General features: G+C 31.3%; 8 protein-coding genes across 16 annotated transcripts in view; 5 read left to right on the forward strand and 3 right to left on the reverse strand.

Moving 5' to 3' along the window:
- Positions 1–1127, reverse strand: part of LOC113849440 — a 5351-nt gene extending 4224 nt beyond the window's left edge. The window contains exons 1-2 of one of the 2 annotated variants that reach the window (XM_027479351.1): positions 966–1127; positions 170–485 (exon numbers count right to left, since the gene is read on the reverse strand). In XM_027479351.1, coding sequence (XP_027335152.1) covers positions 170–472 — 303 coding nt within the window. In that variant the 5' untranslated portion in view covers positions 473–485; positions 966–1127. Of the gene's footprint in view, positions 145–169; positions 486–965 lie in introns of those variants that run through there. The other variant, XM_027479352.1, reaches the window with a different exon arrangement.
- A 9933-nt stretch (positions 1128–11060) lies between these two features.
- Positions 11061–19840, forward strand: LOC113849551 (inter alpha-trypsin inhibitor, heavy chain 4-like). Of its 3 annotated transcripts, none has more exons than XM_027479536.1 (13): positions 11061–11703; positions 14655–14807; positions 14903–15115; positions 15200–15289; positions 15471–15587; positions 16011–16280; positions 16836–16995; positions 17514–17591; positions 17733–17833; positions 17953–18123; positions 18673–18747; positions 19169–19282; positions 19417–19840. In XM_027479536.1, the coding sequence occupies exons 1-13, from the start codon at positions 11323–11325 to the stop codon at positions 19750–19752; spliced, it is 2259 nt and encodes a 752-aa protein (XP_027335337.1). In that variant the 5' UTR covers positions 11061–11322; the 3' UTR covers positions 19753–19840. The 3 variants fall into 3 exon arrangements, with proteins under 3 accessions (XP_027335337.1, XP_027335338.1, XP_027335339.1); XM_027479537.1 differs by having other exon boundaries at positions 11534–11703; positions 14668–14807; positions 19417–19836; XM_027479538.1 differs by lacking the exon at positions 11061–11703 and adding an exon at positions 14421–14527 and having other exon boundaries at positions 14668–14807; positions 19417–19836.
- A 1086-nt stretch (positions 19841–20926) lies between these two features.
- Positions 20927–24268, forward strand: LOC113850434 (probable nucleoside diphosphate kinase 5). Of its 3 annotated transcripts, none has more exons than XM_027480982.1 (5): positions 20927–21188; positions 22327–22551; positions 22907–23014; positions 23165–23298; positions 24031–24268. In XM_027480982.1, exons 1-5 carry the CDS (start codon positions 21127–21129, stop codon positions 24057–24059), a joined length of 558 nt encoding a protein of 185 aa, XP_027336783.1. In that variant the 5' UTR covers positions 20927–21126; the 3' UTR covers positions 24060–24268. The 3 variants fall into 3 exon arrangements, with proteins under 3 accessions (XP_027336783.1, XP_027336784.1, XP_027336785.1); XM_027480983.1 differs by having other exon boundaries at positions 23189–23298; XM_027480984.1 differs by having other exon boundaries at positions 22444–22551.
- Positions 24269–32806: 8538 nt separating this feature from the next.
- LOC113850574 lies at positions 32807–35113 on the forward strand. Its single transcript, XM_027481156.1, has 6 exons — positions 32807–32852; positions 32953–33028; positions 33607–34124; positions 34252–34417; positions 34520–34580; positions 34844–35113. The coding sequence occupies exons 1-5, from the start codon at positions 32847–32849 to the stop codon at positions 34537–34539; spliced, it is 786 nt and encodes a 261-aa protein (XP_027336957.1). The 5' UTR covers positions 32807–32846; the 3' UTR covers positions 34540–34580; positions 34844–35113.
- Positions 35114–36363: 1250 nt separating this feature from the next.
- Positions 36364–39845, forward strand: LOC113849839 (sm-like protein LSM1B). Its single transcript, XM_027480037.1, has 5 exons — positions 36364–36862; positions 37869–37937; positions 38018–38133; positions 38221–38283; positions 39479–39845. The coding sequence occupies exons 1-5, from the start codon at positions 36802–36804 to the stop codon at positions 39554–39556; spliced, it is 387 nt and encodes a 128-aa protein (XP_027335838.1). The 5' UTR covers positions 36364–36801; the 3' UTR covers positions 39557–39845.
- Positions 39846–40984: 1139 nt separating this feature from the next.
- On the forward strand, positions 40985–44915 carry LOC113849837 (transmembrane protein 87A). 3 transcript variants are annotated; one of them, XM_027480036.1, is made up of 6 exons: positions 40985–41445; positions 41903–42821; positions 43556–43651; positions 43903–44039; positions 44187–44361; positions 44490–44744. In XM_027480036.1, the coding sequence occupies exons 1-5, from the start codon at positions 41255–41257 to the stop codon at positions 44359–44361; spliced, it is 1518 nt and encodes a 505-aa protein (XP_027335837.1). In that variant the 5' UTR covers positions 40985–41254; the 3' UTR covers positions 44490–44744. The 3 variants fall into 3 exon arrangements, with proteins under 3 accessions (XP_027335837.1, XP_027335836.1, XP_027335835.1); XM_027480035.1 differs by having other exon boundaries at positions 41003–41445; positions 44483–44915; XM_027480034.1 differs by having other exon boundaries at positions 41003–41445; positions 44187–44807.
- A 541-nt stretch (positions 44916–45456) lies between these two features.
- Positions 45457–49387, reverse strand: LOC113849470 (exocyst complex component EXO70A1-like). 2 transcript variants are annotated; one of them, XM_027479397.1, is made up of 2 exons: positions 47033–49387; positions 45457–45747 (listed from the first exon to the last, which is right to left on the reverse strand). In XM_027479397.1, the coding sequence occupies exon 1, from the start codon at positions 49106–49108 to the stop codon at positions 47282–47284; it is 1827 nt and encodes a 608-aa protein (XP_027335198.1). In that variant the 5' UTR covers positions 49109–49387; the 3' UTR covers positions 45457–45747; positions 47033–47281. The 2 variants fall into 2 exon arrangements, with proteins under 2 accessions (XP_027335198.1, XP_027335199.1); XM_027479398.1 differs by lacking the exon at positions 45457–45747 and having other exon boundaries at positions 46531–47942; positions 48030–49387.
- A 6850-nt stretch (positions 49388–56237) lies between these two features.
- LOC113851046 (pollen receptor-like kinase 3) lies at positions 56238–58600 on the reverse strand. The gene is made up of 2 exons (XM_027481535.1): positions 57283–58600; positions 56238–56971 (listed from the first exon to the last, which is right to left on the reverse strand). Exons 1-2 carry the CDS (start codon positions 58598–58600, stop codon positions 56238–56240), a joined length of 2052 nt encoding a protein of 683 aa, XP_027337336.1.
- Between the last annotated feature and the right edge of the window lie 12242 nt (positions 58601–70842).

The following is a 70842-nucleotide window of genomic DNA, read 5'->3' on the forward strand; positions in this document are numbered from 1 at the left end:
ACAGAATTTATTCCTAATGGGAATCAATTCTGAACAGCTTAACCAAATAACAACGAATTTTGTAAGCATTAGATATGGAGGCCAGGGCAACTTTCCTGCTTTTTTTCAGTAGCTTAAAACCAGGGCAGAAACTAAAGAACCAAAATCCCCATCACTCACTAGCCATTACCTGCCTCTTTAGAAGAAAGTTGATACCAAATGCCAAATCCCCAATGGGCCATTTCCCAAGTGTCTCTGAATACGTGAACCTGAGAGTCTCTGACAATGTTGAAATTGTCTCCAACCACGTAGCAGGGGCTTGGATTAACCGATGAGAAACACGGTCAATACCTATTGGCGCATCGACGGGTGGATCACTGCCATTTTCTTCAACATCGTCATTGATTCCATCGTGAGACTGCAATTTCCGATTCAACGTGTAGTACAAAAGAGCAGCTGCACCTGCTGCAGTAGCCATGGTTGCAGTTGCCATGATAATACTATCCCTATAACAGACAAAAATAAAAAGTTCGTTAGAAAAGGTTTCTAAAACATAAAACTGTGTAAAATTTGCCAATATAAACCAACTTCAAATCCTTCACTTTACATTCTAAGCGTGATCAAACCAGACAAACCGAACAAAAACGCTGTTTCCATAGGGGAATCAACTATGGAGCGCAAATTTAGGACAAAAGAAAATGAATAACAAAGAGAAAGTATATTAATATCGGACGCAAAGTTCTGAGCTTTTCTATTCGACAATTCAAACCGGCAAAGGAACTATAACTTTCAAAAACATTGATTCATTCGATTTATCAATGAAAAAAAAAATCAGAAAATGTATGATCAAATCAATTAAGAGAACAAAATAATACAAAAATCAGAGGAACCTGAAAAACATGGAGACACACCGAAACCCAAAACCCTAAAACTCCTAAATCAGGAAAAAAATTATGTATAAAAATCTTAAAATAGAAAGAACGAACCTGACTAACGTGATTTTTGAGGAATTTGAAGGGCTAAAAAATTAGCTTAGTTAGGAAGGAATCATAGATTGTACCGAATCCTCTAAATCCTTAACCATGTATGTTTTTATTCTGTTCGATAATAATAATAATAAGCTTTCGCAGTTTTCTTTGAACTTGGACGAAGCAACAAGAAATTAATAATAGTTTTTATTATTTTCTTAATATGTTAAATGGACACGTGGCATTCCCAGAAGGAGCAAACAGAAGATGGCAGAATCATCAGGTGACGTTTACGCACCGGCGCACAAATTTGCCATTAAGTCCCTGGGAGTTATAATATCTGCCTTCGGTCCTCGTGAAAACAAACTCCAGTACTAAAATAAACTTTATTTCAGGACTTTTTACATAAACTAGAAGATAAAAAGTAAATGTATAATTAAGTTTAATAAGTAAGTTGATACTTTTAAAATTACTCTATGTTTATAAAAATAGAATATAATGATTTATTTTTTAAAACATAAACTACTTATTTAGTTAGTTTCTTAAATCTTTATTTGACAATAATTTTATCTTTTTAAATATATAACAAAAAATAAATTTTTATAAGTTTAAAAAAATTACTTTTTGTGTCTTTTTACATTTGAATAAACTTATTATTAATTTTTGTGAATGATAAAAATAGCTATGACACAATGACTGTTTACTTTATTTTATTATCATATAATTTAGAATTATTATTACATATTAGACTTATTTTATTATGATATTATAACTATAATGTTATTATTTTTATTATTAAAAAAAATGCTATTTAGTCTGTTCATTTTGAGTTTCCTTTATTCTTTAGCTTTGGTTAGGTGACTTTTAAGCACCGGGCATTAATTTGCAGCTAAGTCCTTGTAATTTTAATATCTGCTTGCTGTCCCTGTGGAAGCAGAGAGCCGTACACGATCTTCGTCAACCTCCTGTTGTTATCTTTACGGTCAACCTCATCAACCACGACAACGTTGACATAGCCCCTTCCCTTCCCTTCGTAATCAAATAGCGTGTCCTTTTTATTAAAATATTTTTCTTTTTCATTTAATGTTTTTTTATTTTTTTAACCTATCTTAAATTTAATATTATTTTCATTTTTATAAAAATTAATTTAAATTTAGTCCTTACATTCAATAAACAATTTTTTATAGATCGAAATAAAATAAGAATTTTATAGAAACTACAATAAAAAATAATAATAATAATAATATTTATAGGAACTGAATATTTAATTAAACCTTTTTTGAAATAATGTTTCTGGTTCATACGTTTACAATTGCTTTTGGTTATGTTACAATAGTATAGTCCTTTAGTTGTTTCCTTGGATTGGGTTGATTTGGCATGAATATGCATGTCCAATGTGTGTGAGAGAAGACTTGAAACAGTAGTGAGGAAAAGAATGTTGATACGCAATCTTTTAAAAATATGAAGCTTGACCTCATTAATATGTTCCAAGGAATTAATTCGAAAGTTTCATTTATGTGTGTATATATACATATATATATATATATATATATATATATATATATATATATCATAAGAACACTTAATCTAACAATGAAAAGTGAATATTTAAAAAAAAAAGCGTGATCCCAATGCTGCAAAATAAAGCAAACATTACAAAATATATGATGTTTACTAAAAAAATATACAAAATAAAGTATCAAACCAGGCAATCAATTAAAGCAAGGTCAACTTTGTCTCTATAAATAAACAGGTAATTGTTAAATAAAGATTAAAATCTTCATTGTCTTTTCATTTTGTTGTATCTTAGCCAATTTTGTCGACAAAATTAACTTCAAAATTGAGAAGTTTGAAAGGCCATGAAAGGCATTCAAGGAAGCACAAGAGGTTAGCCAGCAAGATTTGTAGATAGAATGAATGGCCAGTGAAAGGAAAGAAGAGGAGATGGAAGTAAAACGAGAAGTGAAGATAGAGAAATGAGAGAAAAATAATAAAAAAATCATTTAAAACGAAAAATAACCTCACATAAGAAAGATATATGAAACAAAGGAAAAATACATGTATGTGTAAAAAAAAGTGTCAATGGAATTGGGTTTTTTTTTGTTTTTTTGGTCTAAAAGCATACAAAAGCTTGAGTGCAAAAGGCCCAAATAAGCAGCCCAACAAAGCAGAACAGAGCACTCCTCATTCCTTTCTTTTGTTTGGTCATTATTACATGGAAGAGGAAGATGTGAAAATTTTCTAACACTGTTTAAACCCTGTATACGATGCATGTGTTCTACTAACTTTCAACACTGAGGTATCATTAAAAACAGGTTTTTTTTTTTTTTTTTTCAAAACCACAAGTCCTCAAGTGTGGGCTACGATCCAAAAATACTAAACAAAAGTGTAGGTCTATGTATAACTTTAAGTCAGGTATCTGTTATGATCTGTTAATACAGGATAGTACCATTAATCAAGTTAACTAATTAATTTGCATGCTTGAAATTAATATAATTAGATAATAACTCATGCAATACACAAGTTATTTTGTTTGTAAATCTTTTATTTTGTAATAGATTATGCATGTGTGTGTGTGGATATTATTAAATTAAAATATTTTTAAATTTAATAAATTAAAATTTGTTTTTAATATCAATAACAAATAATTTTTTTTACTGTGTGTCTAAAACATGTAATAAAAGCTAATATATCTATGGAACAATAAGATGGTTGATGAATAATTGGACTTAATTGCCGCTTCTACTTTTGGGAAGTGAATGTTTATATTTTTAGTGCACAGTGGAAGATTTAAAATGCAAGAGTCAAGAAATAGCCTACAACACATTAATTATGCAGATCTCAAATCTCTAGTTAATCAGCTATTTAATTTGGGTGAATGGGTCTACTCCTTCGGTTTTGATTATCTTAATTATTTTCATTAAATAACTAAGGTGGGCCTCTCGTTGATAAATTGCAAGACTTCTACAGTGAAAATGAGTTAATTTGCTCAACAAAAAGAAGAACCTGCCATTGACTTTGACTATAATGCTACAGTGTATTTTATAGTATAATTTATTATTAGCATCGTAATTGCAATAATATATTTCGTGCTTGATTGTGATTTATGTATAATTATCTTTTATGAAAGACACCTATAAAAAAATTAAGAATCTCAATTTAAATGTAACGGAATCTCATTTCTTTAACACCCCTTTCGTAGGTTTTAATTTTGCTTAGGAACAGATTAAGCTACCTCGTCTTGCAATTTAATATTTCATAAACTTTTATTTTGCGATTATGAATGCTCCCCAATTTGGAAAGTCAAAATTCCATCGACTATTTGGTGTGCTTTAATTTGTACCATTAAAGTAAGATAGTAGGAGATAAACCAACAGAAAATTTGGCATCAGATTTATTTTATATCTATTTGTGTTTGGGTGTTTTTGGGGTGTTTTAATTGAAATATAATTGGATTAAAACATATTTTATCGGTATTTAAATTGTTTTAGTGGATGATTATTTGATTGGAGTAAAAAAAAAAAGTAATATATACGTTTAAATGTGGCACATATAGCTCATGCCAAGAGTGAAATTCTGAATAGTTTTGTGTGACTATACAAAAGATTATAAAAAAAATCTACAATTAATGGTATATATTTTTTTTCATAGGCGCAGGTTAGAAGTATGATTGGATAACTTTTAAATTTTTGTATATATATATACATATTTTTTTAAAAGCTATTTTTTTTTACAAATAATTTTCCTTTTTTTCAAAAAATAGACTATATAATATTTTTATCCGATTGTTTAAAAATGATATACATATTTTTATTATTTATTTTTACAATACAAGCAAATGAATTCAATGAAAAGCATTTTTATTAACAAATGAGATTTATAAATATACTCTCACCTTTTATCATGTTATAATTATGATATAATTATTTTTAAAATACACCAAAGGTGTTAATTATATGTTTACATATTTCAACAAAAAAAAATAAGTAGGTATAGTATGTATTAGCTGCCATAGTTGCTAGCATACGCCTATTTATACTTTTAGAAGTAAAATGTTAACAAAATATAATTTTATTTTTCTTAAAATGCATCTCAACTTATTAAAATAATCCTTTTTAAAAAAGAAGAAGTGAATGCATGTTAACAAATCACGTGTGTATTTGTTGAGACTTGTGAGTCCCTGTTTTATTCCATTTTTTAAAATTCTTTCACGTCAATTTTAACACGTATAAAAGTAAAACAATTACTATTACATAAACGATATTTATATTATATTTTTACTTTTATTGAAGTAATTTATATTTACAATATTTTTATCTTATAATAACAATTTTAAATAAAAGTAACAATAAACATATAAAAAAGAAAACACGTACTTGCTTAAATTGAATGACAGCCTTATTTGAGCCTTATTTGATAGGGGTCCATCGGGATCATCTCTATCTGTTTTTTAATACATGAGAGAGTTACCTTTGTCATATATTGCTTGATCGAATGACATGTAGGCCCAAGGATCTCGTTTTCCGTGGCACACTGTTTCTTCTAAAACCTTGGTGATTTAGAGTAGACAACAGTGAAAATTAAACATGCATGCACATGCCTTTTCTTTTCAATCCTTGGTCATGATGAAATCAAGTATGGTAGATAGCATTTTACATCATTGCAGGACCATATGACTTTAATGCCCAAACTCTTTAATACACGTGGTCCGTTGAATTGATTTGGTGCTCTAGATAATAGTTGAATTCTGGGCAATAATGGGTCCTCCTTTGAGGTACAAATTATCTGTCTTTTTTATTTGTCTTGTTCCTTGTCTTCTGAATAAAAAATGACACCTTAACGAAAAAAAATAACGAGAGAAAATGTTACTTTTTATAACCTTGTGTCATTTTTATTGTTGGGAAAACATGAAAGTGCACACAAAAAGGGTCAATTGATTTCCATTGCCCGATTGATGTGTACGATTGGGGGACTTCAGGAGATGTTGTGGACCTTAATGTATTTCTCGTATTCTAGATATACGCCATTGAGCATCAGCTTTTGTGGAAAGGAAAAACAAGTTGATTGGGATCACTTTTGCTTTAACCCAAACAAGATCTTCCCATAAAGAACAAAAAGTGCTTATATTATGCAGTAGTTTCACAACCCTCTCATGCAGCCTAAATTTTTATGTATTAAATTTGGCTCTTATAGAAAGCGGGTATTGTATTTTTAATAAAAAAAAACCTACGTAATTATAATGTTTGATGAATTTTTAAGTAAAACTTTGATTATATATATAATTTTAAAAGTAGCTAATTTCTATTTTAATTATATATATGATGTGATCAAATATCCTTTGACACAAAAGTTCTCATGTAATGATTGATGATGATTTTTTATAGCATGTTAGTTCTAATAAAGAACAAATTAACTCTTAGGTTAAAGGAAATCTGGTTGATTTTATCATCTTGCACAAATAATCTTGCAATCATCTAACACAAAAGTGTGTTTCTTGTTGATAAAGACGGTAAAATGTATTTGAAAAAACTTTATTTGTCGAATGTGTTACAAATTGCATCTTTCTTGTGGTTCACGACACTTGCTGAATTTGTCCAATCACAATTATAGTTGCCTCTGGAAGATGTAATGTGCAGTTGTATATCAATTCAATTATGAATCTATCCAATTAACTTAGTAGATTTGGGTGTTCGGAGCCGTGTTTCCACCTAATGCAACTACATATACCTTGGACGATTACGTCGAAGTGGAACTTACGCTATCTTTCAATTTCCGTTCAAACTTTTCAAATTCACGTTTATAATATTAATTTAATATAAAAATTATAATTATATAACAATACATATAAATTTATAAACATTTAAACGCGAATCTAAATACTATCATGACATAGAGCGATTATGGGTGTGAGAGTGAGGATCAAACTTCAAACCTACGTCAACAATATTTACACAATGACTACATGTTAGACATAAATATTCACAAACGTGTATAAATTCCAATTAATAATATCATATATCATTCTATAAATGCTATGAAGAAATAAAAAATAAAATGCTATGAAGTGTCATTTGTAGCTATACACGCTACACTGTCTGTACCTATGAAGTGTAATGCAATGATCTCACTCATTCTACACTTCTTCCGTTACTCCTATTCATACGGCTACTGTCTTCTAAATAGTCTCTTTCTCTTTGATCTCCAAATGAAATCAGGAAATCTTTCCAATCTAGTTGCAGAAATATTTCACAATTTGAAAAAAAATAAAAATAAATTCAAGGACATGAAAAATTAACTTTACAAAGTTTAATACAGATACACACTTAAATATTGTTTGATGATTTATAATTTGATGTTTTAATAATCAAAGTCATTATAACACTAAGAAAAGTTCGTTTACTAATTAAACAAAACAAATCAAAATTATTCAGTGTTATGATAACTTTGGTTAGTATATTATTTGTCTAACAAAAATTAAACTATGATCACATAAACATTGAACATATGTAGCATCAGATAATACATTATACGAATAATTTATTTTTTATTAAAAATATTATACCCCCGGAGAGAAATACAGTGGCAAAGCATTGATAAATAATGGTTTTTTGTAGTGTATTTATGATAATAATTCTAATTTGTTAATGTGCCCATGTGTGTTGTACACGAGAATCTTGAGTATTGCCACCTAGGTTGAATTGTGTCAAGTGAAGTGATTCAGAAAAAATAAACTAATATTGGATTACATTATATTTGAAAGTAAATTTATTGCAATGCAAATTTGTGCGTCAACCTTCTGGAGAATAAAATGCTATACTATATTAAATCATTTCAGCATATTTATTATTATTAAAAATTATATTGATAACACATATATATATTTTTTAAAAATCAAAGCAGGAGTTCCCCCTATATTATTTGCATTAAAAGTTTGGAATTCGTTTGGGCATTAGTAAAACTCGAATTCAACTAAAGTAAAACATCCCCGACAGCCAAATTAAAGTGAGAAGATGCGATATCATTTGTAGAATGGACAAAATTAAAAGTCTTCAAAATAATTTTATTACTTAAATTATTAAAATCAATGCTAAAAATTAATATAAAACTATTTTATATTTTTTATTATTAATAAATGTTTATCAAGGCTTAAAAATTATTAAGAAAATTCATTTAATAATAGCATTATTTAAATGTATTTGGTTAACATTTCTGCAGTATATATTGTTCTTCGTCTCAAAATAATGACAATGACAGTCACTCTTCCATGCACAGAACATGATATGACGATAGGGGACCACCTTATACGTGTTTTGGTCGCATTGCTTTCATTTTCCTTCTGACACTAGAAACAAGGTACCACAAATAAAGAAAACTTCACAAACCTATCAAACTAGTTGTCAACAGTGGCTGCACTTAAATGCAAATCTTTCCACTTTTCACTAATCAATCCCCTAATCCACGCTGCCACTTAGAGAGTTCATACTAAGTGTATGTTTTGTTTCATCATTCAACAAATGGATGACATTTATTTATATTTATATTATAATTATTTTAAAGATTATTATTTTCTGATCAAGTTTCATACCTAATTTATATATAAATCCCAATTCCATTAAAAAAAAATAGCAGAAAAATTTTAATAACAGGGAAACTGGCATGACTTTTCCAACCAAGCTCTTAAGTTATTATAAATACGACCATGAAGTGAATTACCTGTGAAGACTCAACTCACACCGACCTTTTCTGCCCTGTGAATTACTGAATTATATATAAAAATAAAATACAATTTTTTAAGGAAGTTTTTGCATAATAAGTTTAGTTTATTCCCCCTAAAATATTATTATTCATGAAAGATTTTGAGTTTAGGCTTTTGCAAATAATAACGAGAATATATAATATACACATATATCCACTGAAAATGAAATTATGAAGCATGTGTTAAACAAAATCTACTGGTGATCCTTAGCTTATCTTTTAATAAAAGTTTAGCACATGATTATGCTTGCCTTCTTATGACCGACCATAACAAAAGTTGAGGACTAGTGGGACCATTGCTTAAATAATTAATTGACTCAAAGTCTATTACAACAATAATTTATACAAATATTATTTACTTAAGAAAAAGAAAAGGACTATGAGGCTAGTGAACTTCCTCTGAAAGAAGCAAATTAGAGATTCTCGTTGTTTCCTGATTTTTTTTTATCCTTAAAATTTAATTTTTTGCTTCACACGTGATGCACATGGTAGCCATTTTCTTCATGGTTGTTAATGCGATCAAGCTTGATTATCTTTACCTGTGTAACAGTGACTAAGAAATTCTAAAATATCAATCAAAAGATGTAGTGGAGTGATATTTTATAATTTTTTATTTAATCATTGCATCATATATTTTTATTCTTTTTCAAAAATCATTACAAATAATGCAATGGTTATTCATTTTTATAACCATTTTATCTCTTTTTTTTATTCAATTTTTACAGGAAAATCAAAACAGTATATCTAACAAAACAAATTTTTTATAATTTTAGTTATATGTTATTTAATATAGAAGTGGATAATGTACAGAAACATGCTGTTTAGTGAGACATATTAGAAAGATAAAAATACTACTTTTTATTAAAAATATGAATATTCATTATTTTAAATCATTAAAAGTATTCAATATATGTTTTTGCGATGCTTTAAAATATTTAATATTACTTGTAATAAAATGTTGCTCCTGGAATCACATTTCTCCATCTCAACCATTAACTGTGTTGTTTGTCGTTAGCGTATTATGATGGCGACTTGCATATTGTAAACTTTTTTGACTAAATAGTTTTTTTGTGCGTGTGAAAATTAAATATGTTTTAAAGGTATAAAATAATTACTAAACTTTTTTTTTCATATATTAGCATTTTGGATCTTTTGAACAAGGTTGATTTAAAGTGGACATGCTTTTAAGTGTAAAAACAAATGTTTAAATATTCTTATTTTAACGTGTACAATGGTCTCAACAGAATAAATACTTCTACCTTGTAGATAATATGACTTTAAAATACATTTTAGTATATTTATAAATAAATGTTATGATTTATTAAATTTTTGGGAGACTAACTTATTAAAAAAAAGACAATTAGTTTGATGAGATAGTAATCTTTAAAATATTAATATGTTTAATAAATAACTACTTTAATGAAATAATGATTATTGTAAAAGATTTTCTAAAATATATTGATTAAATTTTTTTAATCCTAAAATAAATTGATCCAAAACAAGTTAAATTAAAACTTCATTATATTTTTATGCTCTGAGAACGACATGTTGATTTAATTAAAACACAACTATATTTGTACTATCAAATGAACTTCATGATAAAATTTAAACCATTCATTAGTTTAGTATCTTATCTCCAATTTAATGAATTCGGCACTAACGTGTCACCTTGTCAGTGCCTCTATATATTGATGGTTTAATCATTATTTTAAGTGAACACTAACCAGTATTCTCAAAACATTTATTAGAGTGTAATATTTAATGTTATAAAACAAGTATTTATTAATTTATTAACTAGTATCTTAAAAAATAACTATAACGAAAGTTAATTATATATATATATATATATTCAACATAAGCAACAATTCTACATGAAATTAATAACACTAGAGTTGTGTGACGGGACAATAAATTAAGCAACTGGATCTTTTAGGAGAAAAAGTAGTCAACAATGATGTATAATATAATTCAAGAGTAAAAAAACTGTATAGTAAATAGTTTAGAAGAAACAGAGGTCGTACGAGTGAAGACATGAAGTCAAGCAGAAGAAGTGGTGAGAAGTGAAAGAGATGAGAAAAACAAACCGGTGAAAAGAAATGAGTGAATATATAAGAAGCTTCATGAAAATAGAAGATAAATAATAAATAATAAATAAAAAAAGAGAGAAAAAAAATATAAACATGCGAAGTAGTTTGTGAGATTTATTTAATAAATTTTTAAAATTTATATTTTGAAGATAATGGTTATTTAAATAATAAATAATATATAAAAATGTAAATTGTTATAATTAAACTCAAATTAAGCAATTTTTTTTTATAAGTATCGTGATTAAATAAGAATAATGAGATAAATAAGAATAAAACTAGTTTTCGTCCCGTTCTGGCCAGTGTGGTCCGCACGAGTGGGTACGAGCAAAAGCTACCTCTTCTACTCACTCTTCTTCTTCATTCCTTTCCTCTTTCTTCTTCTTAACGTGCTTTTCAAAATCCTCAGCTTCACGTTCCTTTTAATGCCACTTCATAAGCCCACACCTTCTTCAAACACCATCCAAAATCTCTAAGCTCTTTCTCTCTATTTTCATTCACACAACTCGCCGGAAAACTCTTCGCCGGCGGCGGCGATGGCCGACTACTTTTCCAGCTCCGTCGAATTCGGACTGAATCTCTCCAAGCGAATTTACTACGGCAAAGGATCGGCTCCGTCGCCGGTGCCGGCGATGTCGAAGTCGCCGGAGGGGTTCCTACCGTCGGCGCCGATGTGTTATGCGGTGATATCGGATCCGGAGACAGTTGAGAACCCGGACATTCGGAGTTACCAGCCTTACGTGCACGGCCGGTGCGAGCCTCCGGCGTTGATACCGCTTCAGCTTCACGGAGTTGCCATGGAAGTTGAGTGCTCTTTGGACACAGCGTTTGTAACGGTCACCGGAAAGTGGCGCGTTCATTGCGTGACGGGAAGTAGTACGTGTGAATGCCAAATTGCTATACCAATGGGAGAGGAGGTAAATACTCAATAATTATCAATCATTACTAATTATCATGCATATTTGACATTCCTTTAATTTTAAGGATCTTTTTAGCAATTTTAATACACAAAACATTGAAAACAAACTCATCGTAATAGAGAAACTTGTACCCTCATGAGTTGCCACGGTAAAAGCTATACATGTATATATAATGGAAAAATTGTTTTTAAGCTTAAGAATGTTTTTTATCTTCGTATTTTAATAATTTTTTTAGTTTAGTTCTTCTTATCTCTATTTTTTCATATTTTTTTATTTTTATTACCTATTGTTGATCTAGTTCAGTAATTACTGTCAGGTCTTAATTTTTTATTAGACTGTATTGATTAAAGGTACTAAAAATAACATTTCATAAAAAAGTAAATACAATAACAAAAAAAACTTAAATAAAAAATTTGTTAAAATGTAAAAATATCAAACATATTTAAATCTTGTTTTTATATGAGAATATATACATCTATGTATGTATGAATAGTGAGGGAAAATTGTGTGCTTGTGTTTGTTTGGTTGTTGGAAAACAATAATTAATGATTGAGGTGTGGAGTTAAGGCCTAAACTGGCTATTTGTTAAAAAGTAATAGCAGGTTTAAACTTTCGTGTTAAATAATTTTTTGGGAAAGTTTTGTTGGAACTGTGCTTTAGTTTCAAGTTGATAAAATCATTCTTAAAAAATAAAACAAAACAGTTATTTCTTTATGAATGAGTGGAAATATTTGCTTACCAAAAAAAGTGAAAACGTTTGAATGTTCATGTGCTAAGAAAGGTGAAAACATGCGAGGAAAGCGTGTTTGGTTTGTTTTCAGCCTTTTCCTTTGGTGAATATATTTTATTAGAAATTATGAAAATATTTATTTTACTTTTTGTTTTAAAACTTTTGTGAGAGAAATAAATGTGTCCATTTTTTCTTCACAAAATTTTGAAAATCAACGTAATTTTTTTATCTTCTGTTGATACATGTTCAGTAATGATCAATGAAAATATCGAATTGTTTTTATTTGTTTCTAACATCTGTGATTCTGTGAAGTAAATATTTTAACCCATAACACTAAGAAAATATAAAAAATTGATTTTTTTTATATTATCAATAAAATATATACACTAAAACTAAAAAAATATGTAAACCAAACATCTAAGAAATAACATAAAAAGTAAAGTAATATTGTAATAAAAAATAAAAAATGAAAAAACCCAAAGACTCGGATAGTCCGATAGCAACATGGTGCTACCAATTATTACTCCTCCCATCCCTTTTTATACGCCATATTCTAAAAAAAATATTCTTATTTATCTATCAATTTTTTAAAGTTCAGGATAAGATTAATGATGTTTTACCAATCATATCCTTAATTTAAAATACAAATAAATAATTAAAAGAGAGATAAAATAAAATAATTCAAAAAATTAAGCAATAACTTTAATAAAAACGAGAACATTAAATTTATTTTTTAATTCGCATACTATAAAAAAAATGAAGGATGTATACAGCTCGAAGCCATGTTTTTCTTACTACAAGAGCTGTTATTTCTTACAAGAGTAAGAGGTAAAAATTTCCTAATAATCGGATTATGTATGCATGGTAAAATATTAAATAAAGTCATTTAACCTTTTTGAGAGATCATGTATGTTTAAGTAACTTATAATTTAATTATTTATGTAGTGTGAATCATCTCATCTTTTATTGCATCCTTATAATATTGGACTGATTATATTAGTTTTCTTTGAAGTTAGTGTTAATTTTATTTATACGTTATCTTTGATAATTTATAGTTACTTTCCTTAATTTTTATATTATTTTTACATGTTGAGATATGTTTTTAAAAACTTACACACATTTTTATTTTTAGATATGAACTATAAACACAATACTGTTAAAAATAATAAAACAAGAGAAGTGTTAGAAAGCTAAGTGTACTTTTCTAATTAAATAAGGTGTAAGTATGATTAAAATTATATTTAAAGACGATTAGCGTAATTATTCCTATAATATTTTGCTTTGTTTAATATTTGATTTGAAAATAATGTTTAGAATATCTTTCATTTAGTGAAAACACATTTTTGTAGGCAAAGAAAAAGTTGTGTTCAGTGTAACTGTCAAGGAATAACATTTTTCCGGTCAATTATTGCTGCCCACTGTAAAAAGATAAGGTAAAACAACTAAACAAATCAGTTGAGTTATTTAATGTCTAATTTTATATGAAAATGTTTTGAACTGAAAATAGTTTTCAGGAAAATGTTATTACTAATATGAAAAAAAAAATTGTAAAGTTATTTTGGTAAAAACAAAGGGACGAGAGACACGTTTTCGGGAGAAAACATAAGAGGTGCCAAGTGTTTCTTTGCTTCTCATCATAAGAGATGCCTCTTTCAACCATAGAGAACAAAATTGCAAAATTTTAAAGAAATTAATCGCAACCTAATAAAATTTGGCTGTTGCTATCAATCATGTCCCCTGCCTGGCATTAAGTTCCTTTCATCTTTTGTCATATACTCACGTTAATTTCAATGGTCACGCTGTATTAATTTGGCTCAATTTTAAAATCATTGTATTGTTCACATTAATTGTTAATTAATTATAATTATCAGACATAATTTGTTTAGACAAAGTGAATATATGATTCTGGGGGTTGAATGATTAAATTGAAGTTGCAATGAACTAGTTTAGACAGCTAAAGCATCTTGGGTTACGTCCACTCTGCCATCCTAGCAATCTATTGACGTTGGGTTATCTGTGTAGCGAGCATAATCATCAAATGTGTTTCTTAGTAGGCCTTGTTACATCATTGATATTTGGTCATGGTGGAACGTGGAAAGTTTTCTTGTTTCTTAGTTTTATGTCATGACGCTGGATGAAATTCCATACCAATTTCCTGAAACTTTGCATATTTGAAATTTGTTTCATGAGTTCTCAAGTTATATGATGTGGCTAACAGGGTTCACTTCTAGGTCTAGAGGTTGATGGTTATGGAAGATCTTATCATTCTGAATTGATCACTCTGAAAGATGAAAAGGATAAGGAAAAAGTGGCCAAAGCTAAAGACGGATACTTTTTGAAAAGCCAAATATACACCGTTAAGATTCCACAGGTTATATTACATAGTAAAACATCACTTCATTGTTGACACTTGATAATTATTAACTTGTACACTGTTTATTCAAGAAATTAATTTTTCTCTTGCAGTTTAAAGGGGGGTCCGTTTTCTCAATTAAGATCAAATGGTCCCAGAAAATATTATTTCATGATGGCCAGTTCTCTCTCTGTGTCCCTTTCAGCTTTCCTTCCTACGTCATTCCTGCTGGAAGAAAAATTTCTAAGAAAGAGAAGATATTTTTGAAAGTGAATTCTGGTGCTGGAACGGAAGTGTTATGCAAAACCACAAGTCACCCTCTTAAGGTAAAATCAAGCTATTAGGCTGTTACAAAGTTCGGTTTGGCCTCTGTTGGACTTGAACTGAACATTATATTTGTGACTTTCCAGGAAGTAATGCGCCAAGCTGGCAAATTGAGTTTATCATATGAAGCGGAAGTGCCAACTTGGTCGAGTACAGACTTCAGCTTCTCGTACACTGTAAGACTTAGAAGCATAGAATTCTATTAAAATCTTTGTTAATGCACTTCATACAAGGAGTGAATTCTGAACCATAGACATTCTAAATAAGGCCATGTGCAATTATAAAAAAAATTTAGCTTAATAATTGGTATGCAATTATAAAAAAATATTAGTTTAATTGTTTAGTGTTTTTACACAGGTTGCTTCAAATGACACAGTTGGTGGTGTTCTCCTGCAATCTCCATTCCTGCGTGATTTTGATGAAAGAGAGATATTTTGCTTGTATCTTTACCCTGGAAACAGCCAGAGTAGAAAGGTTTGTTGCAAATATTATACGTCAACTTTTTTTCTTCTTGCAGTATAATTTACTTGTGCTTGCTTTAACGTGGGATAGCTAGATGAGGTTGTATACATGCAACACGGATGCATTAAAGTTATCTTGCTGCTTGCATGAAAGCTGTCTCCATTTTCCCCATATATGAACAAGTGAGGTGGATCTGCCTGTTCGTTGCTAAGTTTTAGTGGAGCAATATCCGAGAAAATAATTGTTTGATAAAGTAGTAGAAAGCTAATTTATATTTATAAAAAGTCAGAAACATTTGGCGCTTGGAATTGTCCGGGAACAAAACTAGTACAAAGTAAGATAGACATATTTTAATCTGCATTGTAAAGGTGAATGCTTGTTTCAAATTTTCAGTTTTCTAGCAAATTTATAATAGAGCATTCTGTCACTTGATAGGTTTATAAAAAGGATGTGGTGTTTTTAGTAGATATAAGTGCAAGCATGAAAGGAAGTCCTCTTGAAAACACGAAGAACGCACTACTGACATCACTCTCTCAGCTAAATGCACAAGATACATTTAACATCATAGCTTTCAATGGGGAGGTCAACTTATTTTCGTCATCTATGGAAACTGCTACAAAGGAAGCAGTTTCAAATGGTGCCAAGTGGGTTGAGACTAATTTTATTGCTAATGGTGGTACTAACATCATGCTTCCCTTAATTCAGGTAATTATTATTTATTAACAATTTCAACATGATGTGCACAACATTGTTCTCTTATTTCATGGATTGTTAATGAAAAATTTTCTGTTATTTTGTTTTTCTCAATTCAAATGCACCAATGAAAGTATTATTACTTCAAAGAAGAGGAGAGGAAAACCCTAGGTTTCTGTTTTATTATCTCAGCTCTTCAATTTTAATATTTATACATCAAATTTAGAACCATGACAAGAATTAGCTTATTCTTATTTATTGTGCATTCTCTCATTTGTCTTGGAATCTACCTGGTCTTTTATGGCTATAAGACTGGCAGTTTTGTAGCATTAACTGTATTATCATATGGCTTATTTGACTTTCAGACTTGGCATCCCTGTTTAATGTGCTTGTAACGTAAACATATAAGGTCGATTCATTGTTGGTAAGGTATAGTTGCTTTTTAATAACTAGGACATTCTGTGCAGTGTTTAACTTGTATCCCATGCAAAGCTTTGGGATGTTGAGTCCTAAATATGTACATATTGTCATGGGAATTTTGTTATTTAATAGTTTGCTTTATATTAGGCAATGAAGCTAGTTGGGAAATCAACTGATTCAGTCCCTCTTGTTTTTCTCGTTACTGATGGGGCTGTCGAGGATGAGAGAGAGATATGCAATTTCGTGAAAAGCTATGTCCCAGTTGGTCAATCAGTTCGAACACCGCGCATATGTACTTTTGGCATAGGCAAGGATTCTTGCTTCTTCTTCTATTTATACTCTTCAGGAAAATAGATTCGGTTATATCATTAATTGGCAACGGTCTTTTGACACTTCAACCTTTGATAAGTTTTTTTGCTTACTTAAAGATGACGTCTTAAGTAGCCAAAATGTTTTGAACCTTAATTTAGGCACGTTTTATACTGAAGAAACGAATGCTTTGACATGTTTCTTAATTTGTCAAGATCATTGTTCGAAAATAGTTTCCATTTTGTTCAAGAATAAAATAAAGTAAGAATTGACGTACTCAATAAAAAGGTTATAGAAAATGAGGGTCGGTCGATCAATATCGACAATGGTAGTCACTTGATTCACTATTGCTGCTAATACCAAAGGGCATTGCAGTTTTTTTTTTCTTCTGAAAATCACCTAATGACGGGCGCAAATTATTGGCAAGATATTGAACATTTATTTATTGTTAATCTTTATGTTTGTTGCGATATTTTTGTTAGTAATATTTCTCTGTTTCGTAATTTGAAATTTCAGGTCTATATTGTAATCACTATTTCCTGCAAATGCTAGCGCAAATTGGGAGGGGTCACTGTGATTCTGTTCATGATTTAGGTCAGCATCTTTTCCTGCCCAGTCAGTATATAGTCTTAGCAAAAAGTTGCCAATTATATATATTTTATTCCAAAGGAAAAATCAAGAAATTACTGTATCATACATGTGAAGTTTTATTAATCTCCGTTTTTTCATGTCCAGATTCTATTGACTTTAGAATGCAAAGGCTATTCCGTACTGCTTCATCAGTCTTAGTTGCTGATATAACCGTTGAAGGTTTAGAAGATCTTGATTCACACGAGGTACATATCCAGCAATGTTTTTATCCTTAATTATAACTGTAAATATACTCTAATGTACTTAAATATCATATTTACATGTACATCCATTTGATGTTTTAACTATATTCCTATTATTGCAGTTATTCCCCCCTCATATACAAGACTTATCAACTGAATGCCCGTTGATCATATCAGGCAGATACAATGGGACTTTTCCTGAATTTGTTAAAGTTACTGGTACTTTGGCAGATATGACTAACTTCACAGTAGATCTTAAAGTGAAAAGAGAAAAAGATATGCGACTCAGTAATGTATTATCTCAATCCTAAGTCTTGACTTACAGCTTATTCATCATAGAGGTTATGATGCGAAATTCATTTTAACAAATGTGAACGGAATATTACCATGCAATTCATATGCATGGCAGCTCCTACATAGTATCACCATATGTTCTCAGATTCAGTCACCTGCTATGCAGTACTGCAGTTACGTTTTGAAGGCTTCCGTATTTACTTCCATTGTTCACTCGAACGCTTTATTTTGTTTGAGTTGAGCACAGGGTGCATTATGAGTGGATGGTCTTATAGTCATTCTTTCACAAATCTATGTTGCATCAAGCATCTCTACAATTCTTAAAGGCTTAAAACACTTATCAGTCAAAACATATACTGGTTCCCCATTATAGGTTTCTTCCTTGGACACGAGTGATATGCATTTCATATCATTGCAAAAAAAATTCTTCAAGTTACTGAATAGTTTGGATTTGGGATCCTTTTAATAGTGTGATTGGCTGATTACTGAATTCATACTTGACTATGCGCTGAAATGTGGCTTGATATAAATTTTGGTATTCTCTCCAGGTGCTTGCAAAGAGACATATAGACTTTTTCACTGCTCAAGCCTGGTTATTAAAAAGTGAAGAGCTGGAGGAGAAGGTTTGTCTATTATGTATTTTATGCATGTTGAGTTTCTTTTTGAAAGATTTGAAAGAGAAAAAGAAACTAAAAAGGTGAAAAGAAAATTTTGAGGAGACCGGTTTACATTCAGGCATTTATTCCAAACAAATCACACTGATTTTAGATACAGTGATAGAAAGAGTTACAGGGAGGGAGAGCTAGAGAGGACTGAAAAATGGTGTGCTTTAGGAACCAAATTTTTAACCTACTAATGAATAAAAGTCTTACTTAGCTCTGACTTTTATCTCTAGTTTTAATATCAGCATATAAGCTGTGACAAATATGGATGTTCACTTTAATATAGTTTTAGTTTGTTATAATGCCTTCAAGTGTTTATAGTATATTTTATGTTTTGTTCCACCGCTTATTTATAAGCAAATGCCAAACTGCTCTCTAATAGGTTTCTAAAATGAGCATTCAAAACAAAGTCCCGTCAGAGCATACCTGCATGAACATGGTTCTTGTTCAGGGGGACGAAGGGAAGAAGGCACCTGAACCATTGCTGTTACAAAAGGTAGACCTTTGCCTTAGATTTTTAAGGAAAAAAAAGGGTCTATTTTTTTTTCTTCATCTACTTTCATAAAATATCAGAATATTTCCATTTTCCCTTTACACAATATTCTGGATCTTTACATTCCTTCAAAACAGGCATACAGCAAACTTAGCCTCCAAAGGTTGGAGCTTAACGACCAGAAGTTATTCCTTGGAGGGCTACGTCTTGGATTTGGTGACTTTAAAGCAACAGCTGAGAACTTGCCACCAGCAATAAAAGAAGCAAAGCCACCTGAAGGAATATTGGAGAAGGCTACTTCCAATTGTTGTGGGCGATTGGCTGGTACCTGTTGTGGCATGTGTCTGCTACGAACTTGCACTTTTATGAATGACCAGTGCACCATTGTTTGCACTCAACTTTGTGCTGCCCTGGCATGTTTTGAGTTAATCAAATGTTGTGTTGAGCTTTGTGAGTGTGATTGCTTGCAGTGAAATTATGTACTTAAGTTGAACATAGATAATTTGTGTAGTATTAACAATGTGTATATTATATAAGCTCTTGTGCGATAATGTTTACAGCTTCCTTATCTTTCCTCCTTTCCTTCCTAGTCTACACCTGATATATGTATTTAGACAAATAACAATTTAAATAAAATCATTTTCAAAATCTGAATATATTCATCAGAAATAATCTTTTCTTAGAAAACAAAATATCATCCATCAAAACAGTCTATCCTGATTGTTAAGATAATAAAGTTTTACATCATTTAAGACATAATTAAGAGAGCTGTGACTCAAAAGTTTAGTCATTAACTTTTGTTTCACACTCTTGAATGAGACTCACATTCAAAAATTTAATATTGATTATTTAAATAGCTACATTTTTATAGGGAATAGTGATTAAATTTCCGGTGTTTTTTTTTTTGGTTTAATTATATTATTAATTTTTTTTAATTTAACATACGTGCGCTAAATCTTTAATTCTTTAAAGTTAACTAAGTTCTTTTACTTTTAAAATTGTATAAGTTTAGTCTTTATTATTATTTTATTTAAAATACTTAATTATTGTTATTTTTACTCAAAAATTGAATTGGATCAATTAAGTTATTTTCATCCTTCTTTTCTTCAAAACACATTAATCTAAATATCAAATGAGTCAAAATATTTAAAAATAAAATGCAATTTCCTTTCTACAGATCATGATCTTTTATCTTATAATTTTTTTCAAAATTAGTAAAAAATTTTCTAAACACTGAAAATTATTTCATACAATAAATTTATCGTGAATCCCGTAAACATTTAAACATAATAATTTAAGAGTTTTAAATAAAATAAATAATAGAGGAATTAAATTTGTATAATTTTAAATTTAGAAAAGCTTAATTAGTTAAAAAAAATTAACCAGACTAAAATAGTATATAAATAAAATTAAAGTGATAAAAAATATAATTAATGTCTTAAATAAAAATAAAAATTCGCATGTTTTGACGCTGTGTCGGAGGCAAGTCAATGTTGGTCTTAGCAGTTGCGGCAACCGCTGTACTTCCACTTCACAACACGTGGTACCGGGTTCCTATCCCTCTGTCCGAACACTCCAATCTAACACAAGACGCATGTTTCTTTACTCTTTCAAAACTTATTTTCCTTTTTCACTATTAATTTAACATTAGAATACCCATTGACAATCAGAAGAAGAATCAATAGTAAATGAAAAATTAACCTTGCTTACCACATTTGAGTTTGAGCTATGATGATGGAATTCATAACAAGAAGCATGGAAAACTCCTTCTTCTTCTCTTGAATTTTCTCATTCTTTATAGATTGAAATTTTTGTAATTGTTGTTGGTTTGCAGTTCGACTCTTCAAATGAGGGCTTTTGTTGGATTCATCAGAATACTTGTCATTCTACTTTTCCTCTTTGCTTGCTGGTAATCTGTGCTGCAGTACTAGGGTTTCAAAGTACCTTCATTTTGAATTGGATAAGCAGTTAACTTTTTTAAAATAAGAAATATAACGTCAGAAGATATGCAATCAGAAAATATTATACTTTTAATGTATAGTTATAAACATTAGATTTTTATGTTGAATGCCTTTTGTTTCCATATCTATAAATTTAATCTTTTTAGTATCTGAGTGGGGGAAAGGATAGCTGAGCATCTTTTGTTTTCTTGGTTGGTGTAAATTTATAATTCTGAATTGCTGATTAGTTCTTGCTTTGCTTTTTTCCTTTCCCCCCCTCTCATTTGCTTGCATTGTTTGATGGCTTTAAGAAATTTAACTAATAAATGATTTCGGATAAAATGTGTTGTTCAGTACGGGATGACCAGGATGGGTTCTTCCTCCAGTAAGTACGGACGGTTGTTTCGGGTGGTTGAAGGTGTTTGGTATTTCAGTGGTGGGTGTTTTTACTAAAAACACTCAAAAGCTCAACTTAGAAAGGTTATCCTAGGTTATAGTGTGAATTAGGTAAGAGAAGATACTATTCTTAAGAGAATCCCTTCTTTATATATGAGTTTGAGTCATTTGTCATTCAATGCACCTGTTATGGGTTGTAGGACGTGGGTGTGCATTACTGTCATTGTGTGACACACACAGTGTCCTATAAAGCTGCTATATGTGAAAAATGTTAGGACAGCGTTTGTGGGGTTGACTACTTAACGGTTCCTTCGTCTTGATTCTAATAAGAGGAGAATGATTTGGGTGGTTGTGATCCGAGATAGTGTGGTAATGTTCATGGTGGATTGCAGTTCACGGTGGAGGAGACCAGATGGTTAGTCCTACTCCGGAGACCAACCCCGGATCATGTGTCTTACCAGCAAACACTTGAGTAGGAATTATTACATCAATGGTAATTGATCTTGCTGATTGAGAGTTGTGCATGGTCATGTATATATCATCAAGTCATCGTTGTTTTATAGGTTCATTGTTCAAGATAACTGTTTCCATATTTGGGGGTTATCTATATATACATCTGTGAGTATGAAAAAGGAATTCAGATTGATGTACTTAAAAGTGCCTAAACAATGAAAAATGGAATTCACTTTGTGATGTTTTCAAAAGTTGCAGTTCTTCTACTCATGGAAGTACAAAAACGGAGAGAACTTTAGCGATTATAAAACCAGATGGATTGCTTGGTAACTACACAGATGATATCAAGAGAATAATTTTAGAATATGGTTTCAGCATTTTTGAGGAAAAGATTGTTCAACTTGATGTGGACACTGTGAAAAGATTTTATGCAGAGCACTCTTCAAAAAGCTTCTTTTCCAGCCTTATAAAATATATGACAAGGTATCCTATCTCAATGCATGATGGTGGTATGGAATGTTTCCTGAGCTGTTATGTCAACTTCCTTATGTTGACTGTTTGTTGGATTGCCTTATTGTTAGACCCACTTTTCAATTTTCCTTTTCTTTTTCTTGTTCTAAGTCAACGCAGAAGAAACTTGAGGATTTTTTTTTTTGTCTTGACTATGTACTTGAGGATATTCTCCCTTCACAATCATGCCTGTTAGTGGTCATCACTGTGATTTCTGTTTTACCACTGATCATTTTAATCATATTTAATGTAAGCTTTTGTTTCTGCATGCTTTCTATTATTTTATTATCTTAAACTACCACTTCTCCTTATCCATAATGATCATCAGTGGACCAGTGTTAGCTATGGTTTTGGAGAAGGATAATGCTATTGCTGACTGGCGTGCATTAATGGGCCCTACTGATGCAAGCACGGCTAAGATTACTCACCCTCACAGGTCATACATTTTACTAATTATGTTACACTGCGCTTGTGCAATCTATAACTTTGGTTCAAATTATGTTGATTAGAGCCCCTAGACTATCTCAATTTGAACTGCCAATTTTATTAAATTTGATGTCATGATATCTGACAATTTGCTCTATAGTGAACTAGCTATTCTTTTGTACAGCATCAGAGCAAAATGTGGATTGGATATGGAAAAGAATTGTGTGCATGGATCAGACTCTCCCAAATCTGCTCAAAGAGAGATATCATTTTTCTTCAAAGAGCACTCTGCAGGTCAATAATCTTAATTCTATTTTTAAGCAAATATAGATGAAGTATACACTCTTTAGGCCTAACATGGTTATATAATCAGATGCATTTGCTATATATGTCAATGGACTCTTAGATGGCATGGGGACAAACAAGGAATATGAAATTATTCTAAAGGAAGAACGAAATTAATTATCAATTGAATGTTGGATGCATGAGATAAACTTCCTTTTAGGATTTCTGTTTCCTAAGGCCTTGTTTGGGAGTTTGGAGGGAGAGGGAAGAAAAGTGTTTGAAGGATAAGGGAGGAGAAGGAAAGGGAAGAGGAAGGAGGGTTAATAGAAAACCCCAAATTGGGAGAACTATTAGAAGGGTTTTAGAGGGTTTATAAACTCTTCCCTATATAAAATTTCTTAAACAAGGAATTACTTCACATAAGTCTTCCCTTTGTGTCCCTTTTCTGTTTCTCCTAAGAACCAACTCCCAAACAAAGCCTAATGAGATTTCTGTCGTAACAAATAGAAATAGAATAACGGGAAGAATACTTGTCTTCTCAAAAGAAAATGGCAAAAAGGGGCAACGGTATCTTAAGATACTCAAGTTTTTGCTCAATTTGCTGATATAAGCATCCTTTTTAGGCAAGAATGGCTTTGTTCCAAATTCCAATTATCATAACCTCTTTTTAATTGCCTCACAATGGATGTTAATTACAACAAAATTCTTTACTAACTTTTGCCTCTCCAACTCTTTCGACAGATTTAATTGCAGAACATGATGAATTGTAGCTGGCACAAGTTTGGAGTAGAAACACAACTGTTTTTAGGCTGGCTGCCAGTGTTATATTATTCATATATTGGATTGCTTCTGTGTCTATCACCGCTTCCACTCATTTGCTACTAATTTGTCATACAGTTAATCGTTTACTCTCGATGGAGAATCAGAATTCAGTTGAGTTGGAACATTTTTGTGTGTGACATGACCCATGAGTGACTTTACCTACAATGACGATGAATCAATAGTAATTAGAAATACTTTATGAAATTTTGATCCTAGATATTTGCAGCTTGTTTCCTTTACTCAGTTCATGCATGGTAGTTATCTTAATTTCAGGAACAATAATTATATTTTCACATCAAGTTTTCTTATCTTCACTTTTCATCATTTTTTTCCTGTGTTTAGTAATTGACATCTTAGAGAATTGAGTTAAAATTTTGTTAATCAACTTACTACTTATCGTAGTGAATAATTTTGTATATAACAACTTTTAAACTTATTACTCCTACTTTGCCATTACTAAGCCTAGTTCTTCAACATAAAGAAATTAGAGAAGCCGTTCTTTACTTTATGCATAAAATAATCTTAACAAAATGAATAAATCAAAAGGAATTTATTTTTAAAAAAAAAACGTAAAAGAACAACTGCCGGAGAAATTAACATAAACAGTCAACATGTGTCTTAAGATTTGGACAATTTTAATATACACTTTTAAATTATAAATACCCTAACATTGTAACCACTCATGTAAAATCGCTTAACTTTTTCTGTCTTACTCTTTTTCTCACATCACATTATCTATAATATTTATTACTTCTGTGTTCTTATCTCTTTTGATATATACACCCGAAAGGTGTCTTCAAACATATCATTCTTAAATACATATATAAGAAAAATATGGAGAGACAAAATATTTAGAATATTGTAATTTAACCATTTGAAAATTTCCCATCCAACTAAAGAAGAATAAAATCTTTAAGTCAGTCTTTAATATAAGTTATTTTACTTCTTAAATTTTTATTTTTATATTAATCACTAATTTTATAAAAAATTATTTATTTTAATTTTTTATCATCATTTTACAATAAAAATGAATAAAATAAATATAGTTTTACAAACTCAAATATTAATGAAAGATTTTAAAATCACAAAAAATGAAATGTCTGACTATATTTTTGGAAGTTTAATGTGAAGGTTTATCCAACTAAAAAGAGGAACTTTTTTGCACTGAACGACTGAAGTTAACTTCCAGAAGTGCGGGAGGAAAAATAGAACATTGTATTGCCAAAATGAAAAGTAGAACGAAAATTGTTGTTATCTACAAAAGCCAAAAGGTACTTAAATATTTAAATTAGTACGAGTCATGTCTTGAATGAATAGAAAGTAATGGAATAGGTGTGTTTACAGGCTTTTTTATTTAAATAATACTTATTTAAAAATAAATTCTTAAAATAAGATTTATTCTAAACTATTTCTTTGTTTAGGGCTTTTTTTTGCCAAATCAGCAGCAGTATCGCACATGCATAGATGATAATAAATTTTTATTATTATTTTAATAGAGTATCGTTCCAATATTACCGATATTACACCAAAAATTGACACCTGTCAAAATCAAATGAGTATCGGACAAAATGAAACGATAACATATTTTTATTATTATTTTAATATATTATCGTCGTCCAACATTCGAAATTCATGTTTTTTTAATCAATTTTAATACTATCGTTGCAGATTAACCTATACTCATTTTTTATTATTATTTTAATATTTCGCCAAAAAAATAGGAAATATGACTTCTTAGAGCAGTTCTTTATGAACCGCTCTCATAACTCTATTTTAGAGAGCGGTTCATAAGGAACCGCTCTCATAACTCTACTTAAGAGAGCGATTCATAATGAACCGCTCTCATAAATCTATTTTAGAGAGCGGTTCATAAGGAACCGCTCTCATAACTCTATTTCAAAGAGCGGTTCATAATGAACCGCTCTCAAAAGTCATTTCTTTTATTGGAAACAATCAGTTAAGTAAATTATTATGGACGACAAAATTATCTTTTTAAGTATTTATTATAATTGAATTAATCAGATTTAAACTTTAAGTTGTATAGATTCTAATAATCTATTTTTTTTTTTACAATATCATTTGTTTATTTTTATTTAAATTTAATTTTGTTTAATTTTAAAATTTAAATACACAACATCAAATTAAAATTTATTTTAATCTTAATTTAAAATTAATTTTTAAAGTTTGAAATTTCACACAATATTACAATATAACTTTTGTAATTTATTTTAATTTTAAATTATTCATTGAAATATATATATATATATATATATATATATATATATTAAACTTGCAACAACTGATTTATATGATAAGATATTTGGTATTTTGAATTAGCTTGTATTATATTTATTATATATGATAATATGTTCTAATTTTGTAGGTAATTGGATGATACTGAATTTGAATTTACAACTATACCAATTAGACGAAATAACAAAATTAATACGATTGAATCAAATAACAAAAAAAAATACTTGTTGTCTAACCTCAAAAAAGAACCTATGCAGCTTAATAGAAAAAAAAATTCATAAAAATACTCTCATTTTGTAAGTTCTAAATTATTTATAAAAGTGTGTATCACCATATTTTTAAGTTAGCAACACAATATTTGTTACAATTTTTTTTCTTGTAAAATAGTTTCATTTTGAAAAAGAAAAAAGAAAAATATTTTTGAAAACAGAAATAAATATGCCATGTGTCGAATCGTAAACTAGAGCGGTTCCTTAAAAAAGTATTATTTAAATAAAAAAACATGACTTTTGAGAACTGTTCATTATGAAACGCTCTCATGACTGTATTTAAATAAAAAAAACATGACTTTTGATGTTGTGTATTTAAATTTTATAATTAAACAAAATTAAATTTAAATAAAAATAAACAAATGATATTGTAAAAAAAAAATTAGATTATTAGAATCTATACAACTTAAAGTTTGAATCTGATTAATTCAATTATAATAAATACTTAAAAAGATAATTTTGTCGTCCATAATAATTTACTTAATTGATTGTTTCTAATAAAAAAAACATGATTTTTGAGAGCGGTTCATTATGAATCGCTCTCTGAAATAGAGTTATGAGAGCAGTTCCTATGAACCGCTCTCTTAAGTAGAGTTATGAGAGTGGTTCCTTATGAACCGTTCTCTAAAATAGAGTTATGAGAGCGGTTCATAAGGAACCGCTCTAAGAAGTCATATTTTCTATTTTTTTGGCGAAATATTAAAATAATAATAAAAAATGAGTATCGGTTAATCTGTAACGATAGTATTAAAATTGATTAAAAAAACATGAATTTCGAATGCTGGACGACGATAATATATTAAAATAATAATAAAAATATGTTATCGTTTCATTTTGTCCGATACTCATTCGATTTTGACAGGTGTCAATTTTTGGTGTAGTATCGGTAATATTGGAACGATACTCTATTAAAATAATAATAAAAATTTACTATCGTTTATGCATGTGCGATACCGCTGCTGATTTGGCAAAAAAAAGCCCCAGACAAAGAAATAGTTTAGAATAAATTTTATTTTAAGAATTTGTTTTTAAATAAGTATTATTTAAATAAAAAAGCCGTGTTTACATGGAGACTCTACCTCTTTTACACAGTATTCCTTCACGGGTATTATGAGTAGGTTTGACTATAATCTTTAAGATTATAGTGTTATAAGACACCTTTAAAAACGAACCATGTTTTTAAACAACTATATATATTGCCACTAACATAATTAGAAACAGAATTAAAGATAAAAAAATATTATTTGTCTAAATCTTACGTCACAAATAACTCAAACAAAGTTTTGGAGCGTTTTTAATTAGAATGTTTGATTGGCCCATTAAGCTAAACCTACTAAATGGTTTGAGTCACATTCAAAATTATAATTTAATACAAATATTGTCGAACTAGCTTGAGGCTGTATGAATTGTAATTTTTGAAAGTTAGCTCATTGGTGTATTGTTTTAGTATATTAATACAATTGTTATAAATGAAACATGCAGAAAACAATCAAGTTTCTTTGGAAAAGAAAAAAATGTTAGAAATCCTAATGCATGTGTGAGAGAATGTCGATTGGCAAACAAGGTCCTAATTCAAGGGCAGGTATGGAGGATCTTATGTTTTAGAGAGGGAAGCTTACAAGGGGTCACCATTTGATTACTTTGATGGTCCCAATTCCCGGATTGGTGAGGGTTTGGAGGTTCGAGGGGCTTTCTGTTGCAAACAAGATAACGAATAAACATTTGCTTACTGTTTTATGTATCAAAGTTATTAACTTAGTCAAAATATAATGATCACATTCACTAGTTGGCTGGTGGATACAAGTCCACGACTTCAAAGGTTCAATCGATTACTTTTATTATGGGGTGATGTGCATAGGTTTCCAGAATTAGCAAGCCGTCTTGTATGTTACTCTACTTTGGTATCCATTGCCAAATTCCATGCATCTAGTAGTTTCAATACCCCACGTGCCCCTCCTAGTGGGGGCTACTTCCTTGCCTTTTAATTATAACTAAAGTTGTATTTGTATCTCATTGATCAAAGTTATTTATTTTTTATATGCTTGGTTTAAGTGATTCTTTTAAGCTCCTTTCCCTTCCATGCATCTCGAGGAATAATTCTACCCTCTACACTCGTCAATGAATCTTGTGACGTAGTCGCTGACATACTCTTTCTTTTAAGTTTCAAGATTTTTTTCACAACTTCATTATTCTTATAACATTTTTAGACTTTAAATGAAGTGGGATTGATTGTTTTTGGAATCGATAATATATATCAATAGAGGAATGATCAACTCATAGTATAAATTACATTGAATGGTTGAATATGAGGATGAGCAGTGTAAACGTGCTTATAGTACGGCGTTTGTGGTTAGGGATGGCATGCACGTTTTTGCATATAGGTTCTGTAAGAACTGTGTTCACCAATCAGAGGATTTAGATTAACTAAAACCACCTCGCATTTGCACCCTATCTATTTCATTATGCTATATATTGCATTGCAAGAATAACATCACAAAACATTTAACCAAGGAAATTGTGCTTATGTTTAATTTAATTATCACGTTTGGTTAACATGCTATAACAATAATTTATTCTTTTTCTCAACACAATGGATTATAATAATTGTTGACAAAAAGTAGGCGACGAAGCATTTTGATATATGCAACACATACTTTATGTATAATATTTAATTAATTACGTTTGTAGAGTGTTTCCTCATACCATTTTACACTGGAAAAGTTACTATCTTATCAAATAATTAAAATAATTCATATTTTTCTATTTTTTTCTCTTTAGATTCTTTAATTTATTTACCAATAAATGTTTGTTTTAATTATATCACGTCTTTAAATTGTTAAATCAAAATAACTATAAAAATATTATTTACTATATCTTATTACTGCTTTATATTAAAATTTTGAATTTTTAAACACGATTCAAGATTAAGAAACATAATATTTTAAGTTTGAATGATCTACTTATTTTAAAAACTTGCCTCTTTAGACTTGTAGATATATTACTCATAGATTTTTTAATTTGTTACTCATGATTTTAAATTTGAATCTCTATCTTAGTTTAAAAATTTAATTGCCAAGACTTATCCTTCATTCTCTTGAGTTTATTTTAATGTTGATCTAATTTTTTATTTTTTTTATTTCAAATCTTTTATTTTTTTGGACTTTTTAAGCTAAACTCTATCATATGAGTACGAAAATAATAAATTTTAAGTTTGAGCTGTTTGCTTGTCTAAAAATATCTTAATTATTTAGAATTGTAACAATCTTATTTATATACTCTTTAATTTATTATTATTTATTAATCCATCAATATAAGTTTTTTTTATTATCTAACACCTTACAATATAGCCATCCTTGGTTATGGCAACCGTTTATTCATTGTATGAATGAGATAAGTTGTCGTAACATACTTTAACATCCACTGTTAACTCAGTAATAATGGAAAGTAGAAAACTAATAAATAGACCTACTTTTTTTATAATTAACTTTTATCAACTTAACTTTTCAATATTTTTTAATTACTAATACATTTTAAAGCTATTCACAATCATCGTCATAAGGTAAATAATATTTTTAATCAATTTTATTTTGAAAAATAGCTTATTCTATTTCATGGAGCCATTGAAATACTTTTCGAAACATTTGTAAGAAATTAAAAAAACAAATTAATATCTTCAATTGTGTGCATAAGTAATGCTTAAATCTGACAGGGGCAAAGTAAAATAATTGTTGGAAGTAGAGAACAAGATATATGAAAGGATATTCATATGAGGAAAAGAGAAAGTACAAGGAGTCAACCTGAACCCTTTCGTACACGCGTTGATCCGACAGAAGATTATGGGAACAGTGTTGAATTACCATCTGCCGCAATGCCAGGATGGTGGTATTGGGATGCATGCCCTTCTTAATTTCATAATTTCTAACAAAAAATTAAGAAAAGAAAATAATGAAAACTTGTAATTAATATCTGTAATGACAATGTTAAGGTCAATAACGTAATGACTCAGTCACCAATATTTTCTAGTATCTTAATTAGTATTGAAGATTTGTGAAAATCTTTTAAAACACATGCATGTACTAAATATATAGTACGTATATATCTATTGTTCTATAACAAATGAAAAACAATTCGTGTTGTGCGTGCTGTTATGAGGACACTGTCAAGTGCCAATCTTTCACTCTGTCGTGAATAATATTAGACAATTTCCGGTTTTAATTAAGTTCAACCAGGTTTTTCGAGAATAATTAAGGTTAAAACATACAAAATTAGACAGTGAGTGTTGCACTATGACGTCTGTGGTTTTGGATGAATTTTGATATTACAAAATATATTCTGTGATACACAAAATTAATTATTTTAGATAAATCACTTTTTTCCAATTTTAACATTAAATTCTTTCAAAATCAATTCTAACAAAGTTCAAAACAAACATAATATCAGATTTACAAGTTTTCTTGTGCATATACAAGATGGAAATTAAAGAGGAACCGAGTTTTAAACAAGAACCTAAGGAAAAAAAATGGAACAAAAACAAGCGATAAATATATATCAAACCAAAAGAGAAGCAGTGTTCTAGCTAGCATGGACAAGGTGTCACTATACTGTGATTGTCTGAAGGAATATTATAGCACTTTTCACAATTGTCACAGGTCATGTCTTTGGAATCATTCATGTTGTACATTACTTCAAATCTTGTAATTCTAGTTTTGCATTAAAAGTTAATTGGGGCAGGTGAAATCCAGGAATTGGTCTGGTAAGTGTGAGACATTCCCATGCAAGTGTTGGTGCTCTTCCTTATTCTCTGAGTTGTTTTTCTTGGCCGCCCATGCCTCGTTTGGACTAAGATTAAATCAAGTGTCCATGTGTGCCACAAGTTTCAACACCTATTTCATCAACAAAACTACATTAGTCTTTTTCCTCTTGTTTTTATCCCAACTAATTACAAATCACAATAGTGAATTGCTAAAGAAAATAGCTCCTTTTACACACACTCTTCAAACAAGATTGGCCCTTCAATTTCCAAGACACATGCCCTTTCCATTTCACGTTAGGAAAATATCTATTATGGAAACATATCAGAGTACAAATTTTACTATATTAATGGTTGCTAGTACATTTGTGATATGATATGCAACCACACCCGCATGACCAAGACTATGTGCGAAATTGTAGCTTCGTGGTACGAAAATTGAGTAATATTCTAGTATTGGTGGAACATAGAAGCCTAAATAATTGTAGTGATATTGTACTACGTTAGGAATTTCATATATTTTTTTTGCTGATATACATGTTTCTTTAACTTCTTTTTGAAAATTTGAACACAATAAGATTCATATATAGATAGTATTTGAGGTGATTCTATAATCTTTTTTTTAGTTTATTGAGAATAAATGTTAATCCGTTCCCAATTAAATGAATGCACACCATCAAATTATAATATGCTTAAGCATTTAAATGATCTCTTGATGTTGATAGTGTATTCCTTCGTGAATCTACTATTAAGATTGTATAGAGATTAGCTCCACATTTCTCACTCCAATCCTATAAAGATCAGCATTTCTGTGATCTAATGGTTAAAACCATGACACACAATATCCTAACTCAGCAATACCCGGCAAAAATATTCTCAACCATGTGTAGTTTATAAAGGAAGAGAACTCAAACGAATTACGAAGTAATAATAAGAATAATAAGAGGGAATGTCTTTTATGCTATATATGTGTGTGTAGGATAAGGGTATAAAATAATAAATTAAATAATAATAATTTTAACAATGGAATGAATAAATGAGGGGACATATTTGGTCAGAAACTAAGACACGTATTGGGAAGGAAGGAAGGGTAGTATAGTAGGTGAATAAGGTCATGTTTGGGCACTTGATGCAAAAGAAAAATCAGGTTACACTCAATTTGGCCATGAAATTCATAAAATCTCATCTTAGTTTTCTAATCCCAAAGCTCAACCCTCATTGGTTTTCAAGATCTGCTCTCAAGGAACTTTATTAGTTACTAGTTAAAAAGTGCCTCCATTACCATTCCCACACCTGGCACCTAGCTCTCTCTCTCTCTCTCTCTCTCTCTCACTGTCAGTATCATCCAACCATCATTACGACCTTTTTCTCCTCACTTTATATATTTATTGCTAGCTGGTACTTTCAGCTTATGCACTCTAAGCTCATTCATCCCCCCTATCCTTCACCTTAGTCTTCCCACAATGAAGGTAAGTGATCTTCTCATTGTCTGCCTGAGCAATTGTTATGTTAACTTAGTGTTAGAAAAGTGTTGCTGTAATATAATTGGGATGTTTTCATCACTTGTAGTTCCTCAGCTGGATGCAAAATAAACTTGGTGGAAAACAAGACAACAGAAAACCAAATACACATACTACTACTACATGTAAGTCTTCATACTATTTGGCTAGTTTTTCCCTGTATTAATGCATGATGTTTTTCTAGCACCAATAAGATGTAAGAATTCTCATTGTCTTATACACATAAAAACACACAGTTACTTCTCTTTGAAGGAAGGATAAGAGAATCCCAAACATATAGAGAAAGACAGGGAGAAGACATGTTTATATGTACAATATATTTACATATTTCTCTCTCTATCACTTCATTTTCTTTTTGCATAATTTCCAATCAAACAAAAGACTATATAAAATAAGGTTATTTATATCAAAGGTATCTCGTATATAGGGATATTAAGAACTTCAAAGGTTAAATTGGTATTTATATATTTAACAATTATTTATTTTTTAAGATGGAAGCTTTTAGTAGTTTTTTAAAATTGTTTTCTCCCATAACTTTGATTTATAAACAAACCCCACTATCTGCTAACAAGTTGGCATCCTGATAATATGACTTGATCCGAGGTTAACTTAGCTAAGTGTATTTATAAACTTTCAGTTGGATAACATTAATTAACCCATTCTTTGGGAACCTTATAATGCTTTCCTTTGGTTGTGTGTACAGATCATGCAAAACAAGAGCCTCGAGAAGAATTCAGTGATTGGCCTCATGGTTTACTGGCAATTGGAACATTTGGAAATAACAATGAAATTAAAGAAAACTTAGATAACCAAAATACACAAGAGGATCCATCCTCATCGGAGGAAATAGCAGACTTCACTCCTGAAGAAATTGGGAAGCTACAAAAGGAGTTAACAAAACTTCTAAGACGAAAACCAAACGTGGAAAAGGAAATTTCTGAGCTTCCTCTTGACAGATTTCTTAATTGCCCTTCAAGCTTAGAGGTTGATAGGAGGATCAGCAATGCACTTTGCAGTGAATCAGATGATAAAGAAGAAGATCTTGAGAAAACACTTAGTGTCATACTTGATAAATGCAAAGACATTTGTACAGATAACAGAAAGAAAGCAATTGGAAAGAAATCTCTTTCTTTCCTTCTGAAGAAGATATTTGTTTGTAGAAGTGGATTTGCTCCAACACCTAGCCTTAGAGATACCCTTCAAGAGTCAAGAATGGAGAAGGTACCCATTTGTTTTGAGATATAGTCCACTTTCTCTTAACCTTTCAATTTACCTTTTTAAATGGCTTGCTATGTGCTACTCCAATTTCTCTGTTTTAGTTTACTCACTTGTGATGTAAAATATACAGCTTTTGAGGACAATTCTTCACAAGAAAATATGCACCCAAAATTCTTCTCGTGCATCTTTGATGAAGAAGTGCATAGAAGACAAGAGAATAACAAGAAAGAGGAATGGGGATGAATCAGAAGAGAGAACTGATGATGGCTGTAAATGGGTCAAGACTGATTCTGAATGTAAGTTCTTTCATTTTGACATTCATACACATCTCACAGCAGAAATCAAACTCTCTTTCATAGGTGGCTATGATTAATCAGATCCCCTTTTTCTTCTTGCAGATATTGTTCTAGAGATATAAATTGCCCTATATTTTTACTAGCCCTTTTAGCAAATAATCAGGTGAGCTACTAAAGATTGTGAATAAGGGATAGTCCTAGTCTTTTTTTTTTAATCTGATAATTAGTTTTTCAATTTTGTTAACTTAAACTTTTAGATCGTGTTTAAGCATTCCAAAGTAGTAAGTTTTCATTGAATTTATACTTTCATTATTTTTTAATAAAAATCTACTACTCTTAAATGTTTAAACTCAACTTTATATAAGCTATAGGATGTCAATTTCATAATACTAAATTTGCAAACTGAAAATTTCTTTTTCATCTCAGGTTCAAGCAAGAAGTCACAAGATAATATATGTACATGATATTGGAGGGTAGGGAGTGGAGCTCACATTTTTTGAAATGAAGTTTATCCATGATATGTACCAAGAAATGAGTGGTGCATACTTCAGAGCAGTATCTTTGTTTTATTAACGGTTCTTTCCGTTATTTTTTTCATGGTTGTGTCTGCGGATTGCGGAGCAATTCATGTTGTGGAAATCTCACAATGGTTTAAGATTTCTGATCTGTAATGACAAAGATATTCTGTACACTCTTCACACAACACTTCTCATCCTTTTTTACTCCACTTCGTCATTTACTCTCCTTGTAACATGTTGGAAATGAATAATAGTCACTATCATAGATAGATATTTGATGTTGTTCTGTTGCACCGTCATTGAACATGCTAGCAAATTTAAGCTTTTTTTAGTCAAAAGATATTCAGATAAATATCGCAAATATCAGGCAAACCTTGCAAGTAGTATAATTTGATTAAAAAGAAATTCCAACACTAATGTGATGATTGATACAGTTTATAGATGTTTTCTGCCTTTGAGTTTGTGTTAGAGTTGGACCGTAACTCCCATAATGGCAGCAAATACTTAATTAAAATCATTTAATTATTTCTCTGTTAAAATTTTCTATTTTTTAAAACTTTTTATGATTTAATTATTTAAGTTACATTAACTTCTATTAAACAGTATTATATTTTATTCTCATCAAAATTTAAGTTATTTCGTTTGAATAATTATTTAAGTTTTAAAATTTTGTTTTCTTATACAGAAATATTTAAAGCTTTTATAGATCTCGATAAAAGAAACATTTTAAAACTATAAATTATGTCAATGAAAATTATTTTGGGTTTTTTACTGTTTTAAATCTAATATTTTTAATCCGTAAATTTAAAATTTGAACTAATTACTTAATATTAATTCATGAATTAATATTTTCATATTTCTTAAATGTTTTCATATTTTCATATAAATTCATATTTCTTAATATTATGTCAATGAAAATTATTTTGGGTTTTTTACATATTTTTAATCCATAAATTTAAAATTTGAACTAATTACTTAATATTAATTCATGAATTAATATTTTCATATTTCTTAAGTGTTTTCAAGTAAACTACATAAATTAAGTACTTAATATGCTTCTTTTTTTTTTCTTTTGTAAAAGAAAAGAAGCAAATATGACTATACAAGTTTTTACTCATTAAACGAAAACAATTATCTGAGTTTTATGGGTGTCTTTGTTTTTTGTCAAAAACTCATAATTTAACAAAATCTTAGTCCTGACAAAATAAAATCAAAAGTTGTATAATTGAAATAATTATTTATTTTGACAGAGTAATTCAAAACTTTGATGAATTAACAATAAAACCTAACACTATTATAATAAATGTTGATAACAAAAAACTTGATATTAAATAAAAAGTTAAAATATTAAATAAAAAATTGAAAAATCCACCTAAAACCTAAATTAAAATTTAAAAATGAAGACACTGATTTTGCCCGCAGAAAGGTAAAGATAGATTTGATGGTTAAAGTTGGGTCCAAAACAAACACCAAACCCAATAATAATATGAATGGCAGAAGTAGCAGCTGCTTCCCTATCCCAAATCTCAATCTACAAACCCTAGAAAATTAAAATACCCCCCTTTTGTTTCTCCCAAACTTTCCCACATTTTCTCTCACTTTCCCTTTAAAAAACTCTCTCTTTCCGCTATTCCGCTGCGATTGGATCTCTGGGAGACACCCCTTTTATTCCATCTTCTGCGATTTCGATCTGAAACTTGAGGTCTCTTAGTTCCGTTGATTTAGGGAAAAACGTGTCTTTTGGAATTGGAAATTGAAGTTGAAGTGATTGGGGGTGAAATAGAAGGGTTGAATTGGTGCTGGCAATGCCATTGGTGTGGTTAGTGGATAATTTTTCGGTGGTTTTTGAGATACCGAAAAAGCACAATGTCTTGGGCAGGCCCTGAGGATATCTACCTTTCTACTTCACTTGCTAGCTATCTTGACAGTGAGCTCTCTCTCTCTCATTGACATACACTTGAATTTTTTATGTTTATTTACTCTGTGTAATGGATAATTTTTTTGCTGCTTAAAAGTTGTGAACTTGGTTGGACACTAGTAAGAAGTTAATATGTGAGATTTTTTATTTTTCTTTTACTTATTGTTCAACTTGTTCATTGTTTTTGCCGAAGCTGGTGGTGATTCAATGTTCATTAAGGGAAGGGAAAGGACACGCTTTCAACTGATAGTAGATGAGTTGTGTGCCTCTGTTACGAGGCTATGCATATAGAAGAAGATTTCATGCTTCCAAGATGTCATTAGGGGAATGAGTAGTGACAGATAGCTCAAATGTGATTGTGAAGTGATAATGATAATCTTCAGTTGCTAAATGTATGAAAGTAAAAATTATAAATGGTAATAAGATCGAGAATATGCTTGATATCCAAGATTCTATGAATTAAGAACTAGAATTTGTGAGGACCCGTGGAACATGGAAACAAATAGACATGTTTGGTTTGTTATATGATCATATGATGCATTTATAACATGTATGGTAAAGCCAAAGGAAAATCCCAATGATTGACCTTTTATTTCCTTCAATTTCAATTCCATGAATCTTTGTTACCCACTCTACTTGGTGTTATCTCCTTGATTCTACCGTAATATCCAGTATCCATTGGTAGTACCAATTAGTTGTTATACTTGCTAATGTCAGAAAACTATAGTTGCTTCTGCTAAAGTGAACACATAAGAAGATGCTATGTTATGGTGGACTAAGGATGCAGATGATATTGCTTTCAAATTGTAATTTGTGGGATTGAATATTTTATATGTTACATTGCTTTTGGCATATCTAGCTTACGAGTCCTTCTGAAAGGGATTTAGGCTAGATATTGTTCAAAAGCAGTGAAAACCATTTGGAAGTGGTAAATTGTTCTGAGTTTTCAATGGAGTTGAAGGTGATTTCATATTTTGCACTAATTTTTATTGCCTGACACTGTTTGTTGTTGTAGAGAAACTTCTTGTATTGCTGAGAGATGGTAGAAAGCTCATGGGGACACTTCGTTCATTTGATCAATTTGGTACCGACTTCTCCTCTGATTATGTAAAACTTTGACATGCTATAGATTGATTTTCTAAAATTTCCCATCAACATATGCAGCTAATGCTGTTCTTGAGGGTGCCTGTGAGAGGGTTATTGTTGGTGATCTGTATTGTGACATCCCTTTGGGTCTCTATGTGATCCGCGGGGAAAATGTTGTTCTAATTGGTGAGCTGGTATGATAACTAATTATTTCCCTTTGCTTCTAAAAATATTTTTCTTTTCAATCTTAGTTTTGCAATCATGTGTCTTTCAACTTTTAGGACTTGGAGAGGGAGGAACTTCCCCCACACATGACACGTGTTTCTACAGCAGAAATCAAGAGGGTAAACATTCCTATACACTGACACTTTTTTTTATTTAATTAATTTTCCTTGTGCTATTTTCTGTCTCTTATTCTTTCCTTACTTTAGTAAAGAAAATACTATTTTGTGACCTGGATGTTCATTGTCAAGGTGCTGCTTGTTGTAATTTCATTGTTTTCCTACTTTTCTCTGCAAACCTTGATTTCATCATGAAAGCACATGTGAATAAAACAAATTGTGTACTTTTGTTTCTGATATCTACTATTTGTTTGGTAAATTACCTTGACTGGGAAATAATGGCAAGTTATATGATGATGAACTAGAAAAGTGGACAGGCTTAGGGTGCATTTGGATGGGCCTCCAAAAAAAAGTACTTACGTATGAATTCTGCCTATCTAATTCTTGCTCATTGAGTTAGTAAGGATGTCCTTGGAATTGTCTTCTTTCTGTACATGTTTGTATGATAACTTGGTTGCATTGTGATAAGCCTTTCCAGACCTGTCTCTTCCTGGCTGTGCCTATAGTACACTTATAGGGCAAAGTACTCCTCTGATGATGGTTTCAAATACTCTAGGAAGAAAAGGAAATTTCAATATTATAATTACGCAGAAAAATGTTGCAAACGCTTGATGGCCTATTTATAAACAAGTAAACTACTAATTCAAATTGTATGAGTTGGGCATTTTAGTCCCTCATTTGAAAAACCAACCCTTTGTTAGGGACTAAAAATATTTTTAAAACTGTAGATGCTAAAATGCTGAACCCTTACAATCTCGAGGACTTATTTGAGGCTTTACTTATAAACCCAACATAACCGGACATCCTAATAAGATAAACAGTTTATACTGAAATAAGATAAAAACTCTAAATAACAAATAGTTTTAAATTGAACCACTAATTTGAAAATTAAAATCCTAAAACTACTTGCCCATTTTACATCACTACATGAAAATATTATGAACACTCTTTTGAAGAGATAGCTGTCTCCCCAATTTTAAGTCATGTTGTATCATTTACTTGTATAAGCGACACATGCTTGATAAGCTCTAGTGGTCGTATTAGCCTTGATCAAGACTGTTTATTTCTTATGATTGAAGGGTTTGACTAATTTTTGTATTGGGTCCATTGGTTTTCTATTATAATTTGGAATTAGATGATCCACTTTTGTAGACTTGTGATAAATGTACTATTTTGAACTGGAACTGTGATTTTTCAGGCACAGAAAGCAGAGAGGGAGGCTTCAGATCTGAAAGGGACTATGAGGAAAAGAATGGAATTCCTTGACTTGGACTAGTCAACCTCTCCATCAATCCTCACTCACCCTTCTCTCCGTCCGCAAATATTAATAGCGGCTATTCTTCAGTTATTTGTTCTGTATTTCTCTGCTAAATGTTGTTGGCTTTCATGGGAAGGGTGAATACTATTGAAATTTCTTTTGTAATATTAGCCCGTGGAATCAATACTATTATTCATTTGCTTTTAAAAATTGTCAATTAATATAGCATGATTTCAGTTCATAAACAACATTCTGATTTGGAAATGAAAGGCTTCTAATTATTCAAAATGAGCATTTTCTTTTTTGTCAAATAATGGGTATGTTTTAAGTTCATTGATTTTGCAACCTTAAAAACGAGGTGGCACAATATAGTACTATCCATAGTCGTGATGTAATCTAACTACTTCATTTGACTAAATGTCAGAAATTCACGAGGTAGAATGGTTTGCAGTTATCGCAGTGGCAACTTACTTGTGGAAGTTATGCACATGTTTACATAAAAAATATTATATCGCATCAAATTATTATTGACTCCAACACCTACCCTTGTTCACTTTGAAAAATCATCACTCCTAAATGTCTGTTTTTATAGATAATAATAATAATACTGACTTTTTAAGCCATGTCCTTTGCTGTTTAAGAGTGATAACATTACTACTTAAAAGAAATTATAATCATTGCAAATAAATAAATAAAAAGGTACGAAAGCTACTAGTTTTCTTTTTTACCATTAATAATATAGACACCGACACTCGAGTGTCATTCTCTGCACCAACAAAAGAACAAGAAAAATGCGGGAGAATACAGTCGGTAATATAGGAAATACTTATTCAGTTAAAATAAAGCATACCATAGAAATTAAATTGTCATCTACCAAAAAAGAAAGAGAAATTAAATTATCGTACATCAAACTAATTTTATAATAAAATTTTAATTAGTAAATATACTAATCTCATATTACCCAAATACCATATTTGGTGTGGTAATTCAGAATATCAAAAGCCAAGCCCAACGGTTTGCCAGCTGTTTTCCCCTCACATTTGACTTCCAACTCAAAATTCTTTTTTTAATTAGTCCCATATGACCATATACTGTATTATGTTCATACAATTAATTTTCATTGATCTCATTACTCGTTTCTTGTTTATATATCATTTAAAAAAAATTCTAAAAATTAAAACTAAAATCTTATAACTTTTTGTCCAAATTCCAAGCAGAAAATCAAATACTAAGTGTCGGTACATTACATGAAGGCCAGGTAATGCGGTCGGTGGTGATTTATATTTACACTTATACTGCGCCTCTTTTTAAATCTATTGCAAATTTGAAATTGGTTATTTTAAAAAAATTACAATAAGTTTAAAAATTAATTTCTAAAATAAGTACTTTAATTTTTAGAAAATAAATAACATATTAAAAAGTACAAAAAAAAAAAAAAAACACCTTGCCTGTTTCCTTAAAAAATGTTTTGCTAGCATTTTTGTTCCCATAATCATCCTCCATTTCACTGATCTGCCTCTTGATTAAGTCTTAACCTCAGTTAAACCAAACTGAAGAACAGAGTGAGTATTCTGGTATAGAACCTCAATCTCAACAAGCTCTCACTCTTTTTTCATCTTCTCTCACTTGACAGTTCCGAGTTCAGACAAAAAACCCCCCCAATCTTCAGTGGTGACATCCTCCGTAGATCCACAACCCTCTTTCTCTCTCTCTAAAATGTGTGGGATGTGGATTCTCGCGTTTCTGTTGCTGTTTTCTCTCTGCACCGAAGCTTCGGTTCACGATTACAGGGGTGAGAAATTCTCTGCCAAAGGTAACGCCTTTGTCGTTCATGGGGGCAGCGAAGGAATTTACTCTTCTGCCCCTAATCTCAACGACACTGCTACTGATGCCGACTCTTACATACGGTCATTTCTCTTCACTTCCATTAAATCACTTGCATTTTAAGGTTTTTGTTCATTGGATTTTGTTGGGCAACCACTCCAGATTCAGAATTGTCTTATATCTATATATATGTGAAAGAAATGTAATTGACGTGTTTGGCATGTTTGTTGAATTTTTGCGCACAGCTTTCAGTGTAGTTTGTGTGAGAGGAATGGTAAAATGTAGCAATTATTGTAATTTGTGGTAGATGTGCTCAATTTACTTCAATATGTAAAGTGTAAGATTTTACTTCTCAGATTTGAAAAGTAAAGTTGCTAGGGTCTACAAGTTTGGTGAAAATTGTTTTTCTTGTGGCTGTGAGTGTCAAAGCATGATATGTTTCTTATATGCCACTGTTAGTGGTAGTCATTGTTTTGTTTTGTTAACTGTGTTTGGTGTTGTTTTGTTGATTGGGTTTTGCTGTTGTAATATGAAAATCAGGTTTGAGAGGGTCACATTTCGTAGAAACAAGGAATTTTCTAACTTCAGCTCATGGCCGATTCAAGCTGTTGTTTTTGAAGTTGAAGATAGAGAGACAATTGGTGGTTCAGCCTATGGGGGTCAGAGGGCTGTCTGTTGCACTAGTGATCTAGCAAAACTTGGTGTGTGCAAAGAAGGACAGGTCATTCACCGCCCTTCTGCAGAGAATTCGGATTGGCCTCAAGTTTTTGGTGTCTCTTTTGACATGGATGACGAAATGGCGGTGCTGCCATTGAAATCTATAGAAATCACAAAAACTGGAATGTATAACTTGTATTTCATCCATTGTGATACGAGACTTAAGGAATTGGTTGTGGAGGGGAAAACTGTATGGAAAAATCCCTCTGGTTATCTGCCAGGTAGGATGGCACCTATGAAAATCTTCTACCAATTCATGTCTTTTGCGTATGTATTGCTTGGAATCTTTTGGTTCTCTCAATATGCTAGATTTTGGAGGGAAGTATTTCCACTGCAGAACTGCGTTACCCTAGTGATAACTCTGGGGATGTTTGAAATGGCTCTGTGGTACTTTGACTATGCTGAATTCAGTGAGATTGGAATCAGGCCAACTGGGACCACCATATGGGCAGTCACCTTTGGGACTGTTAAGCGGACAGTGGCACGTTTGATTATTTTGATGGTTTCAATGGGCTATGGTGTTGTCAGACCTACCCTTGGTGGGCTCACATCAAAGGTGATTATGCTTGGAGGAACCTTCTTTCTTGCATCTGAAGTTCTTGAATTGGTAGAAAATGTTGGTGCAGTAAGTGATCTTTCTGGAAAGGCAAAATTGTTTTTGGTTCTTCCAGCTGCAGTATTGGATGTGTTCTTCATTCTTTGGATTTTCACTTCACTATCTGCAACTTTAAATAAGCTTCAGGTAATTCATCTGCAAGAGTCGTCACAATACTGTTTATTTTGTGAAAATCGCATGAGCTTTTTTTTCTGTCTCATATACATTAGTTTTTTCATATAGTTGGGACACCTGCAGGGCTACAAAATTCTTACTTTCTTTAGTAGCTTGCTATTCATAATTTTCATCCGTTAGTGTTTATTTAAAGTACTTGGTAGCAGCTGGCAGGAAGGGTATTACTATGATATGTTTTCTGAATTTTATGGAAATATATACAAAATGGAAGTATTTGCAATATATTTATCCAGCAGGAGACTCCAGAAGTGAATTGTAATAAAATTTTATGGTTTCATTTATAATGAATAAATCAAGATGTATCGAGTATTGACAGATAGGCTGCATTGAGTTATGTACTTAAAAGTAATCATGAAACATGCAATAGTTTGTATTTTTCATGCTTGATATTTTTCCTGGTGTGTTATGATATTTTTGCAAGAAAATAACAATTAATGGCCAATTTATAATATTATTTTTTTTAGTAAATAATGGGACTTCCTTTCCAAGCTTGAAGGATAAGACCCTGACGATCTTATTCCTCAAATCCTATTCTGCTTTGTAGCTTTCTTGTACAAGTTAGGCTGATTATCTTAGACTTCTGATGTGATGCTGCATCACTTAATGTGATGAATGGCACTTCCCTTTGTCATGTATTTAGTATAACTATCTAAATTTGACCCTGCTCTGTTTATACGCTGTTACAGGCCAGAAGGATGATGATAAAATTGGATATTTATAGGAAATTCACTAATGCTTTAGCAGTAGCTGTGATCGTATCTGTGGGCTGGATATGTTATGAGGTAATCCACAGCCTGAAACACATTTCAAGTGCTTTGTATGTTAACTAGGTGGCATAGTTGAGTTGAGATCATTGGTCTATGCAATCAGTGGACTTACATGCTATACACAAATTAAAATAAACTGTTAAGTTTTGATCGAAACACCAGAAAATGTGCTACAAAGATTTTATTTTCAATGGCTTGCTTATTAATTTAATACATCAATCAGTTTTAGATATTTCAAATTCTTATTTTTCTACTTCCTCTTTCAGCTTTACTTCAAATCAAATGATATATATAATGAGCAGTGGCAGAATGCTTGGATCATCCCCGCCTTTTGGCAAGTTCTGTCTTACTCTCTCCTTTGTGTTATCTGTGTTCTTTGGGCTCCATCTCAAAATTCAACACGGTAAAAATCCCGCTTCCATCTTTAAGTTCTTTTGTCATCTATCTTTATTCTTCAATACCTGCAAGAGCAAGATGAGCTCTTTCTTCTGTGCTTTCTGTACATGTACATCATTTGTATCTCACTGTTATTTATTTCTGTTCTTGACAGATATGCTTACCGTGATGATGGGAGCGACGAGTTTGATAGGGATGAGACTACTTTAACACTCATAAAACCATCACCTATTTCTTCAAAGGATGTTCGAAATATGGCAGATGCTAGACCAGTGCAAAGCAGCAACGGAAATTCAAATGATGATTTAGAAGAAGACAAGATAGAATAAGTTAGAATTTAGCTCTGATTCTGTACTTCCATTTTTATCCTAAAAATTAGCTCTATGACACTTCTCCTTTTATTCTTTTATTTCCCTCATTAGTCATTGTTCTCACTTGATGCTTTTTCAGCATGCAGTTCCTTACAAGATTGGACTACATGATAGGGTTCTTTGTGTTCCTGTAATGCCAATGCTTAAGAGTATAATTCAGTCACTTTTTACTAATACAAAGGGAATTTTCTTCCAATTATGAGATGTGCATATTTATCCATGTGCTTGCAAGCATACATGTGGGGACACTTGCGAGAACTTTTTTGTTTTCAAGTTTCCAGCTGTATAGCATGTATTTATTATCTTACTATTCAGTATTGATTGATATACATGATCTTTTGATCCATGGATCTTCTAGTTTTATTTTTACACTAAAGTTTAAGGGAGAGGACATTGTTTCATCGTAAAGATAGAGTTGAGTTGATTTATCAATGACAAACTATATCGAATTGAATAATCGAACCTTTTCTTTTATTATTGTTTACAATGAATCCAAACGTTTATTTGCGTATTAATAGCTATTTTACTTTTAGGACAGTCCACGTTTGAATTTGCTTTTTTTCTTTGCGAAAACAGTTGTTTAATAGAAAAAACGTCAGCAATTTGTTTATATATTAACACAATACTATTTGCGATGACATAATTTGTTATTTAAACATACACTTTATTTTGACTAAAACAAATAAAACGTAACCTTAATTGATTGTGGACTAATTGATCCTTCTGTAATTTTCTTAACATTCGGATAGTAAAATTGCTATGAAATATTCATTCTTAACTTTAGAACCCTCTAATCTTTCTTCCATTTCGGGGTAAAGGGAAAACAACGTTTCACCCAAAACCCCTCCCAAGTTAAGAACATGTTCGGTAACAAGTTATCTCGTCAACACTTCTATGTACTGTTCGCACGATTTCATTTGTAACCACAAGGAGTGGCTTCGCGTAGATAACAAGCTATGTGAAAAATAGCTAGTAGTCATTGTGCACCATGTTCAGAAATAGGAAATAAAATTCCATCTATATTTAAAACTATATAGTATATAGTGTGTCAAATAATTTTTGAGCAATTGCTTTCTTTTTCATTCATTCACATATGACCATTTTCTACGCAAATATGGAATTGAAAATAGTGATTTGATCCAAGCTTCGTTGGTAGTGTCTGAAATTGTTTCCTGTTGATGATGTTGAGTTGAACATAACCACATTATCTACACAGAAGCAAAGCTCGTGGCTAACAGCTAAAACTAGATGGCAACAAAATGTTAGGTGATCCAACCACATTCTCTCTATAAGCACGGAACTGCATGAAATTCTGGGTTGTTTCTAACTTCAAAATCTATATACCTACAGGGAAATGGCTAAATGATCTTTACATATCATTTCCTTTACACTCATTAGAAATGCTAATTAGTGTCCTAAATTTTTATAATAAAGTGCAATTTAATATTATTAATATTTTCTTATTGTGATTTTCAATAAAAATCTTCGATTTATGGATTCTTTAACCATCGTCTTGACAACAATCATTCATATAACCCTTACTTATTTACTGCAAAATTTGAGTTCATACACTCTTATTTGTGTACTGTAAAAACAAACTCACGCTTACCGGAAAGTGATTCAAAAAGTGATGTAATTAAAGTGGTATATAAATATTGTAGTCCACCACTTTTATGAGGCAGTCCCTCTAGTGAAGGGAGAAACCTACCCTCCCCAAGGTCATTGACACCTTTGTAGTACTAAAATACAAAAAGTTAGGTAATGTATATTGTTGCTTCATTCTGAATTTCTGACTAGTGACACCCTTTTAATCTTACCAAAATTCACAACCTGAAGAACTACTAACCAAAGTTCTTCTCTAGCTTTCTAGTGAGGAAATAAGAGACTGAAGGTAATTTAAATGCCTGGGTGGGACAAGTTAAAATCGGAATACTTAACAACACCACCAATACAAGAAATTATGGCCTATGTCCATTAAAAGGGATAAGAATATGCTAACAAAGGTTACCATTCAAGTAGAGGAAGTTGGGCTTCTTCCAGAATGAGCCTCACAACCCTTTCAACAAAACTGTAGCACACTTCAAATAAGTAGAAAATTAGTGACTAGTCCACGAAAGATAGAAGGAAAAATCATCTTTAACCAGCACAGATCAGCCAATTACAAACAGTGAGGTGCGTTCAAATCAGATCCTACTTGCCAAGAGCTATAAGACTGTGTACTTAACACACATTAACCAAACCAAATTTGCCATTATTCTTCATTGAAGCAAGGTCTATCACCAAAGTGCCAATATATCAGCAATTCCCATCTTGTGTGCGTGTACATTCAGCTAATATTCTTCTGTTTTCCGTATGAATGAATCTATTACAGATAGATATAAGAAAAAACAGAAGATACACGTGCCCAAAGGCAAATGCTAAATCTAAGATTTCGATTCCAAAATGCATCTATTAGTGCCAAAACTATCACATTGTATAGAAGTCATTTGAAGCTACAAAAGAGACAGCTTTTTTGGAGCTTAGAGGAAATAATAGAAGAAAAAAGAAAAAAACACACGTACAACAAATTCCAATATAAACAAATGAAACAAAATCTAGAATGTGGTGCAAAATCAAATAACGTGCTTACAGGCAGCAGCATTCGAGGTGAGCCAGCCAGCCAGCAACTAGGCTGTTAATGAGCCATACCAATCTTTAGTTCAGCACAAGATTAGAGAATCTTTCTTTCCTGAGAATCCCAGATGGTAGCAGTAAATCATGGAGCACTCAAGAGCTTGAGCAATCTCAGATTGGCCATCACTCACTTACCTGAATGCTCCATGGAAAAAATTAAAAGAATATGTCCTAGCTTCTAAGTTGCAAAACTCCATTACCATTTTCATTGAGATCTCCTCCTCATGTGCTGAGAAACAGGAATTCCTTCAAAAAAGTCCAAAACAGCATCTTCCAAGTCCTCAACAGAATACTTGATGTAGTTCTCTGGATGCCTTCCACTCTCTATGTGGCTCCTGAACCTCCCAAGAAACGACCTGTAAGCCGGGATCAGCTTCTCAGAAATAGATATCCTAAGCTCCTCCCTGAGCTGGGAATCCGGTATCAACCAAACAGCTTGGGTCCTATGAACCTCCTCAAACATAGCATTAAAGGCCTTAAACCTTTCCCTGAGAGCACTCTTTGAGACCCCAGAAGAGAATCCTCCACTCACATGCAACCCCTCATCCCTCAAACAATACAACACTCTCACCCAAGTTGCTCTCTGGTAGCTTGTAGCAGCCTGCCTGAACTTCCCTGTGAGCTTCCTCAAATAATCATCTCCAATCATCTCCCTCAACTCAGGAGACCCTCTCACCTTCTGCACAATGTAGTGCACATTGTTCATCATAAACAAGTGACTCAAAGAGGCATCTTTGTAATGCTTGGATTTTCCATCCAAGTTGAATTGCAATATAACAATGATCCAAATCAAGTGAACAGCCAAAGGGGTCTTCCCTTCCAATTCAGCCAAATCCATATCAGGTGTAGAAGGATCACCCGAATACCTAGACCCGGTGGATGGCTTAGACACTATAAGCTCATTCAAAGTGACCTTATAATCAGAGATCAAACTTATGTAATTCATAACATACCTAGTCAAAGGGTGAATTGTGCCACCAGGAACAGGAACCTTAGAGGGTTCCCTAAGCACAGCATTCTCAAACTCCGACAAAATCCCTCTAGCAGCCTCACCCAACCTTGACAAAATCTCAGCAGCTTGAACCCTTATAGTCTCAGAACTCTTGGAATCAAACACAACATCAATATCAGGCATCAAATCCATCAAAGCATCATGCAAATCAAGAATCTTGAAAAGCTTCTCAGGTGACCTTCTGCTTATACTAATAGCCTCGGCAAAGTTAAAAAGCTGAATAGCAGGACCCTTAACTGTCTCCATGAAACAAGCATCATCAATAGCGGTTCCAACCCCATCAAAGATTTGCTCACACAGTTTCTTCTCACTGGCAAAAAGGGTCCTCACACAAACCTTTGCAGCCCTTATCCAACGCCTGATCTTAGCCTCAAGCTGTTCCCACTCCAACCTCTGAACATCACCGATGCTAAGCTTCTCAATCCCCAACCTTCTGAAACTACCATCAACAGCAGTTTTTCTCACACTACCATAAACCTGGATGCACTCTCTCAAGTACCCAGAAGAGATCATTCTCTCAGCTATGCAACGGAGGTCGTAGACGGCATCAGAGGGTATGAGATCGATCTCACGGATACTGCTTGTGGAACGGTAACTGCTGTTAACGGTGGAGGAAGCGCCGTCACTGTTGAAACGGAGAAGCTTGTTTTCAACGTCGACGTCATCGTCCTCATCGTGCTGAGCAAAAGAAGGAGAAGGAGAAGAAGAAGAAGGGAGAGAAGGGTCTTGTTGAGGGTCTTCGATGGTGGGGTCGAAGGGGTTCGTGTGAGAGATGAGGATGTTGCGGAACTCGTCTTCTAAGCGAGCCATGGCGATCTGAATGGCCGAGTTGACTTTGTCCGAGGAAGGAGAGAGAGTGAGGGAAGAGAGAGAGCGTTGGATTTCATCCACCGCTTGAAGGTAGAGATCCACCTCTTCACGCTCTCCCTCGAATATCATCTTCTCACGCGCCTCCTCCGACGCCGTCGAGTCCCACCGGAGAATGATCTTCTCCGCCGTCTCAAGTGGGAGGCTCTCCATTGATTGAAAGATAGATGCTTAGTGTGTGTTTGTGTGTGTGAGTGAGTAATTGGTGATGATGATGATAATGAAAAAGGTAGGTGCTTTAGAATCTGGGAATTGAGAAAGGTGGTGACTTTGGAAGAGATAGATAGATTGGTGTTATTTTGGAAAGGGAAAGGGAAAGGGTAAGAGAGAGAGAGAGAGGGGGTTATGGCGCTGGCTCTTGCTGTTGTTGCTGTAGATAGTTTTTGTCTCAATGTTGAAAGAAAAAAGAAAGAGACTGCGCCAAACTTGGCGTTTTGTTTTGGGTAAATTGCGTATGTGGAAAATCAAGCCTATAGAGAGAGAGAGAGAGATTATACAAGAAAAGAAAAGAGAAGAGAAGAAACAGAGGGCGAGAGAGTGATGGTGTTGCGAGAGTGGGGACAAGCAAGCTTCAACTCATTTGACTTTTTAAATGCCGCCGTTGGAATCTCCACAGTACATTCCGGCGAATTTAGTTCTTCTTTCATTTTTGTTATTTTTAACCTTTTTGCATGCTTGTTAGATTATACTATATGTTAATATTATGGCTTCCCACTATCTTTTCGGATACTACTACTAATTATTTCTTTTCCCTTTCCTATGATTCTATCCTTAACTTAACCCGACCCGACTCTTTCTTTTTCACTCCAATTTTATTTCTTCTTACTTTATTTCATTGGTTTCTAGATTACATGTTACATTAGTTTCCCACTTTGTCTCGTTGCAAAGCAGTTTATCACCCCATTACTACCTCGTATTTCTTTTTCCTTTATTAGCCTAACACTTATAGATTGAGCTCATAGAAGCTCGTTGTAGTAGTAGCAGTATAATTTAATTAATAAACAGAAAGACATGAAGCACTTTGGTGGAAGTGAAAGAAGTGTTTGGTATGAAATGGCTCCAATTCATAGGTAAACTTGGCACAGTCACAAGAAGGGGTGTCACGTGTTTTGGTAAACACGAGTTTTCGATCTTTCCATCCTTCACTTGCACTCATTTGTCTATACTCGTTATAAAACGGTTTTAACTCTTTGGTTTACCAAGCTATATAACTTGTAAAATGAAAGACCACTTTGATTCTGAAAATAACATCAAAAGCATCTAATATTCCCCTAATTGTAATTACACGAATAAGAAACAAGAAAAACATGTCTTTGCCCATTTGCCGAGAGTTTCCAATGCAATTCAAAATCGTTATACCGATGTTGGCCAAAACTTTGGTTTCTAGAATTTATGAAGACTTGTGTGGGTTCTCTTACTCCTCAATATTCACCACATGAATGAGGATCCAATTGGGTTGCTAGTTGCTGCTACCTTTGGAGAACCTCATTGACTCGTACATTCAACAAATAGCTAGTGGAGACCTACTTACGTACCTTCAATCCCATTGCTCTATCAACCATGAACATTTCTTGTGGTATGGATTAGCTATGACCTCAATCATGCATTATGAATCATTATGTTGTTTGACACAAATTATTACTATATAATCAATCAATCAAGACCTCCTTCATTGCAAGTAACTATTCCTTATCCCTTCCTATCTCCGTTCAGATATACTTCTACTGCTTGAATGGACATAAATAAGCCAATTTAATTCTTAACATTATAAAAATATCATTTTAGCACTTACAACGTTGATATTTTAGTCTTTGATGTTACAAAAAAAAAAGTTGATTATTTTAATTATTAAAATTACAGCAGTAAAAATTAAAAACAATGACTTATGTTTAATAATATAAAAAACAATAACAATATTTTCTATAATTTTTAAAATTAAATTAATCGGTATTTACTTGAATAAATTTATGAAAGGAAAGGGTTTATGTGAATAGTTCATGAACACTGCTTCAAAGCAGATGAAGTAGAACAGAGCAGGTGAGCAGAGTAGATCATTGTTATCCATGAGATGCGTACCCTTATCTCTGACTTTAGTCATTATCGTTTCATTTTATTCCAAATATAAATGGGGGGTAGCCATAAGCTTTTAAGCTTCCATGTACTCGATTTGTAGGTTAAAGGATATTTATCCCTTTTTTCTAAAACACAAATTGTGATTTCTTGCATATTTAACTGTCCTTTTCTTAATTTCTTTTTTAGCGAAAGCGACTCTTTATTTAAAATAAAGGTATTTAGCATAAATTATTAGTAAATTTAAAATGTTAGGCATGAAGGATACGAAAAGTAATATAATCATAAAATAGTGATGATATACACTAAAATTGTTTGTATAATCAATTTTAAGACAAAATTATAAACTATTTAATACAAAATAACCAATAATTTTTTTTAAAAAATCAAACAATGATGATGTGATATAGTAAAATTATTTTTTAATGATAATAATACTAATAATAGAATATGATGTTAGTTTTAAAAGATTAATCAAGTAATAATAAAGATAATAATTCAAGTAGTTTTGAGAAGAAAAAAATAATAACCTGTTAACAAAAACACTAAACATAAAATAACTTTAGGTAAATTACCGAGTAAATAATCTAGCAATAATGCTAGGTATATACACTTCTACATGTTATTACAGCGACTAAGTATTATAAATATTGTATATTTTATTCTCCTTAAATAAAGTCATTAGATTTAAGTTTTGTATATAAAAAATATTGTTGAGAGTTAAATTTTTATAATATAAATTTTGTTAACTAAGCTTGGTGATAGCTGTGAAATGGTAAAAAGTGGCTATTGTAAATTCTACATGTTTATTATCACTTTTAAATTATTAATTTAAAAAATTATTACTAATTTGATTAATTAAAAATAAAAAAGAACATTTTAAATAAAAAAGCATTTGATGAGTACTAATCATACAAGACGCTCTATATTTCAAATCATTTATGTGAAGTTCTTCGCAGCCAATGGTTCTTATTAAGAGGAATTGAGTAAAGTCATGCCGTGTTGTCTTGAATTTCCATTACCTTGTTATCCTTTCTTTCTCTTAAAATATTCAGAAGATAATAAGATAGGCTGCATATGTAATGGATTCAACAACAAATATGCATGATAATCATTTGAAAAACAACAAACTTTTTATCTCGATTTCCATACCTGAACATACAATAAAAATTTGTCAGGTTAAGTTAATATAGAATTTCATCAAATTAAAAAGTTTAAAAATTTGTAGATAATTTATTTGAATTAAAAAAAATGTTACCTCTAATCTTATTTATAACAAATAAATACATAATTTATTAGGACTAATAAAAAATTTATTATATATTAAATTAAATAAATGAATGTATTCATTTATTTATATAAATAATGGAGAAATGTTTTATTAACATAAATCAATCTCATAGTAATATCTAAAGTAATTTTACTCCTAAAATAACACCCCATCCCATGTTATTATCAAAGAATTCTAGTTCTACTAGTGTTAGTTTAACTAAAAAACTAGGACTGACTTTTTTTTTCCTATTTCTTAACCAAATTAAGTTTCTTCTGCTTATATTCATATTGAATCTTTCCATGCACATTCTGATTTTGGAGCAAGAGTATATTTCACACATGGACACTTCTCTTTTCTACCTTGTGTGGGGAAGTCCTAACTATGTGCTAATGGGCTGGTGAGGCTTTGTAGGAATGGTGTTTGACCTTTGTAACAAATAAAAAGAGAAAAATAAAACAGAGTAGGAGGATCAAACCCAAGTCAATACGAGAGTGATAAGCATGAGTATTTTTTCTTTTTGATGAAGTCTATGCGAGGAGTGAAATTCTAATTTTCATGGCCAAGGTGGAGCTGCCCACAACCTTAACACCATCACTATTAATATGCCCACATCATGCAATGGCCATCACATCGTCCTCATTCACGATGTTGTAATTGCAATTTCACTTGATAACAATAACAAAAAGGGAAAACGGTAATGTGTGTGATATCTTCAAAGAAGTGACGAGTTAATTTGACTAGAAAGAGATACACATTGCCACCAAAAGAGTGAGTTTCGTTTTAAAAAGACTTAATGGCTATTGTGGTGGTTGCATGCAGATTCTAAAACTCGACGTGCTCATAAGCACCTACTATTTTTTTCTTTTTTTTTCAACAAAAGGTTAACCATGGTTAAAAAAAGTTGGAATTTCATATTACTAAACTTGAAGGATGATCTTTGTTATTCACTCTTTTAAAAAGGGAGAATTTGCTACTTATTTTAAAAAGGGTCTACAACGAGTGTAAATATGAGATGTCGACTCTTTTTTTTTTCACAAAATGAAGGAAAACATGAAAAAGAATGTGGTCAACTTTGTGTAACACATGTTAATTAACTTGGGAAGGAGAAGAATAAACATAACATGATAAACTAATAATCTTTAAGGATTTGTTTGGAAGGAAAGGGAAGCCAGGAAGTGGTTTGAAGGATAAAGGTGGAGAGAAAAAAGATGGAGGAAGAGGGTTAATAAAAAAAATTAAATTAAAAAAATTTAAAACTATGAGATTAAGAGAGTTTTAGATGATGTATAAAAATTTCTCATTTAATTTAAAAACTTATATACAAGTATTATTATTAAATAAGTCTTTTTGTTTTCCCTGATTTCTTTTACAAACCAATTCACACACAAAATTTTAAAAAATAAATAAAATTATATTAGACCAAACATGCATATTGCAAGGTAGCTAAGCAAAAGCCTGCTTAGGCTTGTCCCTAGTCCGGTGTTAGATATATGTCAGCAATTAATTAGCACAAATTCCTGTTCACTATATATTGAATGACATGTGCATTTCACATAAAAAGAATATTCACAGATTTAAATAATCAGTAGCATCGCCACAGGAGGGAGGGAGAGAGATTTTCTTACAATTTTACAATGTAAATTGAGCAAAAATTAGTATATCTTTTTTTTTAATAATTTTCTCAGGAATCTTGTATAGTATGGGGGCGTGCCTCCTACAACAAATTGTTTTTTTAACTAACAAAAAGACAAAATGGTTGAGAATTTAGAGTTGCACGAGTGGTGGTACAGCCAAATCATTTGATGATATTACAATTAAATTTTGGGTTAAATTTAGACAAAACTTCTAGAAGTGCAACTTGTTATCTTGTCATACTGGGTAAAATTAATTAATATGTCATTAGTGATAAATAATAATAATGGTAACAATAATAATAATTAAAAAAAAGTCAAATATGTGCACTTTTATCCACTTGGTAAAAAGCAGAATATAAGTCAACAGTGGTATTAAGTATTATTATTTTTTATACGCATATTGTTGAAAATTTTAAATTTTACACCAGTTTGATAAAAGAAAATATAATAATATTGAAAGTGCTCATCATGCGTGAGTTTATAATTGGTCACTCCAGTGATTAAAAAATGAGGTGAGTTTGATTATGAAATATATGGTTTAATCCTCGAGGAAGTAATTGAAGTAGGGAAACAAAAATAAAAGTTAGGGAAAATACATTTAGAAAATTAAAATTAAGAAATACGTTTTATTGTAATAAATTTGTAATTTACTATACTATAGATTTAAAAATAATGCATGTGAGGAGTGACAGATCAGCGTGTGGATTCAATCATGAAATTGTTATTATGGTTATGGCACCTAAAAATTCGATTACAGATTTGAAGTACAAATAATAAGGGATATCCAAATTTGCAGAAAGGAAGAGTGTGGGTTATTGTTGTATGCCAGGATATGCAGAGACTTACGAGTTTGAGCCTTTGAATTAATTAACATATATCATGCATTTCAATGAACATCCAGCTGTAGTATGCTGTGAACAACACCATATGGTTGACTTGAGCAACATTATTATATATAATTTTGTCCTCTTCTATTCATTCACCATAGAAAACTAATCTGTCCTCTTACACCTTTTAAAATGAAAAAGAAAAACTCTGTCCTCATCAATGAACCACATTACAATTATAAACTACTATTTGAATTGTTATTTAGACCTATAGCATGCCTATGCAGGAAATGCTGGGTGAACCATTTGCAGGTTGATTTCTTTATTTTGCAATTTGTACATGTTAACATTAGGCATTTAGCTTGACTGTGTCAACTTGAAGATTAAATGGGTTGTAATTTCCTAAATCACGTATTGGCTCTTGAAATTGTTAAACATGTATTCTTAAAATATTATTTCAATTTCCTTCTTTTAATTGTTTCTTGTACTTAATGATTAAAAATATATATTTATCTTAATCGACTCTAATGATTTCTTTTTGTTAGAGGCATCATTTATAATAATTAGAGGCTCATGAGATTGTCAATCTGCATGCTTAAACAAATGAAGTCCCAGTTAACAGTCTTTATATAGCCCTTTTAAATAGACCAACTTCTTGTGGACCAAAAAACTTTAGGCTAATTTAGTTCAGTCTGCTTATTCCAACCCATTACACACCGCTAATACGGATCGAATTGGCACGTTATTAATTTTTATATGTAGGCTTGGCAATGGGGTAAATAGATGTGCAATTTTGTTGAACCCAACTTTATCTTGAACCCTTTTAAAATAACATTAGATATCAAGACCCAAAAAACAATAAAAATCCAAGACTAAAAAAGAAATGTTATTTTTAAAACATATTAGACATGTCTGTATATCCTCTTAGGGACTTTAGGAATAAAATTCGGAACTCATCGACAAGAAATATTGAAACTCGCACCTCACTTGCCTACTATATATACATATGAATACTTTTAGATACAAACTTACATGGTGATGAAAAATAACTAGCATTTAGTGATGATCTGGAGCCGGATCATTGTATGATTCAATGTCTGATTAAACTACAAAATTTCCTCTTTATTTTAATTAAGTGATGCCTTTAGCATTGGACAATTGATTGTGATTTTTTCTTGTAAATGGATTAGACCATCTTTGGGGTACAGATGTTTTATATCAGTGACTAAAAATATTTACACAGAAAAAGTAATTCTGAAATATCTACAAAGCGTTGTCCTATGATTGAGATATCCACGAACTTAAGTATCATAAAATTTATACATGTCCCTGATCTATAAGTTTAAAATTCTAAGAGAAACTATAAAAACAACAAATGTCCCTAATCCACACTTGCTACTCTTTTCCTGGGAATTCCAAAACATAAGCATGACCCATCCTTTTTCCCATGAAGACATAAAATGTGTCTAAATTGTCACCTAGGAGATGCCAAATTCAAAATTACCCTGGCTTCCAAAGCTGTTTGTTCCATGTCTACTCCTTGTCCTTGATTGGTCACCATTTTCTTGGCTCTCACATACATGAGAGTCTGCATAGCCATCTCTAAGAGATGGCAAGACCTCTATTGTTCTTGATTCTAGGCCACCATTGGTTTTAATCTCCTCTATTCTTCTAATACCTTCCACCATATCTAACCGTTCCTGAGGGTTGCTTTGAGTGCAAGCAGCACCAATGTGAAGGAGTTGCACCATTTCACCTAGTGAATTCCTAGAGCTTGCAATTTCAGGATCAAGTAGTTCTGCTTCCCTTCCCTCAGAGATTGCTGTTGCAACCCATTGCACTACATCAGTTCCACCCTTGCCATTGCTAAGATATTGAGAAGGGTATTTCCCAGTGAGTATCTCAAGTATTACAACTCCAAGGCAGTAAACATCACAACTAGGTGAAATTTGGCCTTGTGCTGCTTCAGGTGCCTTGTAAGCAAATAGTGTTTGTGCAACACTTGAAGGGTTGGCCATATGGCTAAACCCATAATCTACAAGCAGTGGATCATAATCTGGTCCAAGGAGTATATTGCTGGACTTGAGGTTGCCATGTGGTAGATCAGAAGAAGCAAAATTTGTGAGAAGATAACGCATCCCTTCAGCAATTCCTTGAACAATATTCAAACGTGCCGGCCAATCTAGTTCAGCATGGGATGGACCCTTATCACCTGCAAATAGCACAACATGGGGCATCTGCATTATTATTATAATAGTAATTATTTGCTTGTTTTAACGATCACTTTTATAGATTTGAGGTGATTCGAAGTGCTTCTTTGCACTTATGACATTTTTATAAGTATTTTTTAATTTATTTCAATAAGTTTCTCAATCAAGTTTATAACTAAGTTCTTAATAAACGCTTATTGAATAAGTATTTAATGAAACTGCTTAACCAAATTCTCAATAAGCTTGCCCTTAATTGTTTCAAGAGTAATGATGAATGCTATGAAAATTTTGAGTTGAGAAGAACAAGACCTACCATGCAGCAAATACATTAGACTGCCTCCGGGAACATACTCAGAGATCACTAGTTTCTCTTCCTTTCTGTAATGATAAGCTAAAGGGGTCAAGATATTCCAGTGTTTGAGCTTTCCTAGCTTCCTCATCTCTGCATCAAAACCATCTTTTTCCAATATATTCATATCTCTTATCCTTTTCACAACCACAGCCACTCCATTAGCCATCACAGCCTTATAAGAAGATCCAAGCCCTCCATTTCCTAGCACTTCAGCCGCTGCCCTCATCAAATCTGGTAATCCAAACACACCCTTCTCGCTGTTCACCATCACAACCTCTCCAACGCCCTTACCATGACTGGATCCTCCCCTTCTGCTTGATGATGCTTTTTTAACTGATGTATCCACGTCCCTTTTCACTGGTGCAGCAGCTACCTGAACCTCCACTGCACTAATCATATCAACATCCTCATTCTTCTTTCTCCTCGATCTCACAATTAAAAAGACAATAAGTGAGACAATCACTACACTAGCCACCACAAAGACAACAATCTCCAACATGCTACTCCTACTCCTATTTGGCTCAGACACATTACCCGCAACATTGCTCAATCCTGCATTACTTCGTTCATCAACAAGTTCACACGTTCTACCAAACATGTTACCACAAAGACCCGGATTTCCACCAAAAGAACTCTCGTTGAATTTCAACAAACTAGCTGGAACTTTACCCTCTAGATTGTTGTTGGACAAATTGAGTTGCACCAATGATGGGTTATTCAAATCAGGAATACTTCCACTAAACTGGTTGTTCTCAAGATGCAACACCATAAGCTGAGGAATCTCAGCCAATGATGATGGAATATGACCCGTGAATTGGTTGTCAGAAAGCAACAACTTCTTCAAAGACCTCATTCCCTTGAAGTATTCTTGAGGAATGTCCCCAGAAAACTTGTTTCCTGACAAATATATGGCTTTCAAGAAACCTATTCGGTTGAACTGTGGTATGGAACCTGAGAAAGAGTTGTTGACAAGGCTAATAGTTCGAAGACCCTTGAGTTCAAGCAATGCATTAACATCTATATCTCCTAATAACCCCATTCCTCCAAGGCGAAGCCCCGAGACAATGCCATTGTAGCAAAAAACACCTTCCCATTGATCATCTTCAGTGCAAGGCACAGAATCAGCCACCCAACTATCCAAAGCTTGTGTATTGGACAACGAGTTTTTGAGACTCAACAAAGCTTCGGTTTCTGACATGGAATGTATCACAGGGAAAGTTATGATGATAAGGATTATGACGAAGAAAATTGGGTGAATTATTGCCTGAGCTATGGCCATTACTTTGCTGCAAATTTGGTGCTTCGGAATGCTTTGACAAGTACGGAATGTGATTGTGATTTTTTTCGGATCATTCCTTCTGCTATTTTTTCGTTTTTTCCTTAGTTTTTTTGTGACCCCTACATGCATGCATCGTAAGGGCTAAGGGGTCTCTTTTGGGAGAGTGCAAAGAGAGCCTCACAATGAGAGAGCCCTCACGGTTTTAAGGAAGAGAGGGAGAATTGGAATTTTAATTGAACAAGTCAAGAGGAGTTAAAAACCGTTATAATCGTTTGGTCATTATTAAAGCATGTCACTAGAATTGTTCCCGTTTCATTGATATTCTGATACCATAAAGAAGTTTAGATTGAATTGGATTTCATTGATATAAATTTACACGTACAAGTCTTTTATATACACTTTTAAACATAATATATAAATTTAAACTCAAAGCAAACAGAGAATAAACTTAAATCGTCCTAATAATATGGATAATAATATTTTATAAGCTCGTGTTATTTCAATATTAAAGTTTAAATAAAATTATAGATAATAAAATTTACTGTTGATCTAAAAAAAGTATGCACCTGATGGATATAAATCTTCATTTTAAACTTTTTTTGTTTCTCAAGAGGATAAAATTTCGAGGTTTTTAATTTTTTTAGTCAAATTAAGTTTCATCTTAGAAATAAGTGTTGACTCTTATTATGTTACTTACCAAAAAAAAAATTAATTTTAATTAAAATATAACACTGAAAATATTTATTTTGTTTGGTATAATTACAATAGTGACGAATATGATACCCAAGCCAGAAGATTGAGTAAATATCTTGCTTGTCGAGTATTACATCCTTAGTAGTGACTGTAAATTGTTATTTGTTAGTTCTTTTATTCACGAGTGTCATTACATATGCAGTGAAATAGGATTGTTGTGTGGGTGGATGATATTGCCCTATACCGAACTTGATGTGTGTGGCCTATTAGTTATGTCATTTTCTCAAAATGTGAAAGAAATCACTATGCATACACAGCTTTGCATACTGTATTAATTGGTACCAGATTAAAATATACAATGAGATGGTTGAGGAATGAGAACTTGATAAGCACATTAGAAATAAGTACGACCCTACACATTGTTATTAAGTCTTTAGCTTATGATCATGCGCCTGTTAGTTGAAAAGCTTAGTTATAAAGGTAATTTCAATATTTATTCAATCATCTCTTTTTAAGTGATAATTTATGTTATGTATTCAATTATAAAATTTATTAAGATAAGTTAAAAATAGCTTATTAAGCTGCATATAACTTATTAAAACAAATTTAAAAATATGAGAATTATAAGTTATTTCTATAAATTACTAAAGATAATGTTGACTTCCTGGGCATATAACTTATTAGAAGGTGGGTGGAAGAAGTCTTGAGAGTCTTAAGACATTAATTAACCCGCGTCCTATACTAATCAGTCAGTTAATAGTTTTTGGTTCTGGATATAACATGTTGAGTTCCGAACTATACTGGATTTGGTGAAGATGGAAGTCTTTCATTTTACTTTTGTTGACAAATAATTTCAGACAAATTGAGTACTAATACTGTAAGAAATTGAAGCTGAAGTACTGTTAAATTGAAAACTTACATCTTTGCAAAATTCTCGTTTGACCCTCCCAGAATTCTCACAAACTGATCAGTTTCAATCAATACACTAATAGGCTACTAGTGAATGAGAATGTGTGTGGTATGCATGAATCTATGTCACATAGACGTAGTTGAGTTAATGACCAAAATGAAGGTCTCCACCTTTTGATTCAGTTTAGCATGTAAAAGTGTCTACAACAAACTTGCAATGGGCCTAGGATATCGATGCTACTCTTATTGCATCCTCTTTATTCAGAATTGTATTCAAAACATTTGAAGAGTACTATTACATACTGCAATAGAAACATGTCTTGTGTACAATGCACAAAATTTGTAACTTTTGTAATCCACCAATAAAAATTATCAACAAAAGAAGCCGCCAAGAAAGAAAACATAACTTTTTGGTTGCATCTTCCATTGTTTGAAACATTCAAGGAAAAAAAATGAGTAAGAAACAAAATTATGGGACCTACATCAAATTTTTTCTACGCACTAGCCAAGAAAACGAGTGAAGAAGGGAAGCAATGATTTCTTGTTTCTTTTACCATTGTTTGTAAAAGAAATAGTCAAAAAATTATAATTAAAGACACATAAATGTCTTAATAAAAAAATATTATTTTCTTTTAATCTTAGAGAATTATTATTTGTATTACTTTTTTTCTAATCAACGGGACTAAAAGCCCATTACAAACTAACTAACTACTAAATTTAGATCAACAGGTCTTCAAAGAGTCCAGCTTCAAAAGAGGTTCTAAGGAAGAATGGATTTCATGAAAAGGAAGAAACTCCTGACTCAACCCTAATCTAAGCTAAACAGTCTATACATTGATTTACTTTCCTAAGCACATGACTAAACCTAACAAACTTAATACTTTTAAAGAGATACTTAATTTCTTAGATTACAAAAAATAGAGGATGATTCCTATTTTGAATCTTCGTAATTAAAGAAATTGTCTCCTTATAGTCACTTTCAATCCAAATAATATGAATGTTTTTAAAAATGAATAATTTGAGGCTCCAGAAGATTCTCCAAAGTTCAACAACAAAAGGAAAACATGGTTTGAGGGTATTGCTAAAACCAGCTATAAATCTTCTCATATGATCACATATAAGGCCACCACAGCTAGCAGTCCTCAGATTGTACAAAATTGAACCATCAGTGTTCAATTTGAAATGCTTGTTCAGGGGTGGCTGCCATCTTATCAGATCAGGAGGCTTCCCATGATGAGTAGGAGATTTCAAATTACCCCTGCCACAAAAATAAATAAATTCAATTTCATGAATAATCTTGTTCAGCAAGGCTTCATTGCTTAAGGGACCATTCTGGAACACAACATAATTTCTATAATGCCATAAATTACAAATTACAATTCCAAACAAAATTTGTCAAAATGGCTGTAAGTGAAAATTAATAGCAGACAAATTAAAAACAAGCCAATTATGAAGACCCAAGCTGAAGAAAGGAACCTCCTTATCTGGGGGAAGCAGTTTAGACCAAATCTATAATGCAAACCAACAATCACGGAGAACATGGATCATTGTTTTAGGCACCTCATTACACTTGGTACACAAAGAAGAGTTAGTCATATTACAGTGAAATCTCTCAACAATAGTTAGAAGTCTTCCATGAGCAACTTTCAACAATAAAACAGCAACTCTAGGGGGCCTTTCCAGTCCCAGATTTGTTTTAAAATTTTATTATTATTACTCCTCTTATCATTAAAGTTAAAAAGGAGAGTATAGGTTGAACTGATAGAAAATAAATCATTACTAGTCAATCTCCAAAAAAATTGGTCCTGAGCATTAGTAATTATGGGAGGATCAATCTTAGCAATCATATTACAAACAAAATCAATGAGAACCTGCTTAATTCTCTGCCAATCCCAGCAGTCATTATGAGGAAAAAATAGCAACTAGCTCCTTCAACTCCTCAAAATTAACTGATTGGGAAGGATACCTAGATAAATTAGGAATATTATGGAGCCAATGATCCTGCCAAAACCTAACTATCATACTATTACTCAAAATCCAACCCAAACCTTGATAGAACCTATCCCAAATTTCCAACATACCTTTCCATAAATAAGAGCCAGTCTTGCGCTTGGTACAAACCTGGAGATTTTCTAAACTAAAATTATATTTTTGGTAAATCACTTGAGCCCATAAGTTATTTAGAGATGTTATGAGTCTCCAACAAAGTTTCATTATGAAATCTTGATTAACTAAGTAAATATCTCTAAAACTCAGACCTCCCTCACACTTGGGTTGACACACAGTCTTCCAATTAATTAGATGACACTTCTTCCCATTTAGAGAACCCCAAATAAACTTTTTACAGATTGTATCAATTTTCTTACAAATAGTTATAGGGATAGAAGTAGCTTGCATAAAATAATTAGGAATACTCATTAGACAAGATTGGGTAAGAGAAATCCTACCAGTCATAGATAGAAATTCATTTTTTAAATAAAAAGTTTCTTCCTAATTTTATCAATAATAAATTTAAAATCCTATCTATTAGGTTTCAGATGGCTGATAGAAATTCCTAGGTAATTACCAAATTGATTAGACTTCCTAAAACTCAATCTATTGCTAAGGTCTTGAATAAGGGCAGAATCACACCCTTTAGCAAAATACACAGAAGATTTATGTTTATTAACAAAAAGACCAGAAACAGAGGTAAAAATATTTAAGACTTCTGATATAGTATCAATATTTTGTTGATCAGCTTTAACTATTCAAATGATGTCATCAGCAAACATGAAATGGGATATTTTAGAACCCCTATTACTAAAGGAGAAAGGCACCCATTTACCATTCTTCACTTTATCCCAAATTAAGTGACCTAACCTTTCAATACACATAACAAAAATGTAAAGAGAAATAGAATCCCCTTGTCTAATTCTTCTGTTAGGCCTGAAAACATCTGTGCTATTATTATTCCAATTAATAGATAAAGATGAAGAAGAAATACAAAGATTTATTAAAGAAAAAATGTTGGAATTAAAGCCCAAAGGTTGCAGAGTTTCATAAATGAAGTTTCACTTAAGTCTGTCATAAGCCTTTTCTAAATCTATCTTAATAATCATGAGGTTATTTTTATGACGATGACTATTCATGGAATGAACAAGCTCTTGTAAAATTAGAGTATTATCAATTCTCTGCCTTCCAAAAATAAATTTGGTTTAGTTAGTAGAGATAATGTAAGGAAGGACCCCACTAATTCTATTAGCCAGCAACTTGGTTATAATTTTATAACTAACATTGCATAAAGATATGGATCTGAATTGTTTAATATTTTCAGGGGCATCTACTTTAGAAATTAGAGAGATAATAGTATCATTCACCTCAAAAATATTCATAGGCTTACTAAACACAATAGAAACAAACTTAAAATAAAAGAGGCCAAAAGATCCCATTGATCCTTAAAGAAAACAACATGCATCCCATCCGGGTCACGTGATTTAAAATTTTCAATACTGAATAAAGTTGTTTTAACCTCCTCCATTGTAGGATCAGAGTTTATCAATTCCATATCAGTATTTCTAATAGGAGGGAAGGTAGTAATTGTTTCAACATTGTTACTTGCAGGACAAGAATCAGAATAAATATCCCTAAAATACTTCATTACCATATTTTCCAGTTTATTGGGATCAAATTTCCACTCTCCCTTATCATTCTTAATGTCCTCAATGTGATTGGCTTGTCTACAAATGGTGACAGCCTTATGAAAAAATTATTGTTTCCATCACCTAGACTGATCCATTTAGCTTTATAATGTTGAAACCAGAAGGCTTCTTTAGAATCCAGACTATGTTGATATTCCAACCACAAGGATTTTCTGAAGTTGACTAGGAAAGGGTTGTGTTTAACATCTAATTTACTAGAAATATTCCTGATCCTATTAGATATCCTTGTTTTCATTTTAAAAATGTTACCAAAGACATTCAAGTTACAATCATAAATATTATTTCTAAAGTTATGTATGTTTTCATTCCAAGTTTTAGATAGGACCCAGAACTTCTTAACCTGATTTTGAAAATCATCATGAGTTAACAAAGGAACTAAAAATTTTAAAGATTTGTTACACTGCCTAGGCTGATTGTGCCCTCTAATTTTTAACCACAGAGCCATATGATCCGACTTTAGAATAGGGAGATGAATGACAGAACTATTAGAAAATAACATCCTCCAAGAGTCATTTATCACAACTCTATCAATTCTCTCTTTAATATCACCTCTCTACCAAGTGAAGGGATTTCCTTTAAATCTCAAATCCTGGAGTCCACAGATATTAAGACAAGTAACAAATTGATTAAGAAGATTTATATTAATAGGCCTACTCTCAAATTTTTCTTTTTCAAGAAGGACAGAATTAAAATCACCAATCAAACACCAAAGACAATTCACAATAGAACTAAAGTTAATAAAAGACTCCCAGGATTGAGCTCTAAGTCCTTCTTGTAGGTTGACATAAACAAAGGAGAGGACCTAATAATTCTGATCAAACTTAACCCTTAAGTAAATACATAACTTATTCTTTTCTAAAATATCAACCTTAATTCTCCTAGAATTCCAACAAACCCAAATTTTGCTAGAGAAACCCACTACATCAACTTTTACACAACCATCTACATTAAATCTTTTAATAACTCAGTCAACTTTGCTAAGATTAATTCGTGGTTCAAAAAGGGGCTAGAAAATCTAGACGATGGATCTTAATTAGGTCATTAATAAGTCTGGAGAAGGTCTTCCCCCCAGCACCCCTACAATTTCAAAAAAGGTAATTCATGAAGTCAATTTTTAATATTGTATGCATCATTAGGATGTTGGGATAATCTTACATTATCAGATTCAGAGATATTGCTATCAGTAATATCAAACTTCTGATTTTTTCCTATATTTAGGTCCATTAATAGAGACCCATCAGGAGGTCTATTAGTAGGGTCAAGATGAAAAATTTTCTGTTCTTTCTAAATAAGGCCAAGATTAAGTCCTATAATGTCTTGAATGTTATAACTAAGATTCTTATTTTTTTTTCTAGAATTTTTGCATAAGTGCTCATTAAAACATAGTTTCCTTGTCCTCCTTACTAAGTTGGTATACCTGTGTAGTTTGATCCTTATTTATGATAATGTCCTAGTTTGGTATAGGGCTTAAATCCTTGCCTTTTCTAGTACTTTCACCTTTAAAATTCAATTTATTCTTGACCCCTCACCTGCCAGTATCATTTGGTTTGATGGAGTTATTAGGCTTGGTTTGCTACTTAGAGACTAAGTGATCTTTAGTATTAGATAACTTATTTTGGGTTGATTCTGAACATGTAAAGCTGTTATTTTCTGCTTCCTGATCTATAACCTTAAGGTTGGTGCTTAAAATATCAAAACGAGATCCAGATATGACTTCCTTTACATTCCCATTTTTGTAATTTATCCCAGCACCTGATGGGGGACTAGCCCTTCTCCTAATTTTTTTTTTTAGCTAGCATCGATGGACCAAAATGGTCTTCCTCCTTCCTAACTTCATTAACAGGTTCATCTATTATCATATTCTTATCCAGAATAGCACTCTTGCCGAGGTATCCTTCCTCTCTTTCAACATTAATTGGCATACTAGACTTAGGCTCCATATTGTACTGGCTAGGTTTGACAAACTCTACACACTGCTCTTGGCGATGGCCATATTTACCACAATTGAAACAAATCCAATGCAACCCCTCATACTCTACCTTAAATTCTTGACCTAAGGCTTTGAAAGTCGAGATCAGCTTTCTCTTGAGATCTATTTCTATACATATCCTAACAAACTTTCCCCTAGAGAGCAACGATGTATAAGAATTAATTTTTAACATAGACCCTAGACAAGAACCTACTTGCCACAAGAACTTATTATTATACAATTTCAAAGGCAAATCGAGAATCCGTACCCAGACTACAATGTGCCTAAAATTATAATTTTTAGTTCCAAAAAGGGGTTGCCACCTTTAGACTAAAAGATAATGATCCAGAATCAGCCATGGCCCCTCAAAGAGGGCCAGTTTATAATCCTTCATATTTTTAAATTTAACTAGGAAGAACTCATTGTTTAAATCTAAGATTTTTATGGACTCATTCTTTCCCCATATGCTACTTAGTTTCTGATTAAGATAGTTAAAGCTGACAGTTTTACCAAGAAGTTTCACTATTAGGGTATACCTCTAAAGGGCACACCACCCATCATAGTCCTTTAGAGGAATCTTGAGATCATGACACAGATTTTGTACAGTATTATGAACAGGTTCATTATCTTCATTTTCATCCAAAATGTTAAAGTCGTCTAAAATTGATTTTACTATTTCATCATCATTTAAACTAAGATTTATGTCATTCACCCCTATTACTTTATCCTTATAAGAACAGGATTCAGAAGATCGAGGGATAAAAGGCACCTGATCTGATAGAAGACTTCCAGACTCAAGACCTTCTTGCATGTTTCCTGCCATCGATTTAGATGAAGCATCTATTGTTATCTCCACTTTCTTAGTGCTACGATCCATCAAATCCATCTCCTTTATGGATCTTTTCTCGCCTTCAGTGCGTTCCATCTGTCTAGACTTTTTTGAGCAAGGCAGTAAGCAGAGACTCTTCCTTTCTAGAGATCGGTTGCCAGTTTAGACGTCGCTCAAGGTTGATTTGGCTTGGGAGACTAGGGCAAGAACCCTAGCGGCGCTTTCTCCCTTTCTTGAGAGAACGAAGGCTCGGAGAAAACCTTAGCAACGCAAAACTAAAAGTATTATCATAAAATTCTCTTCATCTATCTGTATTACTTTTTTATTTGTATTATTATATTAAATTTTAATTTTTAGAAAATTATTTAATATATTTATAAAAAGTTGAAAGTTATTTGTAAATTATATCCAAATTTAATTTCAAAAATAAATTTATACCTTCCAAATTTTAAATTTTAAAAATGTTACAACTTTCAAATTATAGTTTTTGAAATATATTAAACAAACTTCTAAAAATTAAATTCTAAAAATGGGAAAATAAAATTATACAACTAACAAAAAAAATAATGCAAAACATTAACCTTATTTTGTGTATGGATAAAGAAAATACTTTTAGTTGTTGGGCTTAGCCTTATTTCTACAATTAAAAAAAAAAGGTTATTTCAATCTGGACCAAAAGAAAGTCTTTCCAATTTTTTAACACTTAATATAACTTTAGTCTGACCAAGTTCTTGTGTTCAAAGCTCTCCTAGTTCTTTGGGCATTTATTAGAATGAGTTTGTGAGTTATTTTCCTGTGTACTCACTAGCCCACCCAAAAATTGTGACCAATAAATAGACTTAAATTTTTTTAAGTAGGTTGAAAACTAACAATAATATGACAATAAATATATAAATGCAGTGTGGTGATTGTTCTTGTCTAAAATAAGCATGAGGTTATTGTATTCAAATTTTACCTATCGAAATTTTTCTCAATATTTTCTGAAATCAATTCAAATTATTCAACATGTGTGGAATTCACACCAATCTAACAAGGTTTAGTGTCCATTCAAATCATTTTTATTTTATTTTATTTTTCTCCATCTCTCTCTTCTTTATTTTCCACCTGTTATTTATATTTTTTATTTCTTATAAATTATTAAACAGTGTCTTCTATGCCAATAGTACAAAGTGCAATGTGTAACCCAACATCTAGGCTTAGTCAGCAAGCCAACATTTAGGAGGTCAATGGTAGTTGTATTTTAGTATTTGCGTATAATTATGAGTTCATTATACAATATCCTGTTTTGAGGACGATGTTAATAATGCATTTGTTTTATTTTTTTAATATATTATTTGTTATCAGATGAATACCAATAAATAATAATATTTTAACAATTTCACAACATATGTGAATAAAGAATAAGTATCTTAATAATATAAATTTTATAATAAATAAAGATAGACAAAAATTAACATTTAATACATTTGAAAATGAATCTTTATTTTTATGTTTGAATAAAATATATTAATAAACATAAGATAATAGAAAAGAGAGAAATCAAAGTACACTGGGGTAACATACTCTCATACTTATTTTATTGAATAATTTAATTCTAAAATAAAGTTAGATTAAAAATTTCAATTATATAGACTATGTTTATAAAATGAACACAGATAGTAAAAAGTAATGAGCGGTTAGATGAAAAATATATTTCATATAACATTATTGATAGAGTAAGAATAGATAATAATATAATTTGATCTACCTCGTTCTTCTACAGGTAACAAAACTATAAAAAAAATAAAACTTTTCAAAGCACGTGGTGTAAATACCCACGACTTTGACGATAAGAAAAACAGCTACAAACCTATGCAACAAGTTAGGGGACACGTTTCAAGTTGACCATGGTCACAAGTGGCCTTTCATTGTTAAGATAGAAATTCTCCTTTAATTTAGGTCCTCTCATTAGTTGCTATAATATCAAGTCAATTCTTTTGGCTGTTTGCTAATTGCTATGACTATTCCAAGTGGGTGGAAAATTCAAGTAAGGTTGCTGCATGACACTGGCAACTTCCCTCCGCAATTTGTTCCTCAAGCACAGCTACTCACAAAATTCACACACAATTTCCAAATCACCCTATGTCGTACTAATGTTGTGCTATTTCTTTTTATATGTTTTTAAAGTTCTTAAGAAAATAAGATACTGCTTCATCTTCGAAATAGAAAAAGTAATCAAACTCAAATAACGTTTGTAAAGGGCTTATCAACTTATGATTTGTCAGATGCCAAAATTTTGTTAATCTACCTCTTTAATCATATTAATGGTAAGCTCGTGTTCTCATCAACTTATTTTTAAAAATCATATTAAAATTTTTTTTAAAAAAAACCATTCTTGCATATTTTTGTTTAAGAATAATTGAGTCCTTGCAGACTTTTTAATCCTCATTTATAACATTTGTCGGGGTTGTAACTGGCACATATGATTTGACCAAACTCGCTGGTAGTGAGGGCACCAAAACCCAAAAATTATTGCTCAGACTTGTTAACAGTGGATTGAAATGTGTGTACTATTTATTAACAAATGCAAAAATAGCGGTGTAGCACAGAATTTGTAATGCTCTGAATCACCACAATTTTAAAGATTGCTGCCTATTAAAAGAAAATACCATTTCTTGTCTATTTCAATACGTCAATAAATAATTAACGGGTGTGATAAAAAAATGTGGTAAATTTTTTAAAATAAAAAAAAACTTTTAAAGATTAGTTATCTAAATAATTAATATAAAGAGTACGTTCTATAATAATTTAAATTAAATTGACGTAAAAAATATTTTTAAACTTTCTACAAAAGTGACGAAGAAAAAACATAAAAAATACTTTAAAATTAGAAAAGGTTAAAAGTTTTTTAAAAAAATTGTCTAAACTGTCTTTAAGTGTATGGTTGGATAAATATTAAAAAATTATATAAAATAGTAATTTGTATAAATCAGAATTTTATATTAAAAGTTATGTTATTTTAAAGTTTATGATTATAAGATCATAAAAGTAAGAAATTATATAATTTTTTAAATTAATTGCTGAATAATTTATATAAAAAATATTTTTTATATTTTTTATACTTTGATTACTTTTGAATTGATGTAAAAAATAATTTAAATATAATTACTTAGATTGCATATTGTAACGGATTGGAGCAAAGTATCACAGTCCTATATTTTCTTTATCAAATAAGATTAGATATCCTTTACAATGCTCGAATCAATGGTGATTTTTCTAATCTCAAACTTTAGAGTGTTGCATTATATTATTCATTCTCCTTTGCTGATTAAAAAAAAAAATTATTTAGTAAAGACATTCAAGTAGAACTTATAATTTTGTTGTAAACCTAATTTTATTATATATAAAAAAATTGTTATGATACTTTTCAAAATATATTGATACAGTTGTATGTTCTTATGAGACATTGATTGATGCTTGCATTTTTATCCATGTGTGATACGTATATGAATAAAAGACTTTGCAGTTAAATGTAGAGTAGAGCCTTTGATTAAAACTTTTTCATGAAAAATTCATTTGTTTTTTTTTTTAAATAATCACTATTTTAAATTTTTTATTAATATTAAATAAAAAAAAGCTTAAAATAATTTGATTCTAACCTTTTTTAGATAAGTTACTTTAAATAACTTCTATAAAGAAAACTAAAACTATAACTATACATTCAAATAAAAATATTTTTTTACAAATGTAACAAACTAAAAAATAATAATTTTTATAATTTTCTAAAATAAATTACTTTTTATAAAAATTGAGAACACTAACGAACCATAGACTCCTTACATGTAGCAAGAGCCAAGAGGATACACTCGGATATGTAATATAAAATATCATTTATAAAATAAAAATTATTCATGAAAATGTATCTATAAAGTAAGAAATTGCAAATAAAATATAATAAAGATATTAAATAATAAAATAACATATGTATGAAATTATTACAAAACAGAATTCTTCGAATGATTTAGTTTTAATGATATTACAAGTATTTATTATTTGAATTATATATGTTTTTATACCATAATTTTTTAATTAAGAATAACAGTAATAAATTTGAACGGATATATAAATAGCAGATATTGAAAAACATTTTAAGACAAATAATAAG

Source organism: Abrus precatorius, unplaced genomic scaffold, assembly GCF_003935025.1.
Source record: "Abrus precatorius isolate BTA unplaced genomic scaffold, Abrus_2018 Scaffold9, whole genome shotgun sequence".
In the NCBI taxonomy this organism is placed as follows: Eukaryota; Viridiplantae; Streptophyta; class Magnoliopsida; order Fabales; family Fabaceae; genus Abrus; species Abrus precatorius.

What these genes read in the sequence shown, in the direction of transcription:
- LOC113849839 (XM_027480037.1), top strand. Translation starts at nt 36,802, where the DNA reads ATGTCTTGGGCAGGCCCTGAGGATATCTACCTTTCTACTTCACTTGCT. An exon ending in TCGTTCATTTGATCAATTTG is followed by an intron (nt 37,938 to 38,017) that starts GTACCGACTTCT and finishes CAACATATGCAG; the next exon opens with CTAATGCTGTTCTTGAGGGT. An exon ending in TTGTTCTAATTGGTGAGCTG is followed by an intron (nt 38,134 to 38,220) that starts GTATGATAACTA and finishes TTCAACTTTTAG; the next exon opens with GACTTGGAGAGGGAGGAACT.
- LOC113850434 (XM_027480982.1), top strand. Translation starts at nt 21,127, where the DNA reads ATGAGGGCTTTTGTTGGATTCATCAGAATACTTGTCATTCTACTTTTC. An exon ending in CTTTTCCTCTTTGCTTGCTG is followed by an intron (nt 21,189 to 22,326) that starts GTAATCTGTGCT and finishes CAAAAGTTGCAG; the next exon opens with TTCTTCTACTCATGGAAGTA. An exon ending in AAGATTACTCACCCTCACAG is followed by an intron (nt 23,015 to 23,164) that starts GTCATACATTTT and finishes TTTGCTCTATAG; the next exon opens with TGAACTAGCTATTCTTTTGT.
- LOC113849551 (XM_027479536.1), top strand. Translation starts at nt 11,323, where the DNA reads ATGGCCGACTACTTTTCCAGCTCCGTCGAATTCGGACTGAATCTCTCC. An exon ending in TGATTCTGTTCATGATTTAG is followed by an intron (nt 17,592 to 17,732) that starts GTCAGCATCTTT and finishes TTTCATGTCCAG; the next exon opens with ATTCTATTGACTTTAGAATG. An exon ending in AAGATCTTGATTCACACGAG is followed by an intron (nt 17,834 to 17,952) that starts GTACATATCCAG and finishes CTATTATTGCAG; the next exon opens with TTATTCCCCCCTCATATACA.
- LOC113851046 (XM_027481535.1), bottom strand. Translation starts at nt 58,600, where the DNA reads ATGGCCATAGCTCAGGCAATAATTCACCCAATTTTCTTCGTCATAATC. An exon ending in TCTAATGTATTTGCTGCATG is followed by an intron (nt 56,972 to 57,282) that starts GTAGGTCTTGTT and finishes TGCTATTTGCAG; the next exon opens with GTGATAAGGGTCCATCCCAT.
- LOC113849837 (XM_027480036.1), top strand. Translation starts at nt 41,255, where the DNA reads ATGTGTGGGATGTGGATTCTCGCGTTTCTGTTGCTGTTTTCTCTCTGC. An exon ending in GATGCCGACTCTTACATACG is followed by an intron (nt 41,446 to 41,902) that starts GTCATTTCTCTT and finishes TATGAAAATCAG; the next exon opens with GTTTGAGAGGGTCACATTTC. An exon ending in TGGGCTGGATATGTTATGAG is followed by an intron (nt 43,652 to 43,902) that starts GTAATCCACAGC and finishes TTCCTCTTTCAG; the next exon opens with CTTTACTTCAAATCAAATGA.
- LOC113850574 (XM_027481156.1), top strand. An exon ending in TACACATACTACTACTACAT is followed by an intron (nt 33,029 to 33,606) that starts GTAAGTCTTCAT and finishes TTGTGTGTACAG; the next exon opens with ATCATGCAAAACAAGAGCCT. An exon ending in AAGAGTCAAGAATGGAGAAG is followed by an intron (nt 34,125 to 34,251) that starts GTACCCATTTGT and finishes TAAAATATACAG; the next exon opens with CTTTTGAGGACAATTCTTCA.
- LOC113849470 (XM_027479397.1), bottom strand. Translation starts at nt 49,108, where the DNA reads ATGGAGAGCCTCCCACTTGAGACGGCGGAGAAGATCATTCTCCGGTGG.